Below are 72,089 nucleotides of genomic sequence, written 5' to 3' on the forward strand. Positions count from 1 at the left end.
GTGCGCGATAAAATTAATATCTAAAGTAAATCATAAAGCTTACCAAGCCAGTATCTTTCCCTACAGAAGATGATGTTCGTTTCATTAACGTGCTGGTTGTAGGTGTAGTAGATGCTAGCTGAGGTAAGCTGCCAGCTTGGCGCATACGTGGCACCCGCGGTACTCTTGGAGAACTATTCAATTCTTGATGAAGAAGTAACGCAAGCTGCAGGAAAACACAGAATTCATACCTTGACATATTTCAACTTTTGATACTTTGAAAGTTTAAAATATTAAAATTTTTACCTCTTCGTCACTGAGGGCTGCAGCTGAGGCAGAGTGAGGCAGATGAGGCTTTGGGGCAGGTTGTCTGTTTATCTGACTCATTTTTTCACCTTTTACTGATAAATCTGAAGTGCTTTTGTTTTGTTCATGTGCACAGCTCTCACTTCGCGATGAGTTTGCAGAGTCAGCAGATGAATCTTTCAAATCAGGTGAGTTCTTCTTGGGAACATGAGCATGTGAAGAAGACGACTTGCTCAAATGCGATGATTTTGGGATAGATGTAGATGATTTCGGAATATCTTTCACGAATTTCTTATCCCCATTTTTCTGTAATTCACTTGAAGCATTATTATTAATATTATCTTTTTTACTCTTACCACTACTATCTGAAGCAACTTTCTGTTTGCCATCTGTGTTGAAATATTTTGCCTTATCAGAAACCGACGGTTTTGAAGAAGATTTTCCAGAAGATTTCACAACACTCACTTTATGTGATTTTGATTGGCCTTCTGAAGATACCCTAATGGAACTTTCTGAACTCTTCATTTGAGACTTGGGCTGGGTGGGCCCAGTTGGCCCACAAGAGAGTTCATCTCCTTTACTATCAACATTCTGAACCTTTTGTGACACAGATAATACAGTTTCTTTCTTCATTTCATTACTTGCAGATGCAGAATCATCTTTCTTGGAACTGTCTAACTTTAAATCAATATTAGCGGAATTCTGATGATTGATTTCTACTGATTTTATTTCAATTGTTGCATTGAGTTCACTACTTAGGGCTGAGTCAGCCTTATCAACATTGTTTTTATTGGACCTAGTTCCATTACTTCTACTGTACGTTCTTCCATTGTTATTTGCGTCATCAACTGCATCATGACCAGCCTAAAAAAAGTAGTTTAAACCATGTTACAGATAAATGCACTTCAACAACAACGTTAAATATAAACCAAACTTAATAAATTTCTATCTATAAGAAAAAGTGCAAATAATGCTCTAAATTGTGACAGACGCTTAATTATCAAAAGCGTAGCTTTTGCCGCCTAGGCGATTTTCTCAGGCGAGTCAGTGTTCCACCGACTTCCAAGAATAAAAGCGCAATTCTAGGAGAAGAATTGGTTTTTGATCTTTTTATTTTTTATTTTTTTATTTATCTTGATTTTATTTGTTTATCACTTATCCCATTTAAAAGATTTACCTAAAAATAATCCGATTAACTTAATTAACTCAAATCTCGATCGACAATCTATGATTAACTTAATTAACAGAAATGCATGTTTAGTTGTTGGCTTTTACAATGATTTGACAATTTTGTTTTGCATGTCTGTTAGTTGATTTTTTAACAATGCTCATGTAAATCAGACTAACTGTTATTATGTAAAGCAGCAATGTAATACACATGTTAACATCATACCTTTCTATCCTCATTTTCTATTGATACATGCAAAATCCACATGCCAGTATGCTTACATGAAGGTGTTCTTTTAGTTGAATTGTTTACTTTATACCAGGTTAAACTAAATAAAATTGAAGATTCACGGACTGTATTAAATATAACAATGATGAATACTTTTATGAATAATTGAATACTTTATGAACCTTTTGTTTTCAAGTATGAACATTTTGGTTTTGGTATTTGACATGACTTTGGTACTTTAAGTTGAAGTTTATGGTATTAGAATATTTTGGTACTTGAAAAGAAGTGTTATAATCCATTACATAATATATTTTAGTTTTTTTTTTAATTTAAGTGCAGTTTTTTAGTTTTTTTCCTGAGGCCAGCGCTTTTTTTGCGCCTTGCGCCTAGGCCCCGGAGAAGCCTGTGCCCCTAACGCATTTGATACACAGATAAAAAAGCATCTGTGTTGTGTTTAAACTAGTCTTAATGTTTATAAAGCTGGTTATAGATTAATGAGAATATAGATCATGCATTTACAAAAATGAGTTACATTTTTACATACCTCATGTTCCATGGTATTAGTATCTGTATGAAAGTGTATTAATGATGATGATCGCATGTCATCCCCTGTTTGATTACAAATCTCAATACTTGAAGGAACTTGATTTCCATCATTTTCTTCCATTTGCTTTGCTTCTCTTGATGGATTTATTCTACAATCATCAATAGATACACTCTCCAACGGGTCATTATTGTCAAAGCAATCACCTGATTTATGATTTGTTTCTAATTCCGCCCTTGAACTTTCATGTTTATGACTTTGCATATCAGACTTCAAAACCTTAACACCTTTGCCTTCATTTGATTCTGATCTCTTTGCATCACTTGATGCAGTGGCCACTAGTATAATAGCATAAAAAACATGTATTATTAAAACTTTCTAACTATTATAGTATTATTCAGCGTATGCAATCATACGCATATCGAAGCTAAGCAACATAAAAGTCATAACAATACCTGAATCAGATGCATGATTGCTCGTCTTTTTAGAACCTTCATCTTTTTCCATAGCTTTAAGGTTTTTCTTCCTGTTTTTGTCGCCTGTATGAATAACAAACGGTTTCATTAAACTATTTTCTTTTCTTAAACCACTCTGCTGCCGCCTACCGTCACCATTCCCGACTTGTTGCTTCTTCGAATCAGTACTCGGTGGGCCCATATCCAACGCAAGAAACCCATTGACCTGACTTTTTAATCCACCAATACCATTCTCCTTTGACAACGGAAACAATGCGTCAGCACCATTATTATCATGAATCTCAATTTCTTTGTTACTGCCATCATCATCATGCTTATTATCCCAACACGGAAACTCCCTATATTGATAATTAAACTTTTTAGGAACATAACCCGTGCACTTCCAAAGCTGCGGGCCGAAAACCGACGACACCCCATTAAACAACGACGTATCACCACCCGGAACACCGTGCACGTGCACCTTTTCCTCCAAAGGAATCTCCGAACAAACCTGAAACGGATTCTGAGGCGGAAAACTTATCGGATAAGGATTCTCCATCCTCAACGTTTTTGTGGGCAATTCAACCAACAATTGCGCAACCTCGGTCTCCTCACTCTCTTTCCTAAGCTTCTTACTCTTACACTTATCACAAGCAAACAATTTCTCACTCTTGACATATCTTGAACACCTGGTGTGCACCCAAACACCGCATTCATCACAATCAACCATCTCCTCCCCATCATCGAAATCAACACCGCAAACACAATCCACCACCCACGACTCGTCCCCCCAGTCATCCGGCGTGTCGGATATCGTCGGGAGACGATGCGATCGGCTTTTCATCGGAAAAAACCCTAATTCTAAACAAACCCTAAAAGGCTAAAATCCAAACCCACTAAGCAGACCTAAAAACCAATCAAAACCCACCAACCCATAACCCGATTAACCAATTACAGTAACCCAGATACAATTTCGTTGATTGTTGCAGCAAGCAAGTGAATTTATATGAAATTAGGGTTTCAAGAAAGATGAAAATAAGGGGGAATTGGAGAATTTGCACCTTGAGATGAGCAGTTGAGGAAGTAGTGATAGATTGCTTGTTTATCTGGAGGTGGGTGTCTCTGTGGACGTGAAACTAGCCGGAATGAAATGAAGATGATGATGATAATAATAATAGCAATAATAATAATTTGGAATACGGGGTGATGACTATGAACCAGTTTGGAGGTGGGTTGTTAAAATAATGGGCCTTCATGTGTTTTTTTTAACTTATTAGGCCCAATCTTTTTGTTGTTTTCTATTCTTTATTTTCTCTTTATTAAAATTAGGCAGAATTACAAATTTTGTCTTTTAAAAAAAGCCAAATTACGGTTAGTGTTCTTTTTTTAGTTTCCTTGCAGGCGGTATCATTTAAACATTTTTTTCCTATACGTTATGTCCTTTACGCTAACTAGGTTAGAAAAACTCAGTTAAATACCCTCACGTGAGTCGCATGTGAGGGCATTTTTGTCTTTTCGTCTGTATTTGCAAATTTTAACTTACAAAACCCCAAAACCTACCACCAACCCCAAAACCTGCAGGTCCACTTACCTGCAAATTTTCATCATCCCAAACCCTAAAATCCACTTTCCTACAAATTTTCATCATCCCAAATTCAAATCAAACAAAAACCCAGTTCCTAAAATCCACCATCTCCCCATTCCTCAATCCAAATTCAAATCAAACCAAAACCTGGTCGTACACCTCGGCCAAACTATCGAACTCGTCGGTGTTATATTCTCCGGTGAGATTTGGTTCAAACTCGTAGGAATCGTAACGGCCGATCTGGGTTTCAACAGGAAACCGATTACCGGCGTGAATTGGATCTGGGTTTGTGGGTTCGTAACCGTTCGTCGGATCTTGGTATTCAAGAGGGCATCAACTTCTTCCCTGGTAAACTCCATGGGTGCTCCACAATCCGACCCGGCAATTACTCGGATCTTGACCGCCATTAACGACCCAGAATGCTTGGCGCGGTGTAATCGGTGTTCTGCTCCTGCCGTTAGCTGTTCCCACCATCCTTTTCAGATCTTTAACATTAAAAACCCACAAAATATTATTATTAATATTAATTGTTTAGATCTTCTTTCTTAAAATGATTATTATTAATTTGAAAGAGTAGTGTAAAATGTAGAAATGGGTTTTTGGTTGCTAGTGTTGTTGTCGAGGTATTCAAGAGGGCATCAACTTCTTCCCTGGTAAACTCCTCCATTGTTGTTGAGAGAAGAGAATGGTGAAGAAGATTTGGTAGGGAGAGTGGTGTATGTGTGTGTTTGTGTATGTATATTTATTGTTATTATTATTAATATGAGTATATATGAGTTTGTTTTGAAAAGACCAAAATGCCCTCACATGCGCTTCACGTGTGGGTATTTAACTAAGTTTTTCTAACCCAGTTAGCATAAAGCACATAACGTGTAGGAAAAAAATATTTAAAGGATACCGCCTGCAAGGAAACTAAAAAAAGGACACAAACCGTAATTTGACTTTTTTTAAAGGACAAAATTTGCAATTCTGTCTTAAAATTATCAATTTTGGTCCAATTTTTGTTCCAATGGTTCAATTAATTATTATATTTAGTCCAACTTATTAACATCATCCATTAACCATTAGTTAATATAACTTTAAGGAGTTTTTTTTGTATTTTTAACAAACTTTTAATCATAAGAATTTTTGGGTTTTCTACTTAATATAAGTTTTATACTTTTTTATTATTTTTAGTATCATGGTTTCTTATATTTGTTTATATATAAATCCTAAACACTTTTTATTTTTAAAAAGTGTATTTTTTTTGAAACTAATGTTCTTATGCAAGTGTATATTTATTTATATTTAAAAACTTTTATATATATATATATATATATATATACTTTTTATAGTTGTAATAGTATGTCGATTTTAAAAACAGTGTATTAAGTTTTATTTTGAAATACGATCTTAATTATAGACTTTTACTAACTATAAATGACTTAGAAAAATCAACGTTCCTGCTTTTAGTTATCTAAGGTGAAAAGAGCATGCATTTATTTTATATTTTTTTCTTACGTTTCAATTGAAACCGGGGGGGGGGGGGGGTGAAACCAATTTTTTAATTTTTATTCTTGATTTGCATTTATTAATGGTACATACTTATACTTAACTTAATTTAGTTTTTGTAAACTTTAATTGGAAAATTGAGTAGAACGCATTTAGTAAAACCTTGGAATTATCAACGTCATTTAACTAGTTAAGTGTAAATAAAAGAAAAACCATCTTCATAAAAACTAAATTAAATTAAGTTAATTATGTATCGTCATTAAATGCAAACCAAGAAGTCATTCCCATTTTGATGGGTCGGTAAGGTGATTAAGATGTCAGATAATTGTTTTAAACTCTATAGAGTAAAAAAATTTAGTTGTTCGAAAAAAATACAAACCAAGAATTAAAATTAATAAACAAATTTTTAAAAACCCTTCGCCAATTGAAAAGTAAAAAAACAATATAAAATAAACATATGCTCTTTTTACCATCAAGAAATAAAAGTAGAAAAGCTATTTTTTCTAAATCATTTGTAGTTAGTGGAAGTGTAGATTTAAAATGAAACTTAAAAAAAAAATATTTTGTTTTTGAAAGTCTAGATACTATTATAGCTATAAAATGTAAAAATAAAAGTATTCAAATATAAATAACTAAATATACAGCTGCAAAAAACTCCGGTTTCAAAAAAATATTTAAAAAAAAATAAAAAGTACATACTTATATTATAATAAACCATAATAATTAGAAAATAACAAAAAGTATAAACATATATTTAGTAGAAAAAAGAAATATTCATATGAATTACAAGTTTGTGAAAAATATAAAAAAACCCCTCAAAGTTGTATTAACTAACGGTTGGTTGGTGGATGAAGTTAAGACGGGTCGCTATGGGCGTCCAAGGGGGCTTAGTTGGGACGATCAAGGGGGCGGCCTCAGTTTCTCTCACCCTCTCTCTCTCTCTCTCTCTCTCACACACACACACACATGCACACACACACACACACATATATGTGTGTGTGTGTACAATGAGGCGTTATGTGAAGGGCTTCGAAGCCTCATTTCCTACATGGCGATGACGAACAACTTAATGGGTTGGACTATAACTGATAGTTAATTGAAACTATTATACCAAAAAAACTAAAAATAAGCTATTGGACCAAAATTGATAATTTTAAGAAACCATATGGACCAAAACCGAAACTCTCTCTTTTTTAAATATAATATACTAGGTTAGGTACCGGTGTAGAACACGGGTTAGAATAAATAAATTTATTTAAATAATAACACAATGTAAAATATAAAAAAATATGTTCAACATTTATAAAGATATAATATATGGTAGAATAAATTATACACACAATATGGAAATAAAAAGTTGACATATATATACACGATTTGTGTATATGAAATATAAAAAAAACTATAAATAGCGAAAGAGTAATTTTAATAAGATGTGAATCATGCATATGCCAAAAAAATGTATACTACGAGTAATAATAGCATTTTATCATAAAGACATGTTTTTGCATTGTGAAACACACCCGAGCTGAGAGTGGAGGTGTAATGGTTGACTCGTACCAACAACATGAAAAGCAATGAAGCTCAATTATAGTGACAACAACAACCATCGCAATAGCGCATTTTAGTTCCAATATTCTCTGCTTTAGGTATGCTTCGATCAAATGTGGCAGTACTAATATGCAGACCTCAAAATATTCACATTCGTCGTTGACAATCAATCGAAACCCTAATTCAATGAAAAAATTGCATATAAAAATGTTAGAGAATTTACCCCATCTTTGGGTTCTTGATGTGCATTGTGGTTCCTCACAAATCGATGAATACCATTCAATTTATGCACATATCAGAAGCTTTAATATTTCGATTTCGTGTTCAATGATAGGGCAATCAATCGCCTTCAATAATCTAAAGAAATAGGTGAACGTTTCATGAAGGCTTAAATTAGGTTCAATACTGGCGATGTGTTGAATGTCTAGTTAAATGTTTTAAACTGGATTAAGGAAGAGTTGAAAGGTAGAAGGTTTTTTAGTCTGTTCATATTCACATTGATTTCTATAATGGGTTTTTAGTGGATTATAAATCAACAAAATAACAAGTGATCCTTCAAAGCCATTTCAATTGAGTGCACCACAAACCTAGAAGGATAAAAACGTAATTTTACAAAACGTCAAGCTTTATAAAGTTGTACTGAACGCTTTAAGAGTGAATCGAGGGATTGCCAAATTACTTTTCCTACCCAATTGTGAAATGTCATTTCTGTCATCATCTTCTAATTGTGAAATTACTTTTCCGTCCATCACTCCTCCTTAATAATATATATAATATAGATATAGATATTAGATTTAAAGTTCAAATTTCATAACTCAAATTAAAAAATTATTAGTCAAATTTTATAATTCAAAAATATATATTAGTTATTAAAAATAAAAACATTTATTAATTACGTTTAACTTTAAACGTAACTTAATTTTACATAAATTCGAACATTAATATATATATTTTTAAAACCTTTAATTATTTTCAAAGTCAAAATAATTTTTAATTCTTTCAAAAGTTATATGAAATTTCATATATTATAAACCGTTTTCCAAGTTTCTCAAAATATTAATGTCACTATTTTTTCCAATAATGTATAATAAAAAACGTATTATATTTTTACCCATTTTAACTAATAGGTTTTTTAAACATAATATAAATCTTTCAATTCTAACATCCAAACAATTTGATAGAATGATAGTCCAAGTCTTCATAGTGTTTTCAAACACAATTTATTTTGTTGTTCTATCAATTCAAATTTTGAAATTGTTATTATATATAGATAGAAACCTAACTGATTATAATAATTAAAATTTTTATTTATTATATTTAACACATTCCTTTATTTAGTATTTAAATTTTATTTAATTTCATTAATTGATTCATAATTTCAAATTATGTTTCCTTATTTTTCTCAATCATAAATTGATTTCTCAATTTCCCAAATCTAACTACTGTATTAAAGCAATACATAGTTTCACATGACATTTAATTAAGCTACTCACATAGGGTTTCACCACAACAATTTCCAAAATTATAATTTACACCTAATAAGCTATTTAATTTTAATATTATTATCACTTATATAATTACTAATAAAGTTACAAATATAACTTTAAATGTTGTATTAAATGAGCTTTTTATAAATTTATGAATTATAAAATTTTATTTATTGTTATTTATATCTTATGAATCCATAAGGTATTTTATTTATCGTTATTTATGCCTATTATTAAATTTAATTTTTTGTTGCATTTTTTTAACCACCTGTGTATTACACGGGCTACACTAATTTACCTATATTCCTCTGGACTGAAGCCTTAAAAGCAGTCGTTCATATACTTAATAGAGTTCCTTTTAAGTCTGTTCTTAACACTTTGTTCCCGAGTTCATTTATGAAAAGAAAAGCAAGGAAAAGAAAGTTTTCTCATCTGATCTTTTCTTTTGGCATCTCCTCATTCTCTTCAATTTACTTTCCTTCCAAATCTTTCCAATTTGGAAAGATACAAATTCTCTTATTTTACTCATCATTTCTCTCCCCTCCCCTCCTTTTCTTTATTTTAATGAAACTCAGGAACACCCCTTTTATATTTTCCTTCATTTTCTTTTCTTAAATGAAACTTGGGAACACAACATATTTTTTCGTCCCTCATTTTCCTTTTCTTTTCTTCTTTAAATGAAACTCGGGAACAGAGTGTAAAACTCCTTATGAACTTTGGACATGAAGGAAACCGAGTCTTAATTATATGAAAGTATGGGGCTGTATTGTTGAGCCAAAACTTTATAACCCTTTCCTAAAGAAACTTGACCGTAAAATGTTACATGTTTCTTTATCGGGTATCCTAAAAATTCAAAGCGTTATCGTTTCTATTGTCCTTGCCATGTCACTCGTATTGTAGAAATGAAGGGTGACGTGTTCCTGGAGGATTATAAGATCAGTGGGAGCAGTACTAACCCTTTTGAAGTATTGTAAGGAATACAAGATGCAGGGGGGACTCATCGATTATTGTAACTCCGGTTATTCCTCTTGTACCCAATACAACTAAACCTATTGCACCAACTTCTCCACACTCAGAACCCGTTATAACAGAAAATGAAGGCACATCAAATACTCAAAACCAAGATAATGCTGAACTTGCTAATCAACTCATGAGGTCATCTAGGTCCAGAAGACCTACTAACTTTGATGATTATATCACCTACCTGACCGAAGCTGACGCTGGAAAGCTTAATGATCCTATCTCTTATAATGAAGCCATAAGCTGTGAGCAGTCTTCTGAATGGAATAAAGCGATGAATGATGAGCTTGACTCCATGAAGAAAAATGACGTTTGGAATTGCCCAACGGTGTCAAACCCTAGGATGTAAATGGGTGTTCAAAACAAAACTTGATCCAAATGGGAACGTTGAACGCTATAAAGCGAGATTGGTTGCAAAGGGCTACACTCAAAAAGAGGGAATTGACTATCAAGATACCTTCTCACTTGTCTCTTGAAAAGATTCATTAAGGATCTTTATGGCCCTAGTAGCTCATTTTGAATTAGAGCTGCATCAGATGGACGTAAAAACCGCTTTCCTTAACGACAATTGAGACAAAGAGGTGTACATGAAACAACCTGAAGGTTTTAAACCTAAAGGTCAAGAACATCTTGTCTATAAGCTGAAGAAGTCAATATATGGGTTGAAACAAGCATCGCGTCAACGGTACCTAAAGTTTGATGAAGCTATGAAGAAACAAGGTTTTGCAAAAAATCAAGTGGATCAATGCACCTACCTCAAGATGAGTGGGAGTAACTTTACTATACTTGTCCTTTACGTAGATGATATTTTATTGACAAGTAATAGTTTAGACATGTTGCATGAGTCGAAGCAATTACTCTCGCATAACTTCGACATGAAGGATCTCGGAGATGCTTCTTATGTTATCGACTCGAAATTCACCGAAACAGACACAAAGGGATCTTAGTGTTATCTCAAAAGGCCTACATTGATCGTTTCCTTACTCGTTACAAGATGTAATATTGTAACCCAATTGCAGCTCCAGTAGTTCAAGGAGACGTTTTCAGTGCATTCTAATGTCTGAAAATAGAGGTTGAAAAGGAGCAAATGAGAATGATACCTTATGGATCAGTAGTCAAGAGCCTTATGTATGCTCAAGTTTGCACTTGCCTAGATATTGCTTATATTTTTGGAATGTTAGGACGTTATCAGACTAATCCTAGCATTGAACACTGGAAAGCAGCTAAGAAGGTGCTTCGTTATCTTCAAAGGACGAAAGGATACAAACTAACTTATAGAAGAAGTGATAATTTAAAAGTGATAGGTTAACTGATTTTGACTTTGCTAAATGCAAAGATGGCAAAACAGTCCACTCTGGGGTATATCTTTATGTTAGTAGGCGGGCCCATCTCATGGAGGAGTCACAAACAACAGCTAACGACAACTTCCACTATGAAGGAAAAATATTTAGTTGTTTATAATGCAACATGTCATGGAATGCTGCTTAAAAATCTGATCTCTGGACTCAAAATTGTCAAATTCCATTTCTAGACTACTGAAGTTTTATTGTGATAATTCAGCTGCTGTTAGTTTCTCTAATAGTAACAGTTCGACTGAGCTAGTTTATATCTTGATACAAAGTATTTGTTCGTGCGTGAATGAGTTGAGGAAAATAAACTTTGTATTGAGCATATTAGTACAATTAATATGCTAGCGGATCCAATGACTAAAGGTCTCCAATGTAAAGTTTTTGAAAAACATATTTCTAATATGGGATTTACTGAAGACCTTATTTAATTGCATATTGCACTTATTTACTTTTTATTTAATAAAATTTCTTCAGTTTTGATTTTGTATATCTCTTAATATGTTCTGCATGCGTAATGACATATAAACAAATTAGTATACAAATCAAATATTTGAAAGGATTACTTATAAATTTTGATCATAACTACTTTGGTTGCAGTATGATTAATGGAGGTCTTGAGTTGATCTTCAATTCAATGGCTGTATTTCTCTGCTTCAGTTTGAGCTTAAAGCTAAAATGAGTGTTAAAATCTGTAGACTAATCTGATGGTCATAATAAATGATTAGTCGGCCAAATGGGAGAATGTAAGAATAAATATATGGATAATATTTATGTATGGCCATCATTATCATTTATATAATAATATATCAAAATAATTAAATTATACCTTATTATTATATTAGCTAGGTAATTGTTGGTGGACCATATTACCCTTTCTTACTAATCAAGGGTTTCCCCTTGGGTGTATATAAATACACGTAAGAGATTAATTAACATCATAGCAAAAACCTAACCCTCACATAATAATTTCGTGATCCCTCTCTCTCTCTCTCTTCATAATTCAGTTTCATCAAGAACCCCAATCCCCATCACTAGTATACATCCTAAAGGGGAACTCGACAAAGCTGACTATCATGTCATCTGGATCATTCTCATCAACCATGGCTACTCTCTCTGCTGTAGCAGATATGTTTTATATATAGGTTTATCATATTATTTATGTTTTTCATAACCAACATGAATAATTGATCAACAGGGCCTAACTTTAATTATCAGCTGAAAACCAAACTAACAAGTCTGTTTTTGCAATAATTAAAAAACAAAAAAAGTGTTCCAACAATGTCCATTATATTTTTATTTTAACAATATTATGGCTTCTAATTTTATGTATACTTCAAAGATGAAGCAAGCATCGTAATGATTTTCCAAGAATAAATAATTCGAAAGCTTGGTCGATTTTGTTGAATGGAAGCTCGTGTGTTATGAACTCCTCCAACAACTTCAAGTCCTCCTAAAACACACATCCATGCACATAAATAACTCCGTTGTTAGATATGTACATAACATAAACACACATTTTATATATTAATATGCTTGCATACAAATTAAATAAACAAGTCTTGGGGTTGGTCGTTCGTTCACAGAGGCAGTCTCTTTAACACTCAAAGGTCTTGAGCTCAAATCGAGAAGTAAAAAAAAATTTTCTTAAAAAAAAATAAACATACCCGCAGACACTGATCGACAAAAGGAGGGAGTTGGGTTTTCCCTTTGAAGCCCCCAAACACTGAACCTATGATTGCTCGCCCATCGAACAACTCCATAGGATGCAATGGCAACATCCTTGGTGTCGGATGAATGCCGAGTACTACTGTCAGCCCCCATCCCTATATACGACAACAATTTATATACAAGTTAACACAAATACATTAACACGTACACACATATACGCATATTGACATACATCATGCGTAGACAAGAAGGCTTCACGAAGAACATCAAGATTTCCAGCACACTCGAAGCTAAAGTCTACGCCTCCTTCAGTCATATCCCTTATTTTCTGTAAGCGTTTAATGCATAACTATATCAATATCAACATCATTGAATCTACTTAAACTTATTTATATAAAATGATTAAAAGTACTTACAAAAGGTTAAAGAAGTTAAAATCATGCATACATATGTACTTGTTACTTACCTCATGTACCGAAGTTTTAAGATCGCTTGGGTTTATAAAGTTTGTCATTCCCAATGTTTGGCCTGTTAGTATACAAATTGATATATAAATCGTGTATTAACTAAAAATGCTTTAGGTTCATATTTTTTCAGAAGTAGATATATGTGCTAAACAAGTACATGCCATACCTTTAAAACGCTTGTCATCGCTGATGTCAATTCCTATAATTGTAGATGCTCCTCTTGTTTTTGCTCCTAGTATGGCCTGCTTACAATAATAACATCTAAAAAATAGGTTTCTAATAGCTTTTGTCGACATGTATAGCAAGCTATGGCTTAATATTAATTTCAAGAAAATGATAGGTTATTACTGCTAAGCCAACTGCACCCAAGCCAAAAACCGCAACCGTTGATCCTTGATGTATATTCGCGATATTGATCACCGATCCAATTCCTTCATAATCATATTAATCTTTGTGATTAAACTTAAACCAATAGATGCATAATTTAAAATTACAAATTAATATGTATATAGATCACAACCTGTGGAGAGGCAACAACTAAGTAATGCCATCGTGTTGAGAGGAGCTTTTGGATTAATCTTGACGACACAGGCCGAGTCCATAACTGTGTACTCGCTAAAAGTAGAAGTGTTTAAGAAATGATAGATGGGTTTTCCATCTTGTGTTAAGAACCTTGTTTTCCCATCATTTCTCATTACGCTTCGTAACGGGTCAACTCGAAACTTTGCACATAGATTGGTGGTTTTCAACTTGCAATAAGTACATTCACCACACTCTCCGTTAAAAATTGTAAGAACATGATCTCCTTCTGTTATGTCCTCCACACCTTCCCCTACACTTTCTACAACCCTACATATATCCATCAAACCAAAAGCAACTAATAGATGAGTGTAAGTAAAAGTATTGTCAATGAGGTTTTATCATGGTTTAAAGAGTCAAAAGGCTTGTCTATTCCAATTACATTACAATATACGATAAAATACAGAAGATACACCATAATAAAAGGAGTCATTTACTCCTTTACAAGAATACAGAAATTAACCAAAATTAACTGGTCAAGAACACTTAAATTTTGAACTTATTGTTTAATGTCTGTTACCCACTTCAAGCCAATAGGTAGCGGTCTGACATGTAGTTTGTTTCAGAAGCGTTCGAAAAGCGACCGTGGTAAATTCTTGGTAAACATGTCGGCTACCTAGAGCGTGGTAGGAACAAATTTGGTGTGTAAACGACCCGAGGAGACCAATTCTCTAATGAAATGATAAGCGATGCCAATGTGTTTAGTACATTTATGTGATACCGGATTTTGGGTTAGAAATAAAGCACTTTTATTTTCACACAAGAGAGTTGGTCGATTGGGAGGTAGTGCACGCAACTCATGTTGTAGGTGGGTTAACCGAATGATTTCTGCAATGGTGTTAGTCATGGCTCGATACTCTGATTTATAACTTGAGCGAGCAACGGTTGGTTGTTTCTTTTCATTCCAAAAGACTAGGCTACCCCCTAGATAAATCGAGTATCCATAAGTTGACCGTCTTGTTTCAATTCAACGTGCCCAATCAGCATCGGAGTAGCCAACTAATGATGTTTTAACGGGCGATCAAACGTTAAGCCATATGAAAGTGTACCTTTGACATAGCGAAGTACTCTTTTGACAAGTTGAAAGTGTGCGGTTGTAGGGTTTTGAAGAAATTGATTAGCTTGGTTCACCGCATACGAGAGGTCAGGTCGTGTAATGATGAGATACTGAAGGGAACCAACTAAAGAACAGTAAAGTCTAGGATCATGAAATGGTGTACCCAAAGAGGTGAATGTGTCTGTTGTGGTAAGAGGTGTGGAGACCGGTTTGGCATAAAGAAGACCCACTCGAAAAAGAATGTCCTATGCATACCTGGCTTAACTGAAAAAAAAAATGCGAACGAGGTGGAAATTACCTCTAGACGGTAGAAAATTGTTCAAGGTGCCCAAGTCCTTTATTTTAAATTCCCGGTGTAATATGGTCATGAAGTTTAAGATAACGGTTTGATTGTTGTCGTAAGTTTTATATCATCTACATAAACGAGTAGGTAGATTAATACGGTGCCGATTTTGTAAACAAAAAGTGACGAGTCATCTCAGCTACATCGAAAATAGAGGGTAGTAAGAAGTGTACTTAACCATTGAAACCAATCTCGCGGTGCTTGTTTGAGAACATATAGGGCACATTTAAGAAGCCACACATGATTCCGAAACTTAGAGTCAACAAAGTCCGGTGGTTGTTCCATGTAAATGGTTTTGGTGAGATGTCCATTTAGGAAGGCGCTATTTACATCAAGTTGGTGAAGAGACCAATTATAGCTTGTGGCAAGACTAAGTACCACATGAATTGTGGACGCCTTCACAATCGAACTGATTAAGGTGTGCGAAAAATCAAGACCAGGAACTTGTGTAAAGCCATTAGCGACTAAAAGGACTTTGTAACGGTCAAGAGAACCATCGGATTTTTATTTAATTCGATATATCCATTTGACCTAACAACATTTGAATTGAGAGGGTGTTTAACAAGCTCCTAAGTGTTATTGGTAGTAGATGCGCTAATTCGGCTTGCATTGCTGATACCCATTTCGAATCTTTGAAGGCGGTTTTAACACCCTTTGGGATGTGACTGTTTATAAGAAACTAACGGATATGTTTGTGGGAGAAGTATGTGAGGTCATCAATATGTTTGGCTTTGTAAATTCCAGATTTGGATCGGGTTCGCATATGGTGCGTGTTGGTAGTAGGTTGAGACTGGGAGGTATTTGAAGGAGATTGGGAGCATGTTGGGATGGTGTTTTAAGTTGGGTCGAGAATAAAGTGTTTTTAGGTGGTGGGTTTGGAGGGGCTATGAATAATGGGCTGGAGCTTAAGTAAGATGGGCTAGGTGGAGTATTTTGGCTGGTAAAAGATGGGGTTTGAGTGAGGGGATGTGTGGGTGGGATTTAGGCTGTAGTAGATTGTGGGCCGAAAGGTGTTTGTGAGGTGGAGTTTTTTGTGTGATCTGGACAAAGTATGCACGGGGATTTGTGAGTGCATAGTATTGAGTTTGTGGAAGGAGTTTGAGGTGGTGATGGGGAATTATGAGTAGGAATGGAATCCGCAAAATTTGAAAAAAGAAGTTTGGCCTCATCAAAAGTAAACATAACACTCGAGAAGGGAAAATTATCTTCATCAAATTTTGCAAGTCGTGTCATGTAAACTCGTGATGTAGATGGATTGAGGCATTGATAACCTTTTTATTTGGGGCTATAGCCAATGAAAATACAAGGGTACTTCTAGGGGGAACTAGATGTTTGGCGTAATAACACAAGTATGGGAGGACACGACATCCAAACACACGAAAAGTGGAAAAGGAGGGAGGTGATGAAAGAGAAGTTCGTATGGTGATTTGTTGTGGAGAAGAGGTGTAGGAAGACGGTTTACGATAAAAGTTTCCGAAGTGAAGGCATTAAGCCATAGGTGAGCCGGTGCGTTAGCATTAAATAACATGGCTAGACCCGTTTCACTTATGTGACGGTGATTGTGTACAACTTGTCCGTTTTGTCGAGGTGTATGTGGGCATGATAGTCTATGAAGAATACCATGTCGTTGAAATAGATTTTGAACCCAACTATTAGTAATTTCGGTTCCATCGTCACTTTGAAATACTTTGACATTACATGTGAATTGATTTTGAAAAAAGGTTAAAAAGGTGATGAGCATGTTGTAAAAATATGACTTGAGTTTTAATGGGTAAAACCAACAAAAAAGGGAGAAATCAACCACAAATATGACATAATACAGGTATTGTTCTGTAAGTAGGATTGGTGCAGGACCCCAAAGATCACAATGAATTAAATTCAACACATGTTTATATCATTTATTATTTTCAATAAAAGGTAAATGAGTTGCCTTAGAAAGTTCATATGAAGAACATAGACTCGGTTTAGGCAATAAAGATTTAACAAAAGCTTGCCTAAGTTTATTTAAATTGGAAATAACATCAAACGAGACATGGCCTAAACAGATATGCCATTTATCAAAAGAGGCACAAAGATTGTGAAATTAAGAGAGGACATAAATTCATTCTCACAAGCTCCTTTAGCGAGGACCTCCGCTGTTTTTGGTCCTGAATGTAAAAAAAATGATTAGAAAATAGAACATCGACCGGTGAATCATTTGTTAATCTACTGACAAATAGTAGATTTTTTTGTAAGATTGTGAACCACAAGAACATTATTTAAAGGGATGTTATTTAAAGGGAACATTAACCATTTATGAAGGTGACATGAGTATTACCCGTGGCGGGATGAGATTCATCATGCCCAGCGGTAGAGCAGAGCATATAGGTAGTGACATCGGAATCAGCTGTCCAATCTGGATTTGCATTACATTAAGCATTGAAGGCTTGTGCGAAATTTGCATCTAGCTGTGTGGCTCGTTAGCCATAGGATGGGAAATTTGGGCAAGAGCTTGCATTGTGACCATCTTTCTTGCACAATTGACGTAGATATGTCGCCTACTATAGGAGAACTAACCACGATTGGAGCCACAAAATCGACTAGATGAAGAGCCACGTGAGTATTTGGAGTTTTGAGGGAATCAATTTGATTGCGCTGAGAAAGCTGCTAGGGGTGTGGATTGAGCATTTACGGTTTGCAGAAACATGTCATGATTTTCTGCTTGATCTAGAAGATCATGAAAGGGTGGAGCATGAAGAATCATTCTTTGAGAAGTGGATAATATTTGAAACGAAGTTCCAAGTGTAACATCCGTGTTTTGAAAATAATAAATAAAGAAAACTTTATTATTAAAGTGTGTGTTGCTATTTAAGAACGTCAAATAGTAATGGAATTGGTTGGTAGGCTTAGAATTAATACATTGACTTGAAAATGGTTATGGGCCTAAGGTCTATGGGCTTGGAGTATTTAAACTCCTTAAACCTCCCTAAAACCCTAACTTTCTCATTTCCATCACCTAGCCTCCATACACACACTAAAAAACACACACAAACACTCCATTCTCTCATAGGATATGAGATCCAAGAGGAACCAATGTGATTTCGTGTTCAAGCATCATCAAACAACATACATATAGATCCACGTGTTGGTCCAGATCCTGAACCAAAGTGAAACCCGTAATGTACGTTTTTTTGTATAAAGGTTAGGCTTTTAGACATCGGTTTGTCATAGGATTTGATACGAAGGTAAATCAGGCCTTATAGTGTTATAAGACATTTTTAGTAAACAATTTGTTTGGGATGAGTCGAAATGAACTAATGATGTTCGGGCCCTGTTAAAGGTGAAGTGGTTATGACCCAGGACTCGTTGTCATAGTAAAACGGGCCTTTAAGTGAAGAAAGAAAACGAAAAGAGCTGTAAGGCATGAAAAACGAATCAAGTCGAATGGGATTTCGACTCGAATGGAAATGAATCGATTTGAATGGGAATGAATCGAATCCAATGAGAAACTCAATTGGAAACGAATCGAGTCGAATGGGAATGAATCCAATCGAATGAGAAACTCGACTGGAAATGAAGCGAATCAAATTAGAAACTTGAATCAATTGAATGAGAAACTTGACTCGATTGAGACTCGACTTGATGAAACTTGATTTGATTGAGACTCGGGCTCGACTCGATTAGAATGGACTCGATACGACTCGTCTGAACTTGATTCAAATCATGAAAAAGACATTTTCTGATGAAGTTTTTAGTAAAGGCTTATTAATGAAAATAAAATTTTTCCAAGATGATCTAGAAGCTCGACCCCAGCTAGGGGCACTACCCCTTGGACCCTGCTAGAGGTTTCCGCCCCTAGACCCCGCTGCCAAGGGAGCTGCCCTAAACCCCCGTTCGTTGAAGGTTCACTAACCTAGAAGTATGAGATAGGTAGAACTAGATAATTGATACTTATAATTGTTACACAATTAGTCGTGGACAACTAAGGATGGGAATTACAGTTAACTCAAAAAGAAACAGGACACATGTGAGTTTCTAGCCCCTTTCTCTGTTATGTTTTCTTGGCAGTGTGCATCCTCCTATGTGATTGGTCAATACACTTACCTTAAGTGGTCAGTGTATGTTATATGAACGTTTTATGAATGATATAGTAATATGGAATGCACGAAGGAAAGGTTAGGAGTATGTATGTAGATATATATACATGTGTAAAGGAAATGAATGTATGGTTTTATGGTTGTATGGAATAAAGGGAACAGACCCTAATAATATCTGCGAATGTAGGGAACATACCCTAGTCATATCTGCGAATGTAGGGAACAGACCCTAATAATATCTGCGAACGTAGGAATAGACCCTAATAATATCTGCGAACGTAGGAACAGACCCTAATAATATCTGCGAGTATAGAGAACAGACCCTAATAATATCTACGACTGTAGGGAACAGATCCTAATAATATCTGCGAACGTAGGGAACATACCCTATTAATATCCGCGAGCGTAGGGAACAGACCCTAATAACATATGCAAATGTAGGCAATAGACCCTAATAATATCTATGAGGTTATAGGGCGAAAGGCTCTTCAAAATGTAGAGATAGTTATGTATGTAATATGAAAGTTAAACAAGAAAGTATGAAAGAATGAGAGTATGAATGTATGAAAGTATGAAAGTAAGAACGTATGTAAGTATGTACGAATGAAAGGGAAGCAGGTTAAGTATGTAATATGTATCTTCGGATGCATATATGTAAGTATTTGAATGCAATGTATGCTGCCTGATTAACTAGAACTCACTCAGCGTAGTTGACTTTTAGTATGCACGCAGGCAAATAGAATGAAAGAGCTGGCTTGAGAAGGACACATGGCACTAGGTGAATACTGTGCATCTGAAGAGAAGAAGGGAGAGTTAACGATGTTATGTTTTGATGCTTAATATTAAGATAAGTAGAATGATGTTTCTAAACAAGAATTTATGTTTTGTAATATAATGTTTGAAGTTTTATTATTCCGCGAAAAAGTTGTAATTCATTCTGATATTTAGACTGTGTTTATGAGTAAATCCAACACCCAATGTAGGGCACCGGGTTCAGGGCCTTACATCAAGGCCGCATCGAAACCAATGGTGTTTGTCCTCATCGGTAGGAAAGTGTCTGATGACAGCGAGCTAATCAGAAAGGGATTTGAAGTTCCTTCCAAATTCAGAAATGGAAGAAGTACCCTTTTTTAATTGATGAAGCGAGTCTCAGAGTATGTGTATTCGATCAATACATATGTGGCCATAGGCACATTCAAGAGAACTCCGCACCTGATGGGTAGTGGTATCTCCGATGAATTCAGACGTTGCTTCTTCAGTGAGAGTGTATTGAAGGAACAGAATAACACGTTGGTCCGCTTCCTCCAGGTAAGAAAGTCAAGATTATTTGGACTTGTTTTACCATCAGAAGTGATGGATTCTTATAGAGCAAGAGGTGGATCCATCGACATGGCTTAAAATGTTCAGGTAAGATAGGACCGAGTATACTTGAATTTTCCATGGTAGATAATTAGTAGAGGAAAGCTTGATTGTTATGAGGTGGAGAAGAGTATGGAGAGGGGTGGTGATGGAATTGTGGTATGAGGACGAAGATGATCCAACCATTATACAGGAAATAGAGGTTAAGGTTTTGAGACTCTGGCTGATACCATGAAAGAGTCAGAAGGCTTGTCTATTCCAATTACAATATACGTTTAAATACAGAAGATACACCACAATAATAGGAGTGATTTACTCCTTTACAAGAATACATGAATTAACCAAAATTAATTGGTTAACAACATTTAAATTTTGAACTTATTGTTTAATGTTTTTTTACTGGTCATAAACAATAAAAATTAAGTAATGTAGTTAAAGGAGTTGATATATTGATGTGAATCAACATTGTGTGTCACACCCGGCCTCGAGGGCCTAGACATGTGGCCAATAGTTTCTACCGGTTTTGTAAATACACAAGAGTTGCATTCATTTAATGGAAGTCTTTCAAATAAAATATTCTTTTATAAATTCTTGGGTTTTAGATACATGTTTGATATTACAAAACATGCATTTGAAAACATTATTTACATTATTTAAAAGTTCAAACATCTAAGCTATCATATAACATCTAATGACTATCTATCATCAGTCTTTCTGGTTTCCTGTAAAACAGTTTTGAAAATACGTCAGCGATATGCTGGTGAATCGTTGACTGTCTCTAATATAGTTTCAATATTTTGTTAAAATATAAATATATACAGCTAAGCAGTGCATATGCTCTGTCCCCTGAGGCATATCCACTAATTTACCCACATAAGCCAACATTTCTTTTGGAGATTTGCCCTTTGGAGATAAGGTTTGAGACTTACGCATAGCATGTCTGCTACCTGTCAATTATATATGGATCCAGACACATGTGCATTTTGTCAGAGTGTTTTTATTTTCTATCTTGTGTTATAATGTTTTAGGGATTTCATTATCTCGTATGAACGTTTTCAAACTCTTTAAAACAAATTGCCTGTCTGGACTTTATGAGTAAATCAGTTTGTTTAAAAGTTTAAAGGTTTAATGTATCACCTTTCAAATTTGTTTCGGTAAACTTAATAATATCTGTTTTCTGATGCAAGACCTTTCGTTAATGGTACGCATAAATATCTAGATATTATTTTGATCTAGCTGTAGACCCTCGTTGGTCTGGTTTATAGCTAGTTTCAAACCTTTGATAAAACATTAATTTGTTTTATATTTAAAACTATTTTTGAAAATCTTTTTTTGAAAAGACGCTTTTTCATATTTGAGAATTATTTTCGGTAAACCATGTTTCTTTTCAGAAATAAACGTTTCTTCCTGATGAAGAAACTTCTATGTTTGTCAAAACCCTTTACATAAAATAATGTACAATTTTATGTATAGGTTTGACCATACCCTAGACTGGGTTCAGCTAGATTAGCATATTCACTAAAGCATTGGCTTACATCGTTACCTCGAATAACTTTAACGACTTATTACGAGCTAATAGTTATAACTTCCTACGCTCGACTAGAACTGTCACTTTTTTCTAGACACGAGGGGCTAGTTGAAAATGAAGCAACGCTTGAGAAGGGGCTCATGTTTACGTGAGAGTTGAAAGAGATTTTGAGTTTTTGATGAATCAATATAAACTTTATTTCTAATGCTAAGAATACTTTATGATTAAGTTAAAAGAATCATGATATGTGAAATTATTAGAAAGTGTGGCACTAGAATTTGAGATGTTTCCTTTTAATTCCCCTAATCTTTCTTACAGTTTTTTTAAGTGTCCTCATAACCAATCTTATTAAACTGTGAGATGCTGAAAATATTATGAAATGTGACACTAGAGCTTGACATGTGTCATCCCACCTTCACCATTAATTTCAAGCTTAACATGTGTACTTCACATGTTTCTAGGAGAATAGATATTTTTTTTTGTAATTATTGTTCCATAATATATACTATACAAATGCATATTATTTATTCATCTGAAATATTTAGATGATATAATAAAATATAATTGCTTGTTAAATTTCTCATAACTTTGAATAACCATTTTCCTTCTAAACAACGTTTAACTGAAATGTTTTTTTTATATCCCGAAATGACCATATTTATATGTATGTGACATTCGTCATTTTTGTATTTGTTTCCTATTAATTCGGATCTTTATTATTAATAAAAGTTGGTTATTCATGTTCATTTATGGTGTGTGTTAACTCGACTACAAATCTATTTCATGCATTAATTGCATTTAATCAAAGTCCTGGGGCTAAATACGCTATCCAAACTTTCTGTTAAACTCAGTCCATCGTGATATGCAAAGGAGTCCACCTTCAAATGTAAATTGTTTAATATCTCGGACTTTTCGTATTTTATTCGTTTATGTTTAAACCGATTTGGGAACGTTATTAGGATCTTTAGTACTAATAAAATCAAGCATTTATAAGTATTCCTTAATGTATTTTCATCCTTTGTGTTGTTTAAATTTGTCATCTCTTGCTTAAAAACTTCTAAAAAGATTAAAAATTAGCATTTTTCAAGCACAAGGACTAAATTTGCCAAAAAACAAAGTTCCCTGCCCCTTGGCCACGCCAAGTCATGCGACCAAGGGAGGTTTGGTGGCCATGGGGCGTGGCCACAAGTCTGCACAACTCGTTTTGTTATTTTAACTCTTAGTTCGTATTTTAGTGCAAAACGGTTATTTTTGGACCAAATCTCTTGTTTTAAGCCCCAAGAAAACTAATCTAGACTAGGCACATGTCCACATTCAATAACCCTTTCATCAAGAACGAATTTTGATGATTCTTTAGTTGATTTAGTCATTAAAACGATATTCGATTTCTTAATCGAGCTTATTAAATTAAATTGACTCATGCTTGCATATCCTATATAAACAAGGCATAAATCATCTGCCACACTCTTCCCTAAACCCTAATAATTGTCACTCAGCCGTCACCCACCTTTCACCATCAAGTTCTTCTCTGTTTTTGCCATATTACTCGAAGATACAAGCCTTGGTGTTTTGACTTTGCTATAATATCAATCTATGACTTCGTGTTTCTATCAATTCATACACATTCTGGGTAACTTGTTTAATGTAAATGGTCTATTATTATTCCTTAGTCAACAACCCCTAATCAATTTTTGAGAATAAGGGGAATTGATGGGTCAATTGGACTCTAACCCGTTTAAGGGCATATTGGTCAACAACTTTGGCTAATCAATTTCTTATACTTCTGGTCGGAAACGACTTTCAGTCCAGAAGACTTTTATTTTTGTTTCGAGATTTTAAGGCTACTGACCAAACCCTAACTTCCGACTCGCTGTTCGGATTCTGGTTAGTACCAGCTCGCTTATATGTTAATTATCTCATAACCGAAGATCTAGACATCCATATGGATTGATTCTAGCGGCAATGTTCTTGGTTTTAATCAAAATTTATTATCTCTAAGTTTCATGTTTGTTTGATTTCTCTCAGTTAGCACATTAAAGGACGGTTCATTCGTTTAAACGTGTTTTTCTTATTATTTTTGCACACTCGCTTAAGCAATAATGTGAGATATCATTCCCATTTTATTTTACTATTTTTAAAGGTTTTGGAGACATATGCATATCTATTCATATTATATATCATATATCATATATATACACAAACTCGCAAACGTAAATATTGTGTGTATTTCAATTAAATGCTAATTACTACTTATTTAAGTGTTTATTTTATGGCATTCGGAGAGGTCCATCATAATCACATTATAGTATGATCATACGTCGTCTTAGTAGCTAAAGCCCGCTCGCATGGCGATGGTCAACCGACAATCACATTTATATACTAGTCTTAGTAGCCAAATGTTAGTACACGGTTTTCTGTCTCGGTGTTTGTTAAAGTATTATTATATTAGAACTTAATGTATTTTGGTAAATGTAAGCCCATTCGTTATTTAATGTAGGGCACATTCGTTAAGAGTCTTAACAAATGTGACCCATTCGCTAATGTATCCTCATTCGTTAAGGTTGTTAACGAATGTGGGCCATTCGTCTGTTATAATGTATTATGTAACGAATGAGGTTCATTCGTTAAGGCTTGTTTAACGAATGACCTCATCCCCTATAAATACCCTATAAACATATTCTAAAGTAACGAAGGTTATTATTTTGAATCTGCATCTTGTTACTCTGCCCAAATCTCTCTGTATACACACACACAAATCGTTCATAATAGTATAACCTAATCGTATATTGAATCAATCATTGTAATCACAGAACTAGATCTGATAGATATGGTTCCTCAATTGGTATCAGAGCCATATGTTCAGATCTCTTATTGATTCGCGAGGTTAATTGTGTTGTAATTGTATTCAATTGATTGATAACTTCATCAATTAGTTGATTATATGTATTCGGACTTAATTTTAATTGGTATTTGATCAATTGACTTAGTAATTGAGTATAATTGAATCTGTAAATGGCTAAGGATTGATAAATAATGTATATTTATGTGTTTTGGTTGGATTAATCATGTTAGTTTTGAGTGAATTAATAGATTGAAAGTTGAGATAATGGCGGGAAAAACGATTTGAGTTTGAGGTTTGATTGAATTGGTTTTGGTTTGGTTTGTGGTTTTGGACGTGATTGAATAGGTTTGAATTGTGTTTCCGAGGGTTTTGGTGTTGATTTCAGTGAATTTGGTTAGGATTTGTGATAATTTTGTGATTCTGGACTTGGATAGAAGTTATGAATGTTCATTCGTTAACATGAATGCTCATTCGTGTAACTTCATTCGTTAAGCGGTTGTAACTGAATCATACAACTATCATCCACTCATAATTGCTTATTCGTTATAGATAATGTCATTCGCTATGATCTTATTCGTGTCCTTATTCTCCTAGTAACTCATTCGCTACACTCATTTGCTACCGGAAACTCATTCGCTATCTGAGTCATTCGCTACCCGACCTCATTCGTGTTTTTCCTCATTCGTGTCAAGCTCATTCGTCTAAACAGTATTCTCATTCATTTAAGTAATCATTCGTGTCTTGTCTTCATTCGTTGATATAAGCCATTTGTGTCTACAGAGCGTGATCTCATTCGTTGAACCAATCTTTCTCATTTTGTCAAGTTTAGTTCTTATGCTTTCAAACTTTGTCTAAATCAATCAAACATGGTAAACTATTGTGCATTAGCATCTTAGAATGCTATGATGCAGCAAATGTTGACGACGGAAAACGAGATCGGTTCACACAAGTGTCCCAAATTGTCGAGGTTAAGTGACTATGCTCGTTTGGAACCTCGTTTTGGAGAACACTTAGGTTCTTTTCATCAGGAGTGTGTTAGAAACTTGGAGAACACTTAGGTTCTTTTCATCAGGAGTGTGTTAGAAACTTGGAGAATGTTTACCTGCCTCCTCAAGTAGGAAGTGCTACTACCAGGTTTACTGACAAGGAATTCAGTATGTACAGTGCTGATGACAAGAAAGACCTGAATAATGAGACCAAGGCTTATTCTACCCTCACTATGGCATTACCATATTTTCCATCAATTTAGCCATATCAAACCGTGTGCAACGTTGTTTGCCCAATTAAAAGCAAGAAGTTTGAGAAACACGTTAGAGAGCAAAAAGACTACGGTCAAGTTTCAATTAAGATACTTTACACTACTTAAGAATGAAACGGTTGAGGAGATGATAAATCGTTTTTGTCATCTTATGGAAGAAATGTCTACGGTTAAAATGGAGCCAAGTGAAATAGACAAGATCGATACAATCAAGAACGCATTGCCAGCTACTTATTCTACGTTCTTATTGGTGCTGAAAGAAAATGGCTACTTCAAAAACGAGAACCTAACTGCGAAAGAATTCATCAACAAGTTAGAAGAGCGTAAGTATGATATGAGTTGCCAAAGCTTGTTGAAGGACAGCCAAGATCCTACCTTGTATGGTGGATCTTTACCAACAAGTGGCAATAGCAGTTCTGTTCCGATTACCGCCTTCTACATACAAAATGATGCTGAAGGAATTCAAGGTGGTAATCAGATACCTAATGTATGCTTCATGGCCTCTGGGTCATCTACTGCGGGTGCTAGTTTGTTAAGTTCACCACCAAATGTAAACATGAAGGAAGTAGAACATCAATTTGCTTTCATGTGCGCATTTATGACTTCATATGAACAGTTAGTGGGAAGTAAGATAGCCTCTAGTGAACTAACAGACGAAGACTATGATAAGATAGACCCGGATTACTTGGAATTGAAGGATCTCATGTGGAATATAGCTATGATAGTCCGTAAGGTAAAAAGGTTTATGCAACGAATTGGGAAAGACCTACCCACATTGAACAAACGGGTTGGTTTTGACAAACATAAGGTAAAGTGCTACAACTGCCAAGAATTTGGTCACTTCGCAAAGGAGTGTGACAAACCTAAGAAGGAGTACACTGGTCCCCAAACTCAAGACAGAAACTCAGGTAAAAGTTCAAATGTATCTGAAAAGAAAACTAAATCTGAGGGGGGGGGGGGGGAGCATGTGAAGACTAGTAGTTCACAAGCACTTGTTGTGAATGTAGGAATTGGCTGGTCATAAAAACTTCTGGGTAATCAAACGAACATGGCAGTGTTTGAAAATACAGAGCAGTTTCAAGATGCACGTGGTGATAACTTAAGTGACGAGAGAGAATCGTCTAAGTCAGAGACAGAATCGGATGAATCATGTGTTAGTCAAACTAAATCTTTTTCTTGCATGGAAAAAATCGAAGAGGTTTGTATTAATTCAAGTTTTAAAGTTTCCATGAATGAAAGTCATGAAATGATTACTTCTGTAGTAAGCACTGAGTGTGATCAATGTGGTGAACTTAAATGCAAACTTGAGTCTGCTTTACACCACAACGATCAACTAGAGAATGAACTTACTATGCTTCTTGAATGCCATAGACAAGCATCTAAATCGTTAGATCAATCATCTTTGAAAATCAAGAACTTGTCTGTGAGCAACCATGATTTGAAAGGAGAAGTTAATTGTAAACTGGTTATTATCATACAACACTTTCAAGAAATCCTCAAACTTAGAACCAGTGTCACTAAACTTGAGAATGAAATCTTAGAGTTGAAAAACAAAATTAGCAAGTTTAGATATTCTTCATTCCTTCTAAATGATATTATAGAATTCAATAACTCTCACCAGAAGAACGGGAAAGCTGGTTTGGGATTTGTTGAAATTCCACCTCCATTCAAGAATGATTATTCTTGTAATCCTGAGATAGTAAAAACCAAAACTGTTGAATATGATCCTATATCAGAATTTAAACCAACTATCTAAGAAAAACAAGAAAACGTTAAGGTGAAAGTGAAAACTGTTGGTTCTGATAAACTAGTTCATGAAAAAATTCATATTAAAAGTAAATCGGTGTTTATAGAAAATGAGATCGGTGGATCGCTTGAAGAACTGAATGAACCAGTGGTGATTTATAAAAATGAAAACATTGCTACTGAAAATCACATTCTGTATGAACCGGAAGATTTTGAAAATGCGGTTTATGGTTCACAATCTTCAAACAGTTAAAGTAAACACATCAGAAAAACCTAAATTTTCTGATGAGGATTTAATGAAGTTCATTAATCCTTCGAAAGTTTCTAAATTAAATCAAGGACAGGTTTACAAGCTTAAAGGTTTGAGTAAAGTATTTTTTGACAAAGAAGTCCTGTTGAGCTTGGTAAATCCGGAATTGATAGAAAGTGTATTCAACGATGATACATCTAATGCAACTGAGCTTGAGGATGCTTTCATGAAGTCAAAATCCATTAAACCTCAAGTGAAATAGAATTTAAATTCTTTCAAGCCTATAAAATTTGTAGAATCATCAGGATTGGAAAATGTTTCTAACATGACCAATCTGGAGTTTTATAAAAATAAAAAGGGAATTAAGAACACTGTTTCAAACTCAGTTCCTATTGTGACACCAAAGGTTGTTATAGCTCAACATGAGCCTACTCATGTGGCTCATGTTTTACCACAAAAAGTAATTGACTCTCGTTTAATTTTTATATGTGGTGAACATGGTCACATAGCCAAGAAATGTGAGGCAAAGGTATCAAATGTTAAACATGTGACTAAGGATCCAACTCCTCATGTTAACATGAAACAACAACAACGTTGAAGTCACAAATGGACGAGTCTTTTTATAATGAATTCAAACATTATTTCTCGAAAAGTCATTCGGGTAGATGAATGTAACTTATCTAATAAACTGTTTAAGGTTGCTCAACCGATTTGTAAGAATACTGATTCAGGAGTGATTCGGGATGGGTATTTGAAAAGAAAGTTAAAGAAACCATTAACTTATTCTTAAGTTCCTCAATCACAACTGAAGTCGGTTTTTAATGTATCTCCAAAAGTTTCAAAGGGAGAGCCCAATACTGAGGCTTGTGCTGCCTTTTTGAACTAATCATTTTACTTTTAGTGCAGAGTTCATCCAGGACGATTTCAGGAGACAAATGGATTCTTGATAGTGAATGTTCTCGGCATATTAACGGCAATCTCGATCTGTTATCAAATGTTAAAGATATTAAGGGGGGATACGTTGCTTTTGTGGGTAACCAGGGTGGAATGATTACTAAGGAAGGGGAGGTGTCAAACGGTAATATTACGTTTGAGAAGGTAAATTATTGTGAAAAGGTAGATCACAACTTACTGAGTGTTTCTCATATTTGTGATAAAAAGTATACTATCTTGTTTACCGACAAGGAATGTGTAATCCTTCAACTGGGATTCACGATTTCTGAAGACATGGTTGTCATGCGATCACCTCGATCGAATGATATTTATGTCCTGGACATGGGACTTAAATTATATACCATACCTTCTGAGACGTGTTTTATCTCAAAAGCAACTGAGAAAGATACGATTCTCTGGCACATGCGTACGGGACACATCCACATTCGCAAGATGAATCATTTGATGGCTAATAACTTGGTGGATGGTGTGTCCCATTAAGCTTCAATTTGAATGACCATTGCATTGCCTGTAAGAAGGGAAAACAGAAAAGGAAGTCACACCCGAGTAAACAAATTAATTCTATTGATACTCCAATTGAACGACTTCATATGAACTTGTTTGGTCCTGTGAATCGCCCGAGTATTGCTGGTGAACTCGACTGTTTGGTAGTGACTGACGACTACTCGAGGTACTTGTGGGTTTTATTTATGAGCTTAAAAGACCAAACACCGGTTTTGATAAAGAATCTGATCATGAATATCGAATCACTTTATAAACACAAAGTGAAACGAATTCGGATTGATAACGGTACAGAATTCAAAAACAACGTACTTGATTTCTTTTGTATTCAACGGTGAATACATCGGGAATTTTAGTGCTCCATATGTACTGTAACAAAATGGCGTTTCGGAACGAAAGAATCGGACGTTAATCAAAGTGGGTAGGACAATGTTAACGGATTCAAAGCTTCCGGTCCAGTTCTGGAATGAAGCTGTTAACACCGAATACTATACATTGAATAGAGTCCTAATGGTTAGGAAGCTAAAGAAAATGAGCTACGAGCTTCTTAATAACCGAAAGCCGAATTTAAAGTATTTGAAACCATTTGGGAGCTCATGCACCTTATTGGAGAAAGATGCTGGAAAGTTTGAAGAAAAAGCATTCGAGGGTTGTTTTCTTGGGTATGCTTCACCTAGGAAACGAGTGTTTAATATTTCTTCGGGTGTGTGGAAGAGTGATATCATGTTGATTGTCATAGCTACACCACACCTCCTACCGGCAAAGGGCCCGACTGGATGTTTGACTATGATTCTTTATTTAACTCATTTACTCCATCGGTTGAAATGGAAACCGAAGACTTGGTTCATGGATATTTGGAAGATCAATTCATCTCCAGACCAAGTTCTTCTACTTATAAAGATATCGATGTATCTATTCACCCGAAAACATCAAATTATGTTTCAGATTCTTCCGATGACGTTGAGTTTGTTGATTCGTCTTCTATACCTTTGGATGATTTTCAAGGAGTTCCCGAGATTGTTCAAGTTGAAGATTCGTCACAAACGGTATCTTTAGATACAGCCAAGGAGAATATCACCAATCTTGGTGATAACGTATCGGTTCCTGCAAATCCTTTGTTAAGGGTTCATGCAAATCATCCTCAAGAACAGTTTATCGGTAATGTAAACGACGGGGTGAAAACGTGACGACAGCTCGCTAATGTATGTGGTGGTGATAATGTATCTCTTGATGTTAACGTATCAGAGGATACTGTGTTGTGTGCTTATGCGGATATGCATGTAACTAGTATTCTCAACATCGCCAAATACACCTGCATTCTATCTCAAATAGAACCTACCAGTGTCACAATGGAACTGAAGGAACCATCTTGGGTTGAAGCAATGCATGAGAAGCTGCAACAGTTTGTGAGACTGGTGTATGGGATTAAATTGATAAACACGAGAGAATCAAGAAAGCGATTCCTACTAAATGGGTTTACAAGTGTAATCGTGGGGTGATCGTTAGGAATAAGGCACGGTTAGTCGTCTTTGGATACAATTAGCAAGAAGGCATAGATTACACAAAAGTGTATGCTCCAGTAGCACGACTGGAAGCCATACGTATCTTTTTGGCCTACACAGCTTTCAAGAACTTCAAAGTCTATCAGATGGATGTGAAATCTGCTTTTCTGAATGGTGAAATACACGGGGAGGTGTATGTGAAGCAACCTCCCGATTTTGAAGATCCGGACTATCCCGAGCGTGTTTACCGATTAAACAAAGCTCTATATGGTTTACACCAGGCTCCGAGAGCCTGGTACAGCACACTTGCTGACCATCTTTTGGATAGTGGCTTCAAACGGGGGACTGTGGACTGTACATTATTCTACAAGAATATTGGTGAAGATCTACTCCTAGTCCAAATCTATGTGAACGATATCATTTTGGCTCGACGAGCGACAAACGGTGTAAGGAGTTCGAGAGCACAAAAATTCGAGATCAGTTCGATGGGGGAGATAAACTTCTTTTTGGGGTTGCAGGTTCAACAGTCTGATTTGGGAATATTCATTCATCAAACCAAATATGTGAACGATGTCTTGAGCTGATTCAAGATAACTGTTAGAAAAGTCCCCTCGACACAACAACCCGTGGGTCACAATTTATCACCGGTTGAATTGGAGGATACCGTTGATTCGACCCTGTATTGAGCGATGATTGGTTCTCTCATGTACTTAACTGCATCTCGACCTGACATTATGTTTGCTGCTTTTCTATATGTAAGGTATCAGTAGAGTCCCCGAGTGACTCATTCGACGACGGTTAAGCGTATCATGCACTATTTGAGGGGTAATCCTGACATTGGGTTATGGTATCCCAAGGATGATAGTTTTGATCTGACTGCTTACACCGACTCGGACTACGGAGGATGCAAGATCAACTTCAAGTCAACAACAGCAGAATGCCAATTTTTGGGAAACCGGTTTGTTTCCTGGCAATGTAAGAAGCAGACAATGGTTTCAACTTCAACAGCCGAAGTAGAATATGTGGCAGTCTCGAGTTGCTGCTCATAGCTTTTGTGGATCCAGCAACGTCTGCGGGATTACAGTTTGAAGTTTCTTACCATGCCTATCTATATTGATAATTCAGCTGCTAAAGTATCACCAAGAATCCTGTTTAGCATTCTTAAATGAAACGCATCGAAATCCGATGCCATTTTATCCGTGATTGTTATGAAAAGAAACTCATAAGTATAGATAAATTCACACGGATTTTTAGAAAGCTGACCTTTATACCAAAGCCTTTGACAAAACACATTTTAAATATTTGCTTGGTATAAATGGTTTAAAAACTTTAACGGAAATTCTATCGCTTGGTTAAATCATCTTTATTTTGTAAAGTTTTTCTTTTGTTTTTAAATTTGTCTTTTATTTTGTGTTTTAGGGGGAGAAATTTAGAAAAAAAATACAAAAATATTGTGTTTTCTGTTTGTACAGATAAAATCCAAAATCCAAAAACATTCAAATGTTAAAAAATACAAAAACATTGAAAAATTGCTCCTCAAAATGAGATCTTGAAGCATAAAGGGAAAATGATAGTACATTGACCTGACGGATCTAGCACATGAATAAATTGGACCGAAAATTGCCGTAAGACCAGCTATATGATATGCAAGATAGGCTTGACAGACTATATAGGTCTGATAAGATATAAACATAAAGATTGCTGAATCTTGTGGTATAACATCTAGAAGCATGGTTTTATATCTAATTTGGAATTCAAAAAGTTTAACAATTATTGTGTGTGCATGCGTAGATTTTGCTAAGAAATTCAGCTTATTTTTCTTTTTATTTTGTAAAGAAATTATATTTTATTTTTTCTTTATTTTTGTTTAAATCTTGGATTCTCTATTGCCTGATAGTCATATCCGACCTAAAAATTAAGATTTGAATATTTTACTTTATTTTCTTGGTGTTTCGTATAAAACATTGGACTTCTCCGCACAATAATACGGGATTATCCGAATTATTGTTAAGGCCTTATACAATTTCAACTTATTTTTACTTTCTTATTTTTTTTTAAAATGAAACCTTATATGCGTGTAGTAATACCGATCTTAAGGGAAAAGTTTAACTTTCTGCTTTATTTTTAGTTTTCTTATTTTTTCATGAGTTACAATTAATCAATTTCCATAATCAAGAGAAAAACATACTAGTGACAATTCACTGTATAAGAGATAGAAAAATTATTTCTGATAGGTGGGGTCCATATATAATTCGTTCTTAATTGAACCTTAATCATCTTGTAAAGTTACTGAAAAGTCTGTCTAAAGTTTAAGAGGACAATTATATCTGCAATTATCGTTGGATTATGTGCATAATAAGGTAGAAATTGAAGTGTAGCTTAGGAAGTTATAAGTCAATATAATTCCCTGCTCGAACTCACAAAAATATGTACTGCTTTATTGTTTATACTTTTATTGTTTTTACATTTTGTTATTTCATTTATGTTTTTGTTTGAAAAATGAAAAATTCAGAAAGATTTAAGGTGTGTTTTGATATAAATTTTTGAAAAATCAAAAATATTTTATTTTTTCTTTATTTTTGATTTACCAAGCGTGTGAATTATTCAAAAAGGAAAGAAAAAGCTTTTCCCCACAATTTAAGTTAAATCATGCTAAAGTATGCAATTTTTAAAGTATATCCGTTTAATTTAAGGTTTGACGATCAACGATTGATTGTTAACGTAAATAAAACATTAAAGTAATCTCATTTGAAACCCTAGTGGTTTAAATGATTATTTAATTCATTCGGATGGAAATTATTTTCATTCGTGAAAAGTAATTCATCATTTGTTACTACAGTGTAACGAATGGGTGACGTACATTCCAAACCATAACGAATGTGCTCATTTGTTATGTATACACATTCGCTTCCGCTACCTGATAACGAATGTACTCATTCGTGTACTGTAATAACGAATGACAAGATAATTTAACTTATTCGTTAACTCTAACGAATGACAAGGTTATTCGTTAAATTTTTAACGAATGATTGAGTTATTCGCGTGATGTTAACGAATATCAATTTTAAAGTAACAAATAAGAGACTCATTCGACTCATTCGTTAGTTTAGACACACGAGTCACATTGGGATTCGTGTAATCATTGAAGGGCATTTATAAACCCTAGGAGACAAATGGCAGTTCATTCATCTTCACTATTTCATTGTTTTATAACGATAAACTCTGCCAAAATTTTGTCAAATCTTCGAACATCAATCTTTCGCTTACTAACTGATATTGTGATAATCTACAGGTAACGACGAATGCATGCATACCATTTTTGTTTGATTTGAACCAGGAATCACTGATTAATTGATGAATACATTCTAACAAACCGACAGATTACCGATCTAGATATTGAACTGATTAAATCTCATTTAGGTGGTGTTTAAGTGTCTGATGATTATCAACGCATATAGATGACCTAAATTAGGGGTTATTGGTTGGTTTAGATGTTATCTTGATATCAATTGAATCAGTTTTGACTTTATCATTCATGTTTTAATTTTGACCTTGACTGGGTTAGTCAAATGGACATCTAATGTATCATTCGTTAATCCTTGACGAATGACAAGCTATTCGTTATATGGATAATGAATCAGCTTATGGTAACGAATGACTGTCTTATTCATTAAATCTAACGAATGAAGTCCTTATTCGTTAATGTATAACGATTGTATCTTTATTTGTTAAAGTAACGAACGAAGATACTTATTCGTTTAAGTGTATTAACGAATGTACCTTTTCGTTAAAGTAAATCTAATGAATGAAGATGCTATTCATTAAACAGAAGGGTATTTATGGAAATTTTGGAAATTAATTTATTTGTTTTTTTAAACCACATGGCAGAAAATCTTGAGAACGTTCCTGATCCTGTACCTGAGCAACAAGCCGAGCAAGTTGCTAATGTGGCTGAACAAGAAGCTGATCCCAAGCCCGTCCAGTCATGCTTCTGTGGGACAAGAAGCATAATATTTGCGCATTTCTCGAGGATAATTTCTTTGGATTGGATATGTTTGGAGGGATCATCAATTTTTTGAAGAGATTGAGAATTTACGTTGCTATCTCAACAGACACACACGTACATCAAAAATTATACAAGCTTTCTAGGACACGCGAAGTATATTGAGGGGGAGAACCAGATTGAAGTTGAAATTCAGGGTAAACCGGTGGTGATAGATGTGCCGGCTATACGAGATGTATTAGGTTTTGGTGATTCAGTGGATAATTGTTGTAAGTTTGATAGATCGTTGATTAGGGGGTTGTTTGGACGTGTGAGGTACAAGGGGGATTTATATCGTTCGATGTATAACAAGGAAAATCTTTGCGAACAGTATAAGTACTCGTTACACGTACTTATACATTGCCTTGGTGGAAGGAAAGGAGGGCATGATGAATGTAGGGTTATGCTGCAGTCTGCTTTCGTCGCATTAGTTCTCAACAAGCCATTCAATTTCTCAGAAATGGTTTTGTATCATTTGAAAGAGAACTGCACAACCAAAAAGAACAAGTTCTTAATGTATCCGCGTTTCTTACAGCTGATCATTAATGATTTACAGCCTGACTTAGTTAAAGACCCGACGAACATAGCTGATCTTATGCTTCTCGAGCATATGAATCTTGATACAATGCAGAGAATTAGGACTTATCGTGGATAAACTTTGTAGAACTGACCATGATACAAGAGGTTGATCAGTCACTTAGTCAACATTGACTACATAGCTCCACCTAATGATCGCCGGGCACACGACGATTCTGATTCAGAGCATGAAGGCGGTGATGGTGGTAATGATGATGGTGGTGATGGTGGTCAGGGTCCAGGAAGTTCTGATGTGCGTAAAAGGAAAGGAAAAGAACCTATGATTGAGAAGCATTAGAAACCGAAGAAGTAAAGGGTGAGACGGGGATCTGGTATTGAAATACCAAGTCAACCTCCGATTCCTAATGTTGTATTATCTCTACCTGATACTGTTCCAGTTCATGTTATTCGTACTTCTCCGATCCCTATGGTGACTACTTCTCCAGTTTCTCCTATAATTACATTGGTGACTACCACGTCTGTTGATCTGAGGCTTGGAGTTATACCTCAGATGGTACTTTCGTCTTTGCCGAGCCCGCAAACGCAAATGATGGCTCTAGTGAGTCCGTCGGTGATGATGCAACAGCCTGAGCATTTAATCATGACCTTTAATCGTCCTCAGGGCCCGTTACAACATGTTCCTCTTAACTTCAATCAATTGACGCGTCAAGGTCAGATGTTCCTGCTTCTGAATCTGATTCATTTACAACAAAATCATATGGCTGCGGACCATGCATTCTAAGAGCAAATGAGGCTAGAGCAACGGAATATGTTCCGACGTATCCAGTACGTTAAGAAAGAAAACAAGGATTTAAAAGCCCTTGTTGCTGCTCAGGGGGAGAGGTTAAATAAACAAGACTAGATCATTCTCCAACTTACGTACAAAGAAGATGAATTGAGGAAGCTGAAAGGGGATGATTGGGATCTGGATGATATGGGTGTTGGTAGTGGTGACCAACAACCATGCGGTGACGGTGCGTCGTCGTCAGGAAAATCTGCTGAGGCTGGTGGAAGTGGTAGTAACTTACAGATTATTCCGTACAAGGATTACAGTAATGTAAAGTCGGTCAATATGATAGCGGCTAATATGATTTTGTTTATTGATACGGACGGGATTGTAAAAAGTATGGTGAATGTGGATGAAATTGAAGAAGGGAATTTTTTGCTCATTTTTTATCCAAAGTACAGATCGCCTTGCTTAGGGAAATTAACGAGGAAGAGTTGGAAGAATTGGGGAAGACAGTTGATGTGGACATAGAGTTTGAGCCTAACGTAAATACGGGTATTTCAAGGGGGAATAGGCCGTTTAATTATGACGAGGTCGAGGTTGAAGATGTGACTGCAGAGGAATATCCAAAGATGTATACGAGTAATAATTCTGATGATGGAATTCCATTCTTCATGACCGAACACTTTGAAGCTGCAGAAGAACATTTGAGACAGGACCGGGGTAGGGATAAAGAGAAGGAGGTTGAGAAGAAGAAGAAACGTACTTCTGATGGTATGTTTTGGCACAATGTTCAACACATGAACAAGATAATCGAGGCTTTACGCTACAATGAACGTGAAGAAATCCGACAGGCGAAAGTCCTAGCATCTGAATACCAAATTAAGAAGTATGTGAGCCTGCGATCTGCTAAAGGTAATATTATTTCGTGGCTATACAATTCGGAACTTAAAGTATGTGTGGTCAAATGAGAACATGGGATTCACTATTTTCGACGTATTATTGACGTGTTATCCCTACCACGTTGGGATGTGAGGACGTTGGCAAACCGACCATTCATAAATCGTGGTAACAATTAGTTGACTAATTGGTTCTACTAACATTTGTTACACGAAGCACATTGTGGATCTAAGTTTTTCAAGCCTCAGGTGTCGACACAAAAGTATATCGAAGAAATCGATCCTCGCACTGGCTGAAGAAAGTACATGCAAAGATCTTTCCTAAAAGTCTGTTTACAACGTTTAACAGGTGGTATTATGATAACTGTACTAGAGAAGCGGTTATTGGATTAGGATCGGGGCTTAAAACTGAGTTTATACGTGTTATCGATCCGATGTGGCTTGTTAATTTATCGGAGTCAAACAACGATGCACTTTATCATAACCAGATCTGGTGGGCTGAGACTAGAGATTATGATCTTGCGATGCAATTCCAGCATGTTATGCGGGTTTGTTATGCATTTAATACATAGCTTCAACGACTGGAAGACTCAAAGATTCATAAGATGAAGTATTTTGAAGACTACAAATAGCTCGAGACGAGGGGGAGTTTGTTAGTACACTGTTTTGTTAAAGTAGTATTATATTAGAATTTAATATATAGGGGTATTTTGGTAAATATAAGCCCATTCGTTATTTAATGTAGGGCACGTTCGTTAAGAGTCTTAACGAATGTGACCCATTCGCTAATGTATCCTTATTCGTTAAGGTTGTTAATGAATGAGAAGAACGAATGTGGGCCATTTGTCTGTTTTAATATATTATGTAACAAATGAGTTCATTCGTTAAGGCTTGTTTAACGAATGACCTCATCTCCTATCCCTGTAAGTGTATTCTAAAGTAACGAAGTTTATTATTTTGAATCTGCATCTTGTTACTCTGCCCAAATCTCTCCGTATACACACACACACACATTTTGTTCATAACAGTATAACCTAATCATATATTGAATCAATCATTGTAATCACAGAACTAGATCCGATGGATATGGTTCCTCACCAAAGACCGTTCGCATGGAGATAGTCAGCCAACAATCACATTTGTATGCTAGTCATAGTAGCCAATGCCCAATTCGCAAGGCAACATTCAACTGACACATTATTTATTATTAATTATATATATATATGTATATATATATATATATATATATATATATTATTAGTATCAGAACTAGTGATCATCTCATTCAACATGTGTTGTTGACAAATCTCTGTTTATTTTCTACACATATGCAGGTTACCAGTTGATTTGAAGCTAATGTGAATAACACATAGAAAGACCTTAGACAATAAAATCAAGAAATATTTTCATTATTATTTTGTTATGGATTATTTATTTGTTGTGGGTTATATTTGTCGTGTTTGGAAACTTGTGCACTTGAATTGAAATTGAAATAAACGAATTAATACATATTGTCATATTTTATATATTTTGATTTGTGAACCAACGGTTCGCATCCCGAGATTTCCACCTTAGGTTGGGGTGTGACAGATTGGTATCAAAGCCGAAGGTTATAAGATAGGTGGTTAGAAATGCCCTAGAAATATGCTTAGGACCCTATACGTGCCTACTTGATTGCCTTATGTGCTTATTATTATGTGTTTACAGCTTACTTAGGTTATTTATTTATTTTATTATTTTAATGTTGTGCACACATAAATTCCGAGGCTATGCCTCACCTTCAAAATATTTTCAAATTCATTTATTTTCTAGTAGATTGTTTTTATTTTGGGAAATTCCTTAAGAATTCCCTTGTTTTGTTTTTACTCCCTCTCCTTAAAGCATGGGAGGTTGACATGTTCTTGTAATAACCGTAAGGGGGAGAGAACTGTGAGTCGGGTCTTGGCAAAACTGTTCAGAGAACCCAAGGTAAGACGCTATTCCTTACCTGGAGTACAACCTGACCACATTACTCGATCCTATAGGCCAAAGCGGAACAAATGTCATACGACCGGAACTTTAAGTGGTCAACGTGACAGGTCGATTACATTCCTTTTATAAAAACCGAATTCATGATGGTTCGTGGCTAAATTCGGGAAAAATTTCAAATGCTATTTTTATTTATTTTAAAATGCATAGTTGGGTGAAAAATCCATGACAACCCATAGACACTCCAACTATCTATTTCTCAACTCGTTTTTTATTTGATTTTTGGTTGGAACGTATCACTCGTGGTGGTTCATAAGATACTCCAACTGCTCATATTTGGATATGTTAATTCGATATTTAGTTGGGTCAGTTAAAATGCCATGTAACGCTCATGGGCCGACCAACTCGCTTGATTTGATAATTTGTTATTTAGTTGGGTCAGTTAAAATGCCATGTAGCGCTTATGGGCCAACCAACTTGGTTGCTTTATAACTCGTTATATAATTGGGCTATTTAAATTGCCTTGGAACGTTCATGGGAGGACCAATTCACAAAATTTATGTTACGTTATTTAGTTGGGCCATTCAAATTGCGATGAAAAACTTATGGGAGGCCAACTCATTGGCTATGTCTCGTTATTTAATTTGGGTTCTTAAGCTACCATAGAAAGTCCATGGAAAGCCCAACCCAATAACATTTCATTTTTGGATTTTACTTTTAGATAAACATTGTCTAATTAATTAAATATCTCAAAATTATTCATATTATTTTAAATCTCGACGCATTCTCAAGTCATGATAAGTCACTAGCACAATTCTATATAAATTCATTTCCCCATTATCTCACATTGACTTATTTACACAACTTACCCATCATCTCATGAAATTTTCATCTTTGGTCCTTATAGAATGTCTTCCCTAAGGATCCATCGTCGTAATCAACGTCGTCCATCTGCTACTCATGATTGCCGTCTGGCTGCTAGGATCACCAAGTAATTTACTGCTATTATTCCTACTATTGTGACACAAATCCAGAGTCTCAACTCGAATGGTTCTGGTACTTCGGTTGCCCCGAACAACTTTCACTATAAGAACTTCACTAGTGCTAAACCGCCCCTGTACCTTGGAGAAGAGAACGCCACAAAACTTCTCCGATGGTTTGAGAGAATGGAGAACATATTCATCCATTGCGAATGTCCGAACGAGAAACGGACTAAGTTTGCCTCGAGCGTCTTCGATGAGCGAGCTCTCACTTGGTGGAACAATTTCAAAGCCCTTCAAGGAATCGAGATTGCTATGACTATGCCTTGGGATGAACTCAAAGAAGCTATGAAGAAAGAATTTTGCCCTGAACATGAACTGCAAAGGCTTGAGACTGAGTTTTGGAAACTTAAACAAATTGGTGGTGACAACTCGACCTACTCCAACCGTTTCAAGGAGCTTAGCCTGCTATTACCCCACATCGTAACACTTGTGACTCGTAGTATTCGGAAGTATATTTGTGGTTTACTAAGAATCTTTCGTGATGCTGTGGTTAGTTGTGATCCTCTCTCCATCGATGAAGCTATTTCTCTTGCTGCTACTCTTTCCGATGACCATGTTTGGGATGGAACCCTCACTCGAAAGGACTATAAACCTAACCCTGATAAAACCAAAACCAAATCCTCAATCGATACTAAGGCCAAACCCAAATCTACTCCGCCCAATGGCAACACTTCTCACCACGAACGCTAGTCCAACCACCAAAGCTATGTCGTTAACCAAACTAATATCAACCTCAACAAAACCAAACTGTCTCGAACAAGAAACCTTATGCCCGCCCAAACTCGTTATTCTCCACTTACTACTATCATCACCCGGCTCAATCCCTGTGCCGTGTCTGCACCCAATGCAATTGTTACGGCCACCTTGCTAACGTTTTCCATACGCTGCCTGGAGCGCAAGCCGTCCCACAGCGGTCTACACCGCTAACTCCTAGACCCGCTTCTACCCGTGCTTGCTACAATTGTAGAGACCCAAATCATCTTCGCAATGCGTGTCCTCAGCTCATCCATGCTCACTAATCTCAAGCTATACCCGCACCCTACTACACTACCCATGCTCATCAAGTCCAAACCTATCAACCATACATTCTTCATGCTCCTCCCATCAATCAAGATCATTCCTACTTAACCTAAACCTATCAAATCCCGTACCCACAAGCTAAAGTTTACCGAACTTACTCCAATAAACCCCCCTCATGCAACCCGTTCAAGCTCAACCTATTCAAGATATTCCAAATCAATCTACCTCGACTGCTCAAGTTCTTATGGATCCAACCCTTTAAGTGCTCCAAGTCAAGTGAATCAAGTCAACCATAACTAAAGCTTCTCAAGGACTCTGAAGACTTCTATTGCTTTCGTTATTCCTATCTTAAGTTATTTTGTCTTTTCAAGTTATGCATTGTAACGATTCTTCATTTATTTGTTGTATTGGATAATTTCAATTTGGATTATTTAAACTTTTGTGCGTTTTATCTCAAGAATCAAGTTTGTTTTATTTTCCTCTCGTGTGTAACACAGGCTAAAACCTAGTATTCTAATAGAATGGGCCATATGAGGTTTCTCTCTCCCAAAAAGAACTATTTAAGAAATTTCTACTAAACAATAATGATCAAACAAACATATATTATTTTGGAAAAATAAAACCAACATTACTAAAGCAAAGCATTGATGATGATCTAAATCTTTTAAAGTAAAAGGCACAAAGAATCTTTATTGCCGAATATAAATAAATAAGCAAGGATGGACATAATGAATGAAAATAAACGAACACAAACAAACCAAAAAGTTCATGAACACATGTGAACGAACACGATTTCTGTTCATGTTAATTCATTTAATTAATCGAACGAAATTCGTTGTTCAAATTTGTTCATTTATTAAATGAACAAACAAATGTACACGAACTTCCCCATTGAACGGTTCGCTTAACGTTCGGTATGTTTAGAGCCCTAAACCTAAGGATACATCATAAAAATTGAATGATTCACATTAAAGCTTAGAATATTACCCGGAAGCCTCGTGTCCTAATATCCGAGGATACACTCGTTGAGATTCATTCTGTATGCAAGTAGTTTGTTAATTGAATAAGACAAAGATGATCACATATACATACCATATAGAACGGCAGATGCATATATATATACTCAAACCTGTCCGAGCCAGGCACTAAGATCTGTATGGCAAATAGAAGTAAAAAGGATTTTGATCCGGACTTCCAATTTCTGAGGGGGTTGAACTCGAATTTGCTGTAGGGAGAAAGGTTGCCCCGGACCCCATGCCACAGCAGCTTCAAATGTCATGCATATATAATATGATCATTTAGATTAATACTTGTCAAGAGCGGCGAAGCTTCATTCAGGATATGGGGGACCTGGAAGTTACGAACCTTGTTTCACACATAAAGTTTTTTGAACGAAAGCGTTTAAATTTACACTGTTGAGGGAAAAAAGGGGTCCCCAGGTCCCTTAGAATCTTCGCCCTTGCTTGTCAATATGTTATATATAGTTACATGAAGTAAACAAACCTGTGCATGTAATTTCACTTGCAGAATGATCATTAGCTCCCTCTATAGCATCCATTTTGCTGAGTTTGAATGTTGTTAGTTGGTGGTAGGAAATGCAATGTTTAAATTTGATATTTGCATTTGTTTCTAGAGATCGTAGGGTAACGTGAGCTAGGGGAAGCATTCAATAAATTTATTTTTGAAGGGGCGACTTTTTTGTGTTTTGGCAGCTAAACTTTTTAAATTGCACTCTGACTAGACTATGTTGTCTTTATCGGGTCTAAGTTAGCTTTAGAGTTTGGCTTGGTAGTCATTGTGCCGCCACAAGCTAGCCAAACTCTCTAACGTAACACATGGTGGGACGAAAACCCAGGTAGGCTCGGAATTCGATCCTTACACAAGGTCTAGCTCAAATCATTCATTACCTTAATCCACCAAAAGTTACACAAGTGGGGGATCTAACTTGGGTCTTCATTTGAGAACCCTGACATCTTACCATTAGGCCACAAATGATGGATAAAGGCATTCAATAAATGATATCATGTTTGTTTGTTTTCCGCAAGAAAAACCAATATGTTAAAACCTGTTATCTTCAAAAATATTTTAACGATGCTTGGAATATCTCTAATACCTGAGTGAACCTTTCCGAGGTGAGATGTTAATGTTTGATACTGATTTTGACGATCCAACCCTAACTCATCCGTAACATTATTGAGGAGGAAACCTACAACTGTAAGAAAATCACATTGAGTAAGGTTTCAAACTTGAGACCATAAGATCACACAAGTTTTAACCATCACTCTCAAAACAAAATGCCGACGAAACTAATATCTTCAACTAAAGTTGAAGAAAGTAATAAGATAAATACTTGATTAATATCTGAAAGATGCATGATGCATCTACCCAACAAACATCACGATCAACACACTAAATGGGTGGTGAAGCTATCTTTCATTACAAAAAATCAAAATGAATTGAATCACCTAAACAAACACGTTATCACGAGTCGCATTAAGTAGCTAAGGCCTAAGGGTGCATCTAAAACAATGTGTGGAGGCTCGGCTCGGCTTTTATAAAACAAATAAGCATGCTTGGGACCCATTTTTGAGGGGCCCCATTTTCGAGGTTTTCTTTTCGTATGTTTGATGTCTTTCATTATTTTTCTTCTTCTCAATTTACCTAGCCCTTGATCTCTTGAATAATTTGTTGGAACTGTCACCACCAGACAACCAACAAAGTTGGTCAACAATTTTGCCAGAACCACATCATATAAACGATCTATAGTACACGATATAATACCTGACTATTCGGTTCGATGTGTTATAGAAATCTTTTCTCCCCGTTTACTGTTTTTGGGATATATTCAATAGAGAATACACGCAAATAAAAATTACAATTTAATCCAAATGAAATTTACATATAAACTTTTAGATTCAAATGACTTGTAACTTAGTGGTATTAAGGTATTCCTTTTTATAATGTGGTTGTTTTAGTTATATGATGAAATATTGAAATATGCTGAATTAGAAGTAGGCTTAAAATGGTTGATAGTTTTAGTAACGTACTAAAATGTGTAGAATTAATTAAAAGTAATAAGTTTAAACTTTAAAGGGTCTAACTTCTAAGATTAGCCGTGATAAAGAAAATTATAAGCTTTAAATGTTTTGACATAGATGAGATGTTTAATGTCTTTGATATTAATATCTAATAACTTTTTTTTGAACGATTGATTAATTGATATCAGTCACGGACCACTGAAATATCATCGTGACACGAGTGGTACCACATGATCATGTCCACTACCAAGCCATCAATTCAGGAGGAAACTCAATATTTGAGAAAACCCCCCTCTTGTGAGATTCGAACCCGAGACCTTACGGTCACTAAGTCTTATCCCACCACCAAAATACCATTGGAATAGAAGTCCTTTGGCTAATATCTAATAACTATATTTTATAAACTTAATTTATTTATAAATACAATGTGATTTATTTTATTGTCAACGATAAAATTGAACATATTTAAATTGGTTATCGTCAACAATAATAATTACTTTATTTATGGTCAACCTAAAACAAAATAAATATAAATATAGTTTTATTTATTTCACTCTATAAAAATTTGAAATCGTTAAGCTTTGTTCACCATCAGCATTTTGCTTGAGTTAAACCATTGACCTGGTAGTATCCAGGGGTAAAAAAATTGACGTTCATAACCGTTAATCGAATCATAACCGACATAATCGAATAGATTTTAACCAACAACCGATATAACCAGTCGGTTGGTTTAACGAATTTTCAAAAACCGTGAAATGTGGGTTGGTTATGTATAAAGATAATTCCAAACATGTTATAACCGAATCGACCTATTTATTTAACCGACAATATGTTTGGAACTAACTTGCACTAAACATGGTGTCGAATTATACCATTTTGACGTTTTTGATTCAAAGTTTATTATCGGATTAACTTGAATTTCATTGTTGGGTTATATAATTCCGTTTTTTTGAATATGCAGTATTAATATTGTGGATTATATATTTTGTTGGATTATGTCATGTCGCTTTTGTAATATTTGGCACCAAACTTTTAGGCCAAATAACCTTTTTTGGTTACGATTAACCGACTCATAACTGACTCGCTATAAACTTCAAAACCGATTAACCGAAACCGCCATAACGGTTCGGTTATGGCTATGGTTATTCATTAACCGACATATCAGTTATGGTTATGGGTTTGGCCCAAAACCGCCCCATGCATACCCCTAGACTGGTATCAATGTATCAAAAAATGAGTACATCAAATGGTGAGGGTTTAAAACTTTGAATTACGTTGAGGTAATAGTGTGTAGATTTTAGAGGTAAATAGCATAAAACTGCTAAATTCCGACACATGTAATCAAGTTTTCATCAACCTGCCTATCTCGAGCTAGTAGTCGTTACATACATGCATACGCGCGCGCGTGTACATATATATATATTATATTTATATATTACATATAGGCAACCTTTTACGTACTGCTTTCTCTCTCTGTAAGACGCTCTAAATTAAATGCTCATTCATTTCTCTTGCAACTACTATCCTACGAAGGTTCACAATCCGACTATTTCAATAGAATAATCCAGCGCCTTCAATACAATCATTAAAACCATCCGTTACAATCATTCAATACATAATCAATGGACGGTTTAACAGGCCCTTTTAAACCCCCCAGTTTCCACCTGCAAATCCCACGTATCATTGCTGAAATCGGAGCTATGTAGCCCTTCAGAGTGCCGGTTGTTATTATTTTCGGTAAGGTTTCATCTCGTGAATTCGATTGCAGTACAGTTTTCAATTAGGTATTATATGGTTGACGTGTCATCAGGATAACTTGTGTAGTTGCCTTACATTACAATGATTGAACTGTGTTTTGAGATCAATTGTTGCAACTGATTTGTGTTAATTTTGTGTTTATTGTTAGTTGTTAAGTGATGGATGTAGAATGACTAAACAGATGAAGATTTATTGAAATTTGAGGCACTTCTGTTAGCGATTTACTTGATTTTCATATTTTCCTTTGAATTCAAAGAAAGAAAGTCTTACATTTCATATGCTTTTTTATGACATGCATGCTAATATTGCAAATTCAGTGCAAAACCAAAAGCCATGACCATCTCTTTTTGTAACCTAATGTCAAACAGTAATAAGATTGTTTGGACATAATATTCCAAATGAAGCCACAAAAAGTTACCAACATAAGTGACTTTGGGTTTTTAGTCAAGATTGATGATTTACACACACTCTGTACTAATTTTTTGCATTTTAGCTTATAATATATATGTGCTTATCTGCCCATTGTGTTTTGACATAGCAGATAAGCACTTCTTGAGTGTTTGGATAGGGGCAAAATGCTTATAGTTATGATTCTTTTACATATAATACCATTTGCTTTTTATTTGTCTTAAATAGGACAATTTACTAATTTTTGTGCCCCGTGGTCATTATATACTGCCTTTTTTTGTCATGTTTGGCGGTTTGGGTCGTCAGAAACTAAGTAAGCAGGTCAAAATGCTGAGTTCACATGATGATGTGTTGTTTATTTGATCAACTTACATTTTTAATTATTTTAAACGTTGATGCGATCTCTTTTTGTTATTTTAAATCTTGTTTGAAAATGCCACATGAACACTTATAAAAAACAAAACAGCTAAATAAATAATAAAGAGACACATTACCATACGGTCCATACCAGTTCAATGTTTTGGATTGCTTAATGCTTACCTAGCTTTCAAATTACAGAATGACCCAAACGACTAAAAGATCTTTGACCCGAATTACAAAAGTTACAAATGAGAAAGTACATCGCTATGATTATCTGCTTGTATGAGGATGAAATAAGCAATTTGGGTAGCTGGCTATGAGTTTCTTATTCAAACTGGTTATATGTTTTACTAATTTTATTAATAACAATAATAATTATTATGTAGATATATATTTAAGATATTAGATACATATTATATAAATAATAGATTTGTTTGTATTCGCGAGCCTCCTTCGAATATGCATGCAACCGGTTACTCTAAATATGAACATGCCAACTCTTGTACCGGCTCCGTCTCACTTCTTTTTATTTTTTTTACTTTCATATAATTGAGCTTCAAAACCAAAGATCTCTCCTAATGCATGATTGCATGCACTACTATCGTGGCTAACTCATGTTTGGAGTTCACATATAATGCATATTTACATCATGTTTCAAGGACCAACAGGACCATTGGAGATGAACCACTTTTACAACATATAGTTCCTACCATGTTTGTTTAGGTAAACAAGGACGGTCACTTCATAATTTCATATTGTTCACCTTAAGTAATATATTCGTCTATGCATTCCATTCGTTTCTGATTCCGAACTTCATCGCCACCGGAAGTTGCGCTGCCATGATCTCCGGAGTTAAGCCACTTGGTTCTCAAGCTAACTCTGTGAATTGGAACCATACAAGTAAGAATTGTTGTACTTTCTATCAACTAAACCATTGATCCCCTCTTTTTCTATAATGCCTCTATTTATAGTTTGTTGAGTTTTATTTTTCTGTTTGGCTAAATTTTAAGTTTGTTGTAATCATATTTGGCTATTCCTTCTATTGGTACTGAGTATTGACAATGGCGACAATATTCACATAAGTTGATTTTGTGTTCGACATATGCAAGTTTGTGTTCTGCTACTTTTAATTATTTTTATCTTATTTGTTTTGAAGCCTCTACGTTCAAGGCGTCGTCAATTTACCAAGGTAATTTAAATGATATGTGCTTTTTCATCCTGGCATATTTGTTTTATAGTTTATCAAGATGCGATTCCTAAAGGTCAAACAGATGATAAATTGTTGATGTGAATGGACCTGTAACGTTGTTACATCTGTTAGTTTTTTTCATCATCTATGCAATATATTCTCATCTTTATGTCTCTACTCTTAAGTAGATATTTGTAGGAGTTATTTTCGCTTGTGCTTGAAGCTGCTATTGATGATGGGGACCTTTTGACTTGTGTGTGTATTTATGATGAAAAATAGCATTTTATTTTACTTATTATTGAGTTACAATTTATAAACTTCTCATGTGTATTTATATATATGTGGACAAGGATATTGAAAGAGTTGCTTGAAATGTCTCTAGGATGGGTGTTTCTGCAGAATAATCGACGTGGGGCATTTCCAGGTTAGTATGGTCATTTTAAGGGAACATATTATTTCAAGGATATACCGGAATAACATGCTTCTTATTTTAGTTTCGTTACAATACAAAATATTATGGTATTTGTGAATGTGTGTAACAACTTTTTTGTAGTTTGCTCGAGTGGTGGTGATGATGGATGAGTGAAATTACAAGAAGATGTCTCAACACGATTCTTTGTAGTTATTAAATGAGGGTATTTATCAGGTATCTTTGTTGTAGTGTCATTCATATCTTCTTAGTAAAGTGAGTCCGGAGGTATCTGTGTATGCAATCAATATTGGCAAAGCCTATAGTATCCATGTATAATCAACCATTTTGTTTGCTTAAAACTTTTTAAAACATCCCAAAACAGTAACTTTTTTCATATATTTAAAAGATTTCTACTATTACAATTTTGATAATATATACATATTTTGTTCAACCATTAGCAGGTTCATTTGTGACAAGGCAAATGTTATAATGGCCTTATAGTATTCTGGCTTCAAAGGACTTCTAACAAGCTCAAGAAAGAGGTGTCATAAGTGGTAGATTATATGTATACGACAGGCAAAGAAACATTTCTCAATAAACTGACAAAAACACTACGTACAAACTACAAAGTGAATAATTATTGTCTAGGGATACGTCAATTTCTCTTTTAGAACCATTTGTAATATGAGGAAATGCAACACACCTAAGCCAATATCTCAGGTTTGATATGTTGTCTTTATATGCGTTCTATTTTTGGCACATTAAAGCATTTTGGACAATGTTTTATGTTTTGTATCACTAACTACTGAAGTTTATACTTTGATAGGGTGTTAGTATGTAGACTGCAAAATCTGGATTGAGGTCAATTGGCAAAAAGTCAATGCTCATAAGTCAACTTTTAAAGAGTCAGATATGTCCACTATGATTAGGCTATCATTTGTATATTGTAGTTGATTTACTATTATAGTTCATTAACTTGCATAAAAGGGTGAACCTGACAATGGGCAACGAAACGTGAGAAACATTGTTTTGCAAGTAACATATGTCACGGGCACTCTCGATGCATGTCTATTTATGAGAGATCTTGCTATGAGTTGTGTAAAAAACTATATCATTCTTTATAAAAAAATATATTCAAAGAGTTCTTCCTCTTTTGTGCTTGGATTGAAGATCATCATCTGTTAATGTTAAAAATGTATTACTATTGCTTTTTACAATATTTGAACTTTACATTATAAAAATTATAAATCAAATGTCATTTGTTTTCTCTCGTAATGAAGTTTGGAGATTAATTAAACTACACAAAGAGGATTATCAATGAGAATCCTACAACCTCGTCACGAAGCGTGGGCTTAAATGCTGGAAAATATACAAAATACATCGCATAAAACCAAATATGAGGTAACCAATATTTGTCAAATGCACTATGTTATAGTTGAATTTATAAAAGGTTGTCCCGCCCTAATGTTGGAACCATAACGGCAACTCATAACTAATGTTGGCATCATAACGGATTAAAACGCCGTCAACCAAATTTATGTTGTCCTGCCGCAAGGCGCGGGCACCCCTACTAGTACACACACGTAGGGAAATGATATATGAAAACCAAGTTTAACTTGAGAACTCTTGAAAACCATGTATGTGGTTCTAATTTGACCACATCCTATGTTATTAATATAATCAAAAGGGTATTTGAGGTAGTTTGCCTTTTTGAGTGGTTCAATACATGATTCCTTTCAACATTAATCCCAACATTTTCAATAACAATTCTCTCTCTAGAACACTCTCTCAAAAAAGGTTAAAATATTTGTATTTAAATGATTGTTCAGATAATAAAGATGCGACTAAGGTTCTTCATTGATGGTTCTAATACTCAAGACGCGGCTACGGTTTGTATCGATGGTTAATATCTGTGGCGGCGGCTCACCAGATTTGCAACAACAAAGGGATAATTTGTGGCGGCTTACTGTTGCAGATTCATCACAACGGTGCTCACTCCATTCATGCCATTTTCCGGTGATGGTTCTTGTTGCGACGACTTGGGTTCAGATATGGTTAGTGATTCCGGTGATTGTTCTGTCTAGGGATTCGTTTCGGATAGGTGACGGTTCTTCTTTATTTTTTACTTAAGTCATGTTTAAAAATTGGTCTTGAAATTCTTGTATTAGATTAGTTGATATAATTGATTAGACTTGTTGATATGATTATATTAGATATGAATTAGCCAATTTGTTATCATGGCTTCTCTTTGAATTCTCTTTTTGAACTGTGCTTATAACTTCATATTATTAATGGACCAGATCATTTACATTTGTTACATTTATTTCGTTAATAATGTATTTACATCTTACATTTTTGCTTTTGCACGATTGATGTGCATTTTGTAAGCAGACCAGTTGCGTTTCTTATATTTATTGGTTGTTATAAAGCATGTAAAGCATGTAAACATGTGTAAAACATGTAAACAACGGTTGAATGTAAAGCATGTAAAACATGTAAACGATGTAACAGATGTAAAACACATCTGATTCTGTAATTTTAACCAAACCAGTTACTTTTTTTTTTATATTTATTGGTTGTTGTAAAGTACATAAATTATGCAAACATGTGTAAAACACGTATGAATGTAAATCATGTAAAAAATGTAAACGATGTAACATATGTAAAACACGTATGATTATATAATTTTACCCAGACTAGTTGCATGTCTTACACTTATATGGTCGTTGTAAATGATGTAAATTATGTAAACATGTAAAACAAGTGTGAATGTAAAGCATGTAAAAGATGTAAACAATTTAACAGATGTAAAATATGTCTGATTATATAATTTTACCCAGACCCGTTACATGTCTTACATTTATTGGTGTTGTAAAATACGTAAACATGCGTAATACATGAAAAACACGTATGAAAGTAAAGTATGTAAAGATGTAACATATGTAAACATGTTTGATTATATAAAGGTAGACAAAGAAAACCATGCACACATTTCAATGTTGCTCTTTGCAGCAATTTTGTCTTCTTTCTTCATATTTTCATTTCTCTTTTGCCGTTTTGTAATAAAATAATTCAAAAACTAACTAAACCATAATTCAACTTTGATCTCAACCCTTCATTTTTGAGATCTATGGTAAAAGTTGGGTTTCATGTTAGTGGAAGGTTATATATATAAATATATATATATATATATGTATGTATCTATACACACACATACTAAACTACTAAACTGGTGCCCACTACAACATTCTCTCCCGATAGACTCGAAGCTTTCGAAACTATTGAACTGTAAGAGAGACTTCATTTAGGAGCGATTTTTTCATCCAACTAGAAATATCGAGATGCAGCGGGAAATGCATACCTTAGAAATTATGTAACAAATTTATAGGTGTTCATTTTCCGGTTTGAAACCGTAAAGTTGTTCAAACCAGTCATTAGTTTGATTTCACGGTTGATTTTTTCTTTAACTTTTGGCCAGTCGTTTTTATTTTTCAAATGTTCGGTTCTTATTTTCGATGAAAGAAAATCGTTGGTTTGGCTCACAGTTTAATCTAAAAACCATCAAAACCAGACTATAAACACCACTACGTAAAATGCTGTTTTTTTAATTTAAAAAGGCTATAACAATATCATACTCAAATTAAAGAGAAAAATATGCTCTTATTTATGGTGTAATTTTAAAAAAAAAATATTAACATATAAAAATTATTAACAAATTAAAAATCATGGGGAAGTTGGGTTAAAAATGAAAATAAAAATAACATATTGGTAAAAGATAAAGGGTTATTGTCGTAACTATTTTTTAAATTTACAAAAGTTTATTATAGTTGAGGGACTAATATTGTAACCATTTTAAATGAATTTGAATAACCTGAGTATTAGGGTTACAATGACCATTTTGCCCATATTAAAAGTTGTACTATTTGCTTTGCTACTTGTAAAACTCTTAAATTGAAGTGTCTTAATTTTCCCCTTGTTTGGTGTATTATATATAGTATTAGTTGATTTCTTTTGATAACCACATTGAGTTTTAAGAACTCGAAAGAACTCAATGTAACAATTTTTTTTGAATGTTTTTTTGAATTTTTTTATATATATGTAATATGTAGGTTACATGTACGTAAAAAAAATACAATATTTTTTACACACTGAATTGACTTTTTACATAGGTGTAACTAACGTTTACACTAGTGAAATCATCACGCATCTTTATTCTCTCTCCTAATTCATTTTTTAACCAGATTTAATCTCAGCCGCATATTTTATACCCATTTAAGTGATTGTGTGCATATTCTATACCCATTTAATCTCAGCCGCATATTATATATAATCAATCAATTTGATGTGTAGAAGACTTTAGAATCATCAATCAATTATGAAATCGAAGAATAAAATCCTCAATTGAGCTTTGATTATGGTTCAAAATATTATGTTTAAACGTTCTGAACAAAACTGATACGTTTAGTTTAAAACATAAAACGTTTAGAACAAAAGCTAAGTAGTTCAGTACAAAAATCTAAGAAGTCAGAACAAAAAACTTAGAAGTTCAGAACAAAACTTAAAAAGTTCAGAACAAAAAGCTAAAAAATTTTGATACAAAAATCTAAAATGTTCATAACAAAAGTCTAAGGATTTCAAAACAAAAATCTAAGAAGTTTAGAACAAAACATAAAAATTTTAAAACAAAACTTAAAAAGCCCTAAACAAAAAGCTAACAAATTTAATGCAAAAATCTAAGAAGTTCAAAAAAATTGAAAAAATTTCTGAAAAAAATTTAAAACCTTCGAACAAAACTTAAAAACGTTTAGAACAAAAAGCTAAGAAGTTCAATTCAAAAATCAAAGAAGTTCAGAACAAAAACTTTAAACACTCAGCACAAACCTTTAAATGTTCACAAGATCTGATTTGAAAATAAGTTTTCTATAACATGAAATTGGACAATTAAATCACTTCATAAAATCTCGTAATCATCAAATAATCATCGATCGTCCGTCGTTTTGATCATTGTTTTCATAATGTGAATAAATCTTGAACGTATTTGACTTTTATCAGTTGAAATCAATTTTCAATTTTTCAATTCAATTGGAGGGTCTGCAATGGAGTCAGTGATGATGGTTGAAGGTCGTAACGGTTAATTGTATGGAAACGAATTGAAAGAATTTACAATATGGCCACAGCGTGTTTTTTGAAATCGATGGTGTAGGAAGTTGCGTATGTAATGTACAATAAGATATTATTGTATTGGATCTTTTACCTATATATATATATAGGGGAATGATCAAGAGAAAACTCCTCGTTAGAGAGAAAACTTAGAAACAATATTTTTAATTTAAAAAACAATAGTTTCAATATTTTTCTTTAATCATTCTTATATTTTGTTACTTTTCATCAGAAAAAAAAAGTTGATATTGTACACATATGCAATAATGTTGTATTACATATGTGCAATATCGTGTATTTTATATGTTCAATAGTGTCTAATTGCATATATATATATATATATGCATTCAATAGTTTGTATTGTATATATACAATAGTGTTGTATTATATGTAAAAATATAAAAAAAATTAATAAAATTCGATATAGTGCATATGTGCAGTAGTGTTGTATTACATATATGCAATAGTGTGCATTCAATATGTGAAACTGCCTTCTGTTGCACATATACATTAGGGGAATGGGTACCTTGAGAACTAGTTGAGTTTTAAGAACGTTACGAACCAATTTGTGACCACACATTTAAGTTATTACTTAATTTTGTGTAGTTGTGATTAAACAAGAATTTTAAATTGAGAGATAAGAGAGAAAAAAATAATATTTATGATAAAGGGTATTTAGGTAAAATACTAATTTCACCTTTTTTGAAATTCCAATAAAACACAAATCATTTATCTCAAAATCATGTTTCTTTGTAAAAACTAAATTATTACTTTTAAATAATAAAAACAAACATATTATTTTACAAAGTATATACCCTTTTTTACTTTCTACAAACATGTAGGAAATTACATACACAAACTTAACCAAACTACGCAAGTTACATAAGTTACCAAAATTACAAAACTATACAAATTATAGAAATTACCCAAAATACACAACACTGTACATAAATGACATAAATGACATAAATAACCCAAATTACTATTATCAAGTAAACAAATTACCCAAATTATTTTAATTACCAACCACAAAAATGCAGAAAATTATATAAATACCAATTTCCAATACAACACCATGTACATAAATTATACAACACAAAATACACATTTATGTTAAAGAAGCAAACAAGTGTTTCACAAATTTCAACTTGCAATGCTATATTACATTTAAAGATGAAGTATGTTTCAAGAATTACAACTACATTAATGCTAAATTCCCTTTGTGCAGTAAGCATATATGAAGTTTACAAATTGTTATAGGCTATGAAAACTTCTCGAGAGAAAATAATAAAAATTATAAAAAGTGATTCAATGGAAATGAAATGAACAAAGAAAAAATGTCGTTCAAAAGAATTAAAATACAAAAAAAAAAGATATAACTATGGAACTTTGAAATGTCAAGCATAATGAGGCATCGTATTAGTGGCACTGCTAAAAAATTTTTAAAAATGAAGTAAAGTAGTTTAAAAAATAAAAAATTAAGGGTAGATAATAAATGGATAGAGAGAGAGAGAATTAAATAAAGAGAGAGAGAGAGAGAGAGAGAGAGAGAGAGAGAGAGAGAGAATTGATATGAGATTGACCAAAATGCCCTTGATTATATAAAATAATAAGATGAGGTGGGATTAATATGGAGTAAGAGCACTCCCAATGGGTTCTCCTTACCCATCTCCGTTTCTAAGATCCCAAAAAATCATCCAAATAACCACTCCAACCGATTCTCTGTCTCCAAACTTCGTCTCCAAATTTTAATGAAATACTACACTAAACCTCCAAATTTAGTGAAGTCCTACAGGCTACAACATTCCATTTGCAACTCCCGCCTATCTTCTTTGATGCTCATCTTCTCCCTCTCAATGAAATCCCTGCCTTAACACACCACCAGAAAATTACCAAGACCAATGTCAGTTTGCTACTGTACCTATTGCACTTCACTACCATGAACCAGCAGCACAACACTGCAAACACAGTCGCACCCTGCACGTGTCGCACCGCATCGCTACAAAACCCTTCAGTTTAACTCACTTTAATGATTTCTTCACAAGGTAATCTTTTAATTTATCCTTCCTATTTGTTTCCCTATTTCACTAGGTTAAATTGTGTTAATATATAGAAAATTAGGTAAATTGTGCAAAGATATAGAAAATTATTGGAATGATTCTGTTAATTGAACTTCAACCACCAGATTTTTGAAGCTTACAGCTTGTAGATTGGTTAATGTGGGGCTGTGTTTTTAAGCCGTACCCAAGTACTGAACTAGAACCGTTGAAAAATAAACCGTTTTGTTTCTACACACTTACTAAAACAACAAAACCCCAATCAAACCTAGAAAGCCAAGAGAATAAAAACTTATTGATGGACACACTTGAAGCCAATGAATATCATCACAAAAAGTTGAAATGAATAAATAATTAACCAAAGAATCCATTGTTATGAGTTATCTGATTATGCCAGCCAAGAGCCAATTTATCAAGCATAAAATATGTAGTATGATTTTTTGCTGATGAAAAGTTAGCATAAAAAGTGTAGTATGTTTAACATTAGCCGGTGATGTTTATTTGGTGATTTTTATGTTGTCCTCCGCCATAGTCGCCACCACCACAACACTACTGGCACAACCACCATTATGGCTAGGGGTGTTAACGGTTTGGTTCGAAACTATGAAACCGCCTGAATCGTTTCACGGTTGGTTTATTTCTTATCTCTTGATCGGTCTCTTTCAAAAATTTTAAACCGTAGCAAAGGGATTGCGTTACGGTTTATACCAAAACCAACCGTATAAACCGGATCGGACCATATAAATTGATCACATATTTTTTTAAAAATATTTAATAATATATATACATGTATTATTAGACATAATTAAAGTTAAAATTGAATGAACTGTAAAAGAAATGTATTCATACAAAATGTGCTAAAGCCAATTGCAGAACATCTCAATCCAACTTTATGTGATTTTTTAAATTAAAACCTAAAAACCCTTTTCAATCCTACCACTCCAGTTCTTTTTTTACATATTCGGATATATAAACAACTATTAACGAAACCTATTTTCACATTTCTAATCTTCATTTTGGTAAGGGAAATTGTGACCCACCACTACAGCATTGAAAGTTAGAAACAAACCTCACTATTTGATGTATAATATCTAATGCTTAAGTTTCTTTGGAATTATATAAATGTTTCCACCTTATTAGCATTATGTGCAGAGCAGAGGCACACAAACTTTATTCAAAGAAGTTCATATATATGATGCATCATTAGGATTCAATTTGTTTATTACTCTAAATAAACATGTAGAATCTATGGATACCGAATCCAGATTTGTTAGGTCTATTGTTTTATTGGATACTTATTCTAGTGTTATGATGCCTTTTTCTTTACTGTATATATGTAAACGAAGTCAATTATGCTTTTTATTATGCAATTCATCTTCTATATGTAGAAATACAAAATGCACCTTAGTTTAACATACTCTACTTTAGTTGCAGCATTGGATTTTTATCACATGGCTCCTATATTCTTTCGAAAATTGTTGACATACTTGTCCTCTAAATATGAGAGCAATGCTTAACTTAATGAGGATATCGATGGACAACCATCAAGTTAGCGTGACAATCGCCAATGTCATAAGTTTATTCAACATGATCGCATTCAAGGAAACGGGCATCTATTTCTTGATAATTTTGCAGAGGATCCGGTATATCCCTCAAATCAATTTTGAAGGATATTTCGAATGAGGCACCCTCTATTTCTCTGTATTGTAAATGAGGTAGAGTCTAACAAATCGTACTTCTTTCAAAGAAGAGACAATGCCGGAAGACTTGGGTTCACTACTATACAAAAGATAACGGCAGCATTAAGAATGATGGCGTACGGGGTTACCGGAGATTTATGGATGAATACATACGCATTGGTGAAAGAACACCAATGGAGAGCCTAAAAAATTTTGTGAAACAATAGTTAGTGTTTTTTCAATTGAATATCTACAGTCACCTAACCCTGACGATATTAGTCGTTTATTAGCTGTCGGTGATAACGAGGATTCCCCGGAATGATCGAAAGCATCTACTATATGCATTGGAAATGGAAAAATTGTCCTCGGCCTGAAAGGTGTGTACTCTGGTCATATTCGTGAACCAACTATTATTTTAGAGGCGGTTGCTTCATATGATATCTGGATATGGCATTAATTTGTTGTTATGCCCGGTTCACATAACGACATTAATGTGTTAGAGAGGTCGCTTATTTTCTTAGAACTTTCTGAAGAACGTGATCCTCCAGTCAATTATACAGTCAACGGTCATGATTATACAATGGGATATTACCTTGCGGATGGTATTTATCCTAAGTGGCGCACTTTTGTGAAGACGATTCCATTACCAAGAGGGAATAAGAATAAAAAGTTTGCAAAAGCACAAGAATCTGCAAGAAAAGATGTCGAGCGAGCATTTGTTGTACTTCAACAAAGATTTGCAATAATTCAAGGACCTTCCCAGATGTTCAAAGTGAGTAAACTAACTATAATGAAAGCGTGTGCTATTTTACATAATATGATCATTGAAGATGAGTGTGATGATGGTGACAATCTTAACTTCGAGTATGATCAACTTGATGATCTTCTCGAACTGTCGCGCGATCACACAGTTGAGTTTACGGACTTCATTGAGCGTCATCTTCATATTAGAGATAGCTTGGCACATCATCAACTTCAAGAATATCTAATTGAACATCAATGGCTAATCTTTTCAACAATAAGCGAGGACATGTTATATTTTGTGACTATGTTTTGGCTTTTGGTAAGTAATTAGCTAGTTAGAGTATTTATAGAATTATGTTGTTAGCTAGCTGTTTGATATGACATACTAATCTGCGTATGTGTTTATTTGATATGGAAGTTATGTTTTAGATCTTATAAGACTCATGCTTCATGCTATTTTTCTTTGTTATGTATCTGCAACATACAAGCTTGCTAACATTGCAATTTGTGGGTAATGTATAGCTTATTTAATTAAATATGTATTTGCAGCATGTGACTTCTAAATTGAATATTGCATACAAGCTTCCATGTACAAATCAAAAGCCTTCAAAACAAATTGAATTTCGGGTGTTGGGTTAACCCGACCTAAATAAGCGATTCCGAATAACCCGAAAATAATAATTAGATAGTCAAAGTTCTATAAAAATATATTAGAAATCAATTTAAAATGAAAATAATAATAAGACAAAATAGTTAGTAGTTAAGATTATAAACGTAAGGAATAGAAACAAATAATAAAAAAAATGAATATAAAGATAGGAATGGAGAATGGGTTTGGGGAGATCTTTAGAAAATGATTTTTTTTTTTTTTTTTTTTTTTTTTTTTTTTTTTTTTTTAACTTACAATAGTAATACCATGCAAATATAATTTACTATAAAACGATTACAATAAAGTGGCAGGCAAACGGGCAACAAGCTGCGCCGCAACCCCCTTTTGAACAGCAAAGCCAATCCTGCTAAAAACGAAGCTTTGAGACCTAGAAGCTGAAGAGGTTCCGTGTATGACGCGCTGAACCCTACTCAAAAATTTCACAGCCTCTGGAGCCAGAAAACCAAATGTATCAAAGGCAAATGGTAGAAAGACATGTTGATTATCTAAACAAGCTTTCTCGTGTTTAACAACTTTGCCCGATTCAGCCTTCAACGCAGCCTGACCCACAACAAACCCACGGTCCCTGAGCCCAACAAGAGGAGACACTCCTGTAAGATCCACACAGGCGTGTTTCCCCCCTGCCCACCCGAACACAAGAATATCAGCTGGTCGTAAAGTAGACCTCCCTTCAATAGGATCCGTGAGAAAGTTAACAGGGGCCTCCTTTTTAGCAGAAATCCCTGCCCGTTTAAGAACATCACACAGAACATCCCTAACCAGATCATGTCTGTATTTAAAGCCAGGCAATTCTTTGCAATGCACCGCATGGTCACCAAAAGAATCCAAACAGACCTTGCGACAAATTGGGCAAGGTTCATCCGTCGGGAACATAGGGATCATTAACCGGTACTTAAGGATAGCCCGATACTCCAAACCCGACATACGTTGGCCTAATCCTTCAATGGGGATAGCCGTTAGAAAATGATGGATAAATTTAATAAGTTGTGGTTTTTAGTAATGTTATGACTCCAAGATCAGCAAATATAGTTTTTAAAAGATTGGGTTTTGCGATTCAAAAAGGGGTAGCGGCGCAGCTTGTTGCCCGCTTGCATTCTGTTTCGATGTAATCCAATAAACAATCATATATTATAAATACGTGACCAACGTTTTTAGTTAAATTTTAAAGATGAAGATGTAGAACCCATTGGGAATATCCTTTGCCTTATCTCCAAATCCAAAGTTACACTAAAAATCACTACATTTTCTTTCTTTTTCAATTAAATAATACTTTTTATACCTTTATCATTATCTTTTTATCTCTCATTTACTCACAACCACTTTCGAAATATATTTAAAAATTTATTGGGTGCTACAGGAACTTTTCAAATATACAGAATAATCACTGCATTTTCTATCTCCTTCACTCAGAACATCTTAAACCGCTCCCTATATTATAAAAATATAACTCACAAAATACAGTGGATGGATTGTGTAACACCCATAGATTACCGTGAAATAGAAAACCTTATATGAATCCGTTCGGTTGTAGAAATTGTCATCCTAGGAGTTAAGCGGACTTTAAGTTCATTTGAATGTTCATTTATATAATTGGTTTCTAGGATGAGCCATATAGTTAGGAGAGTTGACCGTCCTTAAATTTCCTGTAAAGTTGAAACGTCGGTGTAGTTTTGCATAGTTGTCAAAATAGTTATATGAGAAATCAAGGGGCATTGTAGTTATTTCTATAAATTGAATTTTATTAATTTTGGGAGCAAGGGACTTGACATAACATACTTGAAGGGCCAATTTTGTAAAATCCCAAAATATATACCCAAAGAGCCGTCCCTTACCCTAATTCTACGGTCGCTAGCTTCCCTCTCCATATCAATTCGTTTTTTGATTAATATTTTGCAATCCTTGGCTGCTACATATCGATTCTATGCTAGTGTTGCATTATTAAATCGGTTATTGGTGTTTATGACCGATTATGAACCCTGTTCCATGATTACGATCACTGTTTGGTTTTCCGGTAGAAATTCCTTCAGTGACAGATGGCGGCCACGACATAGGGTGGTGGTGCTTGGCGGTGCAGCTGTGTGGATATATTATCTGCTCAATTTCTAGTTCGTATTATCAAGTTATGAACAAAACAATAAAGGGTTCGCATTCAGTTGACGGTTCAGTTTTTCGACAGATTGTTTGGTTTTCCGGCGACGGTGGCGGCAGCATCCGGCGGCGACAACTGGTGGCTCTGGTGGTGCTCGTCGGGTGGTTGCGTGAATATATTATATGCTCAATCTCGAGTTCGTATGACCAAGTTATGAGTAAAATAAGAAAGGATTCGCATCCCGGCTGACAGTTCAGTTTTTCGGCAGACTTTTTGGTTTTCCGGCGACGATGGTGGCAGTTTCCGGCGTGCGGGAACTGGTGTCTCTGGTGGGGTTCGGTGAGCAAACGCGTGAATATATTATTTTCCCAAAATGGAGTTCGTTTGATAGGGTTTCAAGCTATTCGACTATTAACGCGTAAAACCGAACGAACCTGGAGGCGGTTTTCTATTCTGGTAGCTTTGAGGGTGGAGACAGCCCATGATAGTAGTTTTCTAAGGTCTAGCTTGTTGAGACGAGTTCTTGGATATGTGATTCGTGCGAATCAGAGTTTGTAGGGTCATGTTATGACCATTTCAGTTTTTGTTTGCGTCGGTACTTTGGGATGTTGCGCGTATGAGTTCAGAACGATTTATACTCAATGGTATGACTCCTTGAATCTTTTATGTATTGTTTGGTATGATCATGGGATGTGAGGAAATTTGTGGGAATGATGTTTGAGGTCGTTTTTCGATAACATTGTTTATAGGTTATTTATACGCGAGCTCCTAAGGTATGTCCATATTGTTATGCTTGAATTTCATAGGCATTAGATTTGATTTGGTCGTTAATTGCAAAGATTGTAAAATAAGGGTTTCAGTTCGACTAGATTTGGGGATTTTGTGATTCGTGCGTTGCGTGGCCAAACTGACACCCGATTTAGTTCCTAAACTCTTATAATGACTTATTGTATTATATTTTAAGACTTTTTCATCATTTGGTCATGAATTGGTTGGCAATCACACTATCGAGTTCTTAGCGCATGAATTCGGCATCTTTGAATTGAACCAGGTGAAGTTGTGTAATCTGTTGCACAGCGATTGTAATTGATTGAAGGAGGAATGAAATAAAGTGGTAATATGTTGCACAGCGCATGAATTCGGCATCTTTGAATTGAACCGGGTGAAGTTGTGTAATCTGTTGCATAGCGATTGTAATTGATTGAAGGAGGAATGAAATAAAGTGGTATTAGGGGCTGTTGCAAACGAGTTTGATTGATAAAGGGCTTTGGTTCGGTTTAATCAAGTTAGAATGTTCCTTTAAGGTTTTGGTTCGGTTAAGTTATGGATTTTGCAATTCGCATGTTGTATGACGAAGTTGATAACCAATTCAGTTCATGAACCCTTGTGAAGGACTATTGTATTATAGTGTATTACTTTTTCATGATTCGGGGCAGAATTGGTTGACGATCACACAATCGAGTTTTTAACTCGTTAATTTGGTATCCTTGAATTGAATCGGGTGTAGTTTTGCACCCCATTGCTTCCCAATCGAATGAGTTGATGAACTATGATAGTAATGATGTGATCAGGGGCTAATTATTAAGTAATTTGAATGAGGATAGGTTTTGGGTGGGTTTAACTCTTGTTAGAACCTTAACTTTAAACAAATAACCCATTATGTTGTTCTTGAACTGTAAGTGGTTAATTGAAGTTGGAAAACGGGCCGGGCTGATATTAAATGGTTAAAGCAAGTCTTAGAGCACTTAGAATGGTTTCTGGGAACCCTTAGGCCATTGATAGAAAAGTGGGTCGTGGGTTATACGGGTTAGAACTATACCAACTTATGTTAGGAGTTGTTGATCCGTTAGGCCGGTTTGACTGTTTAATGTTTCATAAGCCTAGTTAGTGGTATATTTACATATATTATTACCATGTTACAGGTCTTTGATTGATTGTGTGTTGCTTGACGGTCATTTGGCTTATTGATAGACTGGATTTGCACGCAGGTGAGTTCATGATGCCCCTTTTTAAACGATTTAACATTTTGGGCTAACATGCATACCATGAAGTTACTTTAATAAAAATTTTGCCCTTAGATGAAATTATCATAAGCTTATATATATATATATATATATATATATATATAGGTAATTATATATTTAATTAGGTCTATACGTGAGGATTGTTTAGCTTAGTTATTAGCTAAACGTATGTGTATGCTCGAAGATTTTTTAGCTTAATTTTAAGCTAAATGTATGCGTATGTTTGAGGAATGCTTAGATTATACGTTAGTTAAATGTGGTTGTGTGTGAATGTCTATGTGAATGTGAATGTTTTGTCAAGCCACGACCGGATCAAAATTTGAGGATAAAATTTCTTAGGTCCCTTTTGGTGATCTAAGGTGAGGAAGTCCCATAACATTTTATTTGTCCTTGGGGCGGGATGTTAAAATTCCTTAGTTCTCTTTTGGTGATCTAAGGTGAGGTTGTAAAATTCTTTAAATCCCTTACTTTGTGTTTGGTGACTTAAGGTGAGGAGATCCATTTCGTGTGCTTGGGTGAGGAAAGATGTATTATTTTACTCACGTGATGAATAAAAATTTTAATATTAATAATATTATTATTCATTGTGTTGTAAAGGTTAATGTTTTACTTGTATTGTATTCATTCTATTACATTTATAAAAACATAATTTCACTCAGCCTAGCTGACTTTGTATGCATGTTAGATTGATCGCAGGTTAGATGGATGTTTGGATCACCACTTGGATGTGCTTGAAGCTACTCGGCATTTGAAAATGGCATTTCTAGTCGAAGATCATATTTAATTAATTAGACTTTTTTTTGACATTATTTAAAAGATTATGGCATTTCATTTTGAGGGAGTTTTACGAAACTCAACTTACTTATCTTGATTTTAATCTTTCCGTTGCATAGCCTTGAGTTTTGAATTAAACAAAAGTAATATTAACTTTGGACTTATTGGTTTTCAATTCCTATGTTTCCCGTGTTTGTAAATTTGTTTTTGAATGACTTTCGTTGTTAGTGTTTTGATGTTAAATAAGCATGTCAAAATATTTTGATAAATTTTATGGTATGATATCATACCATAAAATATTAAATATGAAGCAAAACGACTAAAATTTTGGTATGTTCGAACTTCATTTTTAGAAGAGCCCCGTATTATTTTAATTGCTTTAAGCCACCAAAATAATTAGACTGTCACTATATACACATGTTTTATTCTAATAAAAGTTATTACCACTTCTAGTTAAGACGAGTAGTTGAATTGAATTAAATTACTAATGTGATCGTGCTTAAGAGATTTGTATATATATATTATTCATTACAATCCACGCCTTAGTGTTGATTAAATTTACAATGAAACGTTGAAAAAAAATAAATACGTAGACATGGAATATTCATAGTTTTTTAGACATTATTCTTTAAAAGTATACGTAAAAAACAAAAAGAAAAAAGAAAAATATGACGGTGCAAGCAAGTGTAATGACATGATTGGTGAAAAATTGAAATAGCTTGAAAGAGCAGGAGGTGTTGAATTATTTATTAAATTAATTAAAGAGTTTTACCATGGTTAGTGAGCTTGTATTGGGTGCTAAAGTGCATTGTAAATCAAGAGAGTAATATTTTATGAGAGCACTAAATGTTCATTATAGTTATTAATATAGAATAAAGGACACTTAAAATGATACTTAAAAACTGATAACTTACATTAATATATGTTTGTAAAATATTAACTATTGACAACATACCTCACATTGCAGTTCCTTCCACAATATTGCAAGTTCGGATCCACGTAAGCAAGATAATTTCCAAGAAAGTGAACCTCAACTCTCAAAAACAGTTAGATGAATCTTACAAAGTTTATTCAAATGGACATAGACCAACATGATCACGAGCCAAAGATGAAAAGCAAAATGTCATCGGTACAACATGATCATGAACATGAGAAAACTGAACTCTGAACTACTTAAATGTAAAAATTGAATGAACTCGTACCTATCATTTTGGTCTATAGCCTTTGAGAAATCACACATTCGATCCTTTATTCGTGTTCGGTTAACACGTTTAGTACTTGGCGATTAAAAACATTGGAAAACCGAACTTTTGTGAAATTTCTAAATACTAGTAAGACAAATACCATAAAAATCAACAAACTTTTTGTTTTACTCAAAAAAGTCTCTCAACAATTTTGCACATAAAAAGCCCAACATACTTTATGTTTTTGCATGTTAAAGTTCATTAACAATATTTTGAAAAAACAAAACCCATATATTTTCTTATTTTAATCATAAAAATCCATTAACATGTTAAATTATATATTTTAAAGGATACGTTATATATATATATATAGGATGAGATATATAGAAAACTCCTCTTAAATAGAGAACTAGAGAACTCATAAAGTATTATTTTTAATAAAAAATTTTTTTTTGTGATTTTTTTCATTCCATCCTTCTAACTAGTTGATATTGTTCCTAATAAAAAAAATGTCGATGTAGTGCATATGTGCGACAGTACGCATTGCATATACACAATATTTTTTATTTCATATAATACAATTCAAATGCATTATACAATACACACTGTTAAATATTGCAAATACAACACTATTGCTTGTATGCAATACACACAATGCATATATGTAATACAACACTAATGTACGTATGCATTCATTATATCGATTTTTTTATTTTTTGCAAATAATATAACACTAATGCAAGCATACAATATAAATAATTGCATATATGATATTCAACACTTTTGCACAAATAAAATACACATTAGTGTACATACGCAATAAAAAAAAGTTGATGTATTGCATATGTGCACTACAACGAGTTTTTTTTATTATTTTTATTTTTTTTATTTTCATATTTTTTCTAGTGAAGAATAACAACATAAAAGAGGGATGAAAAGAAAAAAATATAAAAATATTTTTTTAATTAAATTAAAAATATTTCTTTATTAGTTTCTAGTTCTCTCTTGATCGTCTCCACACACACACACACACACACACATATATATATGAGTTTAGTTGAAATAAAAACCCACTTGAGTTGTGAAAACTCTAGAAACCCATTCTTAACCACATGTTTTAATTAAAGATTAAATCTTGTGGTCCACAATTAAAGTTAATAAAAAATGTAAAATTTTATTTACATTTTCTCTATCCTGAAAACATATATAAAAATTATTAACAAAATATAAAAAAAATAGCAAAACATTTTCTTTTATGTTTTCGATGTTTTGTATTAAATGTAACAACATATATTATATGTAACAAAAAAACAAAAATGATGTTACATAGGGTTTTCACGGTTTTTTTAACTCAAGAGGGTTTTCAAACTATACTTCTCCTATATATATATATATATATATATATATATATATATATATATATATAGGCTAAGTATAAAATGAAAACCCACTTGAGTTGTGAAAACTCTAGAAACCCATTCTCAACCATATGTTTTTAATCAATGTTTAAATCTTGTGGTTCACAATTAAAATGAATAAAAATGTAAATATAAATATAACTTTTTATCTCTCCTGAAAACATATATATATATATATATATATATATATATATATATATTGGCTAAGTATAAAATGAAAACCCACTTGAGTTGTGAAAACTCTAGAAACCCATTCTCAACCACATGTTTTTAATCAATGTTTAAATCTTGTGGTCCACAATTAAAATGAATAAAAATGTAAATATAAATATAACTTTTTATCTCTCCTGAAAACATATATAAAAATTAGTAAAAAAATGTTAAAAAATAACAAAACATTTTTTTTTGATGTTTCGATGTTTTGTATTAAATGTTACAACATATATTACATGTAACAAAAAAAAACGATGTTACATAGGGTTTTCGCGGGTTTTCATAACTCAAATGGGTTTTCATTTTAACCTTACCATATATATATATATATATATATATATATATATATATATATATTGGGGAGGTAGGGTCCTAAGCCCCTGGCATGACCTTTACTTATTATATTTGTTACATTATTATTTTTTACTAACCAAGGCCCAATGGGCGCCCGGGGGGGAGGGGGGGGGGGGTGTTGTGGAGGTAACCCCTAACCGGGCTAGGCTCACTAAGGTTAGGGTTTCATGATGGTGGCCATGGAGCTCCCTATATAAGAGGTCTTCACCTCTCATTTTAAGAAAACCTTGGCCTCCATCATATTTTTTTTTTGTCTGTAAATAAGAGAAAACTTCGCAGTCAACTCCATTCCCCCGTTTTTCCATGACAAGTCTCGAGCACCTGGAGAAGAAGATCGAGGTGTGGGCTCGTTCATCTTGAAGACCGGAGAACATCCATTTGTCACGACCCGAGGTTGAATTCATGTTTTTTTCGAGTAAAAACATAGTTTCACAATAATAGTAACAACCTTTTCGGCACTTGACATGCCATCTCTTTAATAGAAATACATTATGGTCTTTTGGTTTATATTTTATTTTTTAAAAAACTAAAATACAATTAATATTATTTATATATTCAAGGATCTATAATTGAGGTGCCCACGGTTTCAGATTTTATATTCAAATGGAATAAGTTGGTATCGAAGAAGATAGGGTTTGTAGATTGGAGGGCGGTTCTTGGTCGAATTCCGACCTTCGATGCTTTGGTTAAACGTAATATACCGGTAAGTTTGTATCTTTGTCGATTTGTGAGGAAGTTGAAGAGTCAGTGGAACATGATCTTGTCTCTTGTGGCCTTACTAAAACCATGTGAAGTGCGATTCCTCAATGGCGTAAGCTACCTTCTGTCGTTTTCGTTTAGTTTAGGGATGTAGTGGAGATATACAAGTATTCGTTGGTTCCAAATGAGCATGCAAGAGCACTCCAAGCTATTTTTTTAATTGCGTCCTGGTGTTTGTGGAAAAGGAGAACACTTTGGTCCATTCCGGAACCGTGATTCAACTCTCGAGTTTGGTGCAAGAAATAAAAGTGTCGGGTTCCTATGGATAAAAAGTAGGGGTCATAAGTGGAGTCTCTCGTGGGAGGATTGGTGCTCCTTTAGATTGTAACGGGGTGCTCAGGTGGGTGCTTTGGAGTGCTTTTTTGGTTTTGTTCCTTGGGTTTTGTGTACAAGTGGTGTGTTAATGTATCACTTTGTTGTAGGTTTCCTAGCGTCTTGCTAGTTTTGCTTTAATAAACTTCCTTTGTTGCTCGTTCAAAAAAAAAAAAAAAAAAAACACCTGAAGTAACATGAATTCAACCTCGGGTTGGGTTGAATGGATGTTCTTCGGTCTTCAAATGAACGAAGCTACACCTCGATCTTCTTCTCCGGGTGCTTGATACCTGCATGGAAAAAAGAGGAAGTGGATGTGATTGCCAAGAGTTTACTTTTATTTACAGACACAAAATCATGGTGGAGGCCAATGTTTTCTTAACTTGAGAGGTGAAGACCCCTTATATAGGGAGTTCAATGGCCACCATCATGAAACCCTAACCTTAGTGGGCCAAGCCCGATTAGGGGTTACCTCTACAACCCCTGACCCATTAGGCCTTGGTTAGTAAACAATAATAATATAACAAATATAATACGTAATGTAATAAGCAATGGTCTTACCGGGGGTTTAGGACCCTACCTCTACAAGCCCCAAGTCCAGTCCTACTCATGGGCATGCAAGCATTTAGGTGGAACTCTGGATTTATTAGGTGTAGGGCCCCGATCCCGGTGCCCTACATTGGATGCTGGATTTACTCATAAACACAGTTTTAAATATCAGGATGAATTAAAACTTTTCGCGAAATATTAAAACTTCGAACTATATATTACAAAACATTAATCCTCGTCTTAAACATTCAAATTGTCTTAACATAAACATCATAAATCAAACATCATAGAAATCCCTCTTCATATGCCAGTCTTTTCAGTTCATACCATGTATCTCCCTCAAGTCAGCTGCTTTAACCTATTTTCCTACGTGCATACTAGAAGTTAGCTACGCTGAGTGAGTTTTAGTTAATCAGATAGCATACATTACATACACATACTTACTATACGTATCCGATGATACATAGTTTATACTTAACATGTTTACCTTCCTTTCATACATACATACATACATACATACATACATACATACATACATACATACATACATACATACTTTTATACTTTTATACTTTCAAACTTTCATATCCTTAACTTACTTTCATTATTTAGGGTGTGTTTGGGATTCTTATTTTTCTCTCCTTATGACTTATGATTGTTGAATAAGTTATTTTTGTATTAACAAAGTGTTTGGGAACACATAAGGCCTTTTCCATATCTCCTTATCAACAAAGCCAAAATAAGGGTTTTCAATAAGTTGGAGTTTGCTAACTTATCTCCTTATAGGATTAGAATACCCATTGCACCCTTCCAAGTTCCATTCCACCCAACTTATTCACTTCTACAAAAAGGTCCTTTTTGGTCATTTACATCAATAAGTTAAACCAAACACTTTTTAAAAAACAACTTATTATCTTATGTTAATCCAAACACTTTTTTTGGAAACTCCTTATTAGAAAGCCATAAGACCTTTAAAAGGTCTTTTTACCTTAAATAAGGAATCCCAAACACACCCTTAGTACATATATAATCATTCTATACTTTAAAGAGCCTTTAGCCCTATAACCTTCACATATATTATTAGGGTCCGCAACCCTTTAACCTTCGTAGATATTATAAGGGTCTGCAACCCTTTATTCTTCACAAATATTATTAGGGTCTGCAACCCTTTAAATCTTCAACCATACAAACCATACATTCTTTGTCATACCACCATACAATCATACATACATTTAGTTATATATTTTCATATACATCTACGTACATACCTTTAACTCTTTCTATATCAATTAAGCATAAGTTATAAACATTCATATGGCATGCACTTACCACTCAAGTAAGTGCATTAATTAGACACATAAGAGTATGTACACAACCCAGAAAAACATAACAAAGAAATGGGGCTAGAAACTCACCTTGATCCTGCTTCTCTCAAAATTAACTACAACACCTCTTCTTAGCTGCACAAGGCTAATTGTGTAACAAACCACAGGCATCACTTAACTACTCCTAATCACATCATATTTTAGGTCGGTGAAGCCCCTAACGAACGAGGGTTTGGGGGCAACGCCCTAGCAGTAGGGTCTGATGTTCTGTTTATTTGTACATATATTAACTTGTTAACTTAGTCGTTTTATTAGTTTAGTCTAGAAACTTTGGTACTTCATACGTGTTTATTGTGTTTTAGGTCCCAGGTACATAACATGCTTATTTTGGACCTATACAAGCATGTAATGAAAACCCGGGATGTCTAGCACGCTTACCGAGGCAGTCATTTGGAGTTGCTGAGTGAAGCCACCCATCGCGTAGCGCGATGGGTGTGGAAGACAGGACATCACGCTATATGATGCCCATTAAAAATTGACCAGGCGTTGACTTTTGGTCCATCGCGTAGCGCGATGGACCAGGGAAGGAGACCATCGCGCTACACGATGGTCCCCAGAATTGTGAAAGTTAGGGTTTTTATTTTATATTACGTTTTGACGACTCTAGACGCCATAATTAAGTTTCGAGAGCATTTTTGGAGGAGAGTAGCTGTCCACCATCACTTGCATTCATCTCAAGGCCATCTACATGTTCTATAACATCATAATCGAAGACCGAGAGATGCCGAGACGCGGCTAGACCCTTCGAGTCATACCCGGGATGTATAGTTTGAAATCTTTCTGTTATTTTCTTATGTACTAGAACAATCGATTGTAATTATCTTGATGTTAATCTATGAGTATTGATGTCTAGTATTATTGTGCACAACGTCAGTTTAGGTTTATTTCGATCAGAACGATTAGTGTGCTAGTTGCTATGATAATTGCTTATTGGATTGTTTTGACTTGTTAATTGTGAGAAAGCATATGTTTGCCCTTAGTTGAGTCACACTGGTAGGGACCGTTTGATAACCAGTGCCGTGTGTTAGAGAGCGTGGATGCCTAAGGTTTAACCGGTTAGTCAATCTGTAGTTGACACAGGATAGTTTATCTGTTATGTGCATGAGTTTGCTGTTAGTTTGCTTACTTGAATTCCCGGGTGTGATTTGCTTTGTTTGATTGATTGAATACTTCATTAATTATAAAACACAAACTGTTTGCTAGTGTGATCAGCACTTTGATAGAATTCACTTCATAATGTTAGGAATCGATTTCACTGCACACTGACCACATACTCCTCGTGGTTCGACACCCTACTTACCCCAGATTTCTTAGGTTATTAGGACATTGATTTAATAGTTTTTGACAAGATAGCGAAAGTCTAGCATCAAAATGGCACCGTTGCCGGGGAGTTAGTGCGCTTAGTATTTTTTGTGATTAATTGATTTCTTAGTTTAACTTAGTTTTTGTTTTTATTTTTAGTTTAGTTTTATTTTCCCAGTTTACGCGGGGTGTATTATTTGTGCAGGTAACAGGTTTATGCACACACACCATTCAGGAAGAAATTCTTAGCTGATTTACGAGCCAGAAATTGAACGGTTAGCTCGGTAGAACCGAGCTCAGATAAGACAGTCAGACACGGAGGGTCAGAACCAGAACTAGAATCAAAACCAAAACCTACCACCCAAGATCGATGTTTTCCAACCCGAACCTAACCCACCAAATAATGACCTACCACCACCAATAAACACCAATTAACAACCCCAAAACTCAACCCGACAATCCAGAAACTGAAATCGAACCTTGACAGACCCGGGCCATCAGCCCCGAACAACACCCCTCGTCACCGACATCCGATTATAAGGGATTTCGATGGTGTCAGTATTCATACCAAAGACGAAGAAGAGGGAGATGAGGAGGAACAAGAACCAAGGAATGATGGTAGTAACGGGGATGAATGGCGAGTTAGAGGGAATGATGGGTTTGAGCAGAGAAACACAGATGTG

The 72,089-nt window shown here is 34.5% G+C and overlaps 3 protein-coding genes across 3 annotated transcripts in view; 1 reads left to right on the forward strand and 2 right to left on the reverse strand.

Moving 5' to 3' along the window:
• Nucleotides 1-3,764, reverse strand: part of LOC143548001 (uncharacterized) — a 5,495-nt gene extending 1,731 nt beyond the window's left edge. Inside the window, exons 1-4 of the mRNA XM_077039281.1 lie at nt 2,681-3,764; nt 2,226-2,563; nt 286-1,149; nt 44-205 (exon numbers count right to left, since the gene is read on the reverse strand). Of these exons, the coding sequence (XP_076895396.1) occupies nt 44-205; nt 286-1,149; nt 2,226-2,563; nt 2,681-3,524 (2,208 nt within the window). The 5' untranslated portion in view covers nt 3,525-3,764. The remainder of the gene's footprint in view (nt 1-43; nt 206-285; nt 1,150-2,225; nt 2,564-2,680) is intronic.
• An 8,732-nt stretch (nt 3,765-12,496) lies between these two features.
• Nucleotides 12,497-43,158, reverse strand: LOC143547381 (alcohol dehydrogenase-like 4). Its single transcript, XM_077038821.1, has 10 exons — nt 43,072-43,158; nt 42,698-42,834; nt 42,556-42,605; nt 13,819-14,147; nt 13,647-13,729; nt 13,465-13,540; nt 13,298-13,359; nt 13,064-13,159; nt 12,828-12,986; nt 12,497-12,610 (listed from the first exon to the last, which is right to left on the reverse strand). Exons 1-10 carry the CDS (start codon nt 43,124-43,126, stop codon nt 12,497-12,499), a joined length of 1,161 nt encoding a protein of 386 aa, XP_076894936.1. The 5' UTR covers nt 43,127-43,158.
• A 14,937-nt stretch (nt 43,159-58,095) lies between these two features.
• Nucleotides 58,096-58,704, forward strand: LOC143547858 (uncharacterized). The gene has a single exon (XM_077039174.1). It carries the CDS (start codon nt 58,096-58,098, stop codon nt 58,702-58,704), a length of 609 nt encoding a protein of 202 aa, XP_076895289.1.
• The last annotated feature ends 13,385 nt before the right edge of the window (nt 58,705-72,089 follow it).

The sequence above is a fragment of the Bidens hawaiensis genome, unplaced genomic scaffold, assembly GCF_021521415.1.
Source record: "Bidens hawaiensis isolate Kalapana, Puna unplaced genomic scaffold, B.hawaiensis_p1.1 tig00000905_1, whole genome shotgun sequence".
NCBI classification, from domain to species: Eukaryota; Viridiplantae; Streptophyta; class Magnoliopsida; order Asterales; family Asteraceae; genus Bidens; species Bidens hawaiensis.

What these genes read in the sequence shown, in the direction of transcription:
- LOC143547381 (XM_077038821.1), bottom strand. Translation starts at nt 43,126, where the DNA reads ATGGATGCTATAGAGGGAGCTAATGATCATTCTGCAAGTGAAATTACA. An exon ending in TTAAAACTTCGGTACATGAG is followed by an intron (nt 13,160 to 13,297) that starts GTAAGTAACAAG and finishes AAACGCTTACAG; the next exon opens with AAAATAAGGGATATGACTGA. An exon ending in CCTTCTTGTCTACGCATGAT is followed by an intron (nt 12,987 to 13,063) that starts GTATGTCAATAT and finishes TGTCGTATATAG; the next exon opens with GGATGGGGGCTGACAGTAGT.
- LOC143547858 (XM_077039174.1), top strand. Translation starts at nt 58,096, where the DNA reads ATGCCCGGTTCACATAACGACATTAATGTGTTAGAGAGGTCGCTTATT.